Source organism: Tauraco erythrolophus, chromosome 1 (assembly GCF_009769465.1).
Source record: "Tauraco erythrolophus isolate bTauEry1 chromosome 1, bTauEry1.pri, whole genome shotgun sequence".
Lineage (NCBI taxonomy): Eukaryota > Metazoa > Chordata > Aves > Musophagiformes > Musophagidae > Tauraco > Tauraco erythrolophus.
In genome coordinates, this window is record NC_141465.1 from 58,839,081 (window position 1) to 58,911,169 (window position 72,089).

At 39.7% G+C, this 72,089-nt stretch overlaps 2 protein-coding genes across 2 annotated transcripts in view; both read left to right on the forward strand.

The window, feature by feature from the left end:
* Nucleotides 1-823: 823 nt before the first annotated feature.
* LOC147529409 (interleukin-5 receptor subunit alpha-like) lies at nt 824-21,279 on the forward strand. The gene is made up of 10 exons (XM_086609669.1): nt 824-926; nt 1,283-1,437; nt 1,573-1,720; nt 2,275-2,383; nt 2,469-2,656; nt 6,014-6,150; nt 10,380-10,524; nt 14,363-14,450; nt 18,701-18,791; nt 21,151-21,279. The coding sequence occupies exons 1-10, from the start codon at nt 824-826 to the stop codon at nt 21,277-21,279; spliced, it is 1,293 nt and encodes a 430-aa protein (XP_086465795.1).
* Nucleotides 21,280-47,946: 26,667 nt separating this feature from the next.
* CRLF2 (cytokine receptor like factor 2) overlaps nt 47,947-72,089 on the forward strand; it is a 24,290-nt gene continuing 147 nt past the window's right edge. Inside the window, exons 1-9 of the mRNA XM_086609683.1 lie at nt 47,947-47,974; nt 55,806-55,901; nt 63,908-64,019; nt 64,771-64,943; nt 66,531-66,670; nt 67,390-67,552; nt 69,584-69,698; nt 70,729-70,813; nt 71,964-72,089. The exon at nt 71,964-72,089 is cut by the window's right edge and continues 147 nt beyond it. Coding sequence (XP_086465809.1) covers nt 47,947-47,974; nt 55,806-55,901; nt 63,908-64,019; nt 64,771-64,943; nt 66,531-66,670; nt 67,390-67,552; nt 69,584-69,698; nt 70,729-70,813; nt 71,964-72,089 — 1,038 coding nt within the window. The remainder of the gene's footprint in view (nt 47,975-55,805; nt 55,902-63,907; nt 64,020-64,770; nt 64,944-66,530; nt 66,671-67,389; nt 67,553-69,583; nt 69,699-70,728; nt 70,814-71,963) is intronic.

The following is a 72,089-nucleotide window of genomic DNA, read 5'->3' on the forward strand; positions in this document are numbered from 1 at the left end:
CTCTTGCTGATCCCCAGATAACAGACACAGAGCGTGTCTGAGGATTTAATATTGAAAACAATCAGAGCCAAGATAAACCAGTTAGTTTGTGAGTGAAAGACTCTAAAAGTTGTTTTACATTAAGATTGCCTTTGAAGGAACACTTAGCCGTCAGAGAAACAGAAATTATGTCTTTCTAAACCCAATTTTGATCAGTGTGGAATCTGTTTGCTCACTGTATCCCAAATTTAGCAAACACCTGATATACTCTAGCTGATACTCGCTTTTGTAAATGACAGGATTCATCTCTCCTCAGATAGTTATGGTTCATATCCTCCTAAATGAGATACTTAGACCAGGTAACATGAATCTCAACCTAGAAGTGACAATTGCTCTACTGCCACTGGAGGCTAGATAAATCATATAGATATAGCTGCTGGCTTTGTATCTAACCATAGTTATGTCAGGTGGCTCCTACCCAAACTGTCTGCTTTCAGTATCAGTAATGTAATTTCTGTGGTCTTGCCCTGCAATCTAAGCAGTAGTGACTTTCAAAACCAGCTCAGCATGGCATACCTGTTCTTTTTGGCCCTGGCACCCAGTTAAAGAGTGCACTTGAATACAAACATCCCGGGAACAGAAGGCACCGATCAATAAGACCCATTAAATATACATAATTTCATATTTATTTCTTATACTTCAGACATTACTTAAGTGGTTAAGTGACTGTTTCATGTTATTTCACAGATGCAAAATGAAAACATCGTGTTCTAAGTGCTTTTTCCACCAAACTTGGAACTAAAGAGTCTTAGTTTCTGCAGACCTGTGACTTGAAGTATTTGCTATGGCACGTGCTACAGTTGTTCCTGTCATGCTGATATTAAGTTTTTTCCAGCGTAAGACACTGTTTTCCACTAGCCTGGCAAGTGGACAACAAGATGTAGTGGGTAAGTAAAATACTAAGTAGCAGTTCATCCTACACTAGCCGTCACAGATGTCTAATTTGAGCTCATTGCCAAGGCACTTTCTCCAGCCCATAGAGAGAAACAGAGATCTATGTTAGGAGAGATGTCCAAGACAGGTAAAAGTAAATCACCTAACATTTTGGGAGCTGCAGATAGGTAAATATTAATCTCGCTGCTGAAGTAAGTCATATGCAACAGAGCTCAGCAACCATCTGCTCCATGTAAGAGCAGAGCTGCTGGGGGAGCTACTTGGTGTGCAAACCTTGCTGAGAGCCAAATCCTTTGTGTACACAGTAGTAGGCCCTCTCTTCCTCCATGTAATATCACTGTAATTACAGATGCACATGGGCTACTTAATGTTCTGTGGATTACCAAGCATGAGTCAAGAGTCATTCTATCCTGGAACAATAACATAACAAAAGAAGATACTGAGAAATACACTGTGAAGTATATTTTGAGTTATAAATTCTTCAATACCAATCATGAAAGGAAGGTAAGTTGTTCAATGGTTACATATAGTTTAAAGTGAAATCACGTTTTACTTCATTCAGTAGATGAATTTGCCTAATTTCCCTTTCAATACTCAGTGCCATCTACCTTCATGCAATTTCCTTTTTCTTCCTCTTAGGAAAGACTGCAGGAGAAGAAAAAGATAATACATCTTGAGTTACATTCTGGTTTTAATGCTAAAGTTAAAACACAACTTTTTGCAAAAGAAACAGAAGATATAATAAAAGAGAGTGACTGGACAGAATTTACTTACAAGGCACCTCCAGGTTGGCTATTTCCTACATGTTAAGACATCCAAGAGTTCAAGATAATGTTCTGTCTTTCTTTGAGACACATAATTTCTGAAAGTACCTTTTTGATATGGATTTGTTAAGAAGATGACACCTAACACCTTGAAGTATTGCAAAATTGTTTCCTTTATTAGACATGTTCAGATTCAGAAAACTCCAGCTCCAGATGTCAGAACAACCCAGCCACTCTCTCCATTTTCCCTAGCAACTCATATGTCTCTTGAAGATTGCCTTCTGTATCACCTGGTTTCAGGAAGTCTTAAAAAATCAGAGCTTTTCAGCTACTACTCTGGACATTTTTTTTCTTTAAGTGGGTTAATAAGGCTTTTGGTGGTAGTAGCAGATGTGCTTCTCACTTGTCATTGTTCAAATAGCCAAAAGATCCATTTGTTCTCAACCTACCACTTGTTGATCTTTCTAGAAATAAGGATGCATAATGGGTTTCTAAAGGCAACCATAATGTTGTTATTAGAAAATCCATGTAAAATAAACATGACTCTTTTTTCCCTTTTATTTTTTTTTTGTTGCAGTATATGTTCAGAATCTTTCATGCATCATATATAATGTTTCTTTTTTCAATTGCACCTGGCATACTAAAGCAGAAGCTCCTGAAGACATCCAGATTTTTTTTTCATACAGGTAAGGGTCTTGTGCAAAACAAATATGAAACCATGCTTTTGTACCTAAGTCCTTGATTCAAAAGACTCATATTTCCTTCTCACAGACATTTTGGAAAATATTTTGAATGCCAGCAATATATGAAAAATGCAAGAATGAAAAATATTGGATGCCATATGAAAGCAATATATTTCCAGCCATCAAGAAAAATAAAGTTAAATATAACAGTAAGACATCTGAGAAATAATTCAAGAAGACTGTCTTATTACAAAGCTTTTATACCTCAGATGATAGGTAAGTATTGTTGATTACCTATTATAAAAAGTTCATTTATTGGTTATTTCACTGGTCTGGAAGGCAAAGAAAGGAAAGAGGGAAGTGTGTCAAAGTCATAATACAAATTCTAACTTTTTATGTATTTGTCTGTCTGAGAATTTTACACAAAGACTAAACAAAATGTATTATGGCTCAAAGGTTTTGTGTTGTTTTTTTTTTTCTCTGGTATAATATCATCCTTTATCTATAATTGACATTTTAAAATGTAAGCTAGTGTAAGAAAATGCAATTTGAAAAGCATTATACCCTTCTTTTCTCCAGTTTTTCTCTTTTCTATCCTTTTATTTTTCTTTTGTAGTGTTGAAGAAAATTTGATAAAGAAAAAAGAACATAAGACACAAGTTTCACTCATAACTGAATTTAAGAATATGAATATTCTCAAACACTAGTAACGTTTCTTTTTATTTATAACATCATTTTCCAGTTAAAAATATTTTGACAGTTATTTTTAATTATCAGCAGTTTTGAATTACCATATTAAATGATTCTTCCTTACTTCTTTGGGAAGTTTGAGTTAATCTCACGGGTAAGAAATTCACCTGAGTTTTAGCACAGCCTGCAAATTCGAATATCTTTTAAATTATGAACATATTGATCTTATTCCAGACTTCTAACACAAGAATTAGTTGTAACTCAAGGAATAGCAAAAACTCATTCAAAACTATTAAAATTTATTCTGATTTAGACCTCATTTATTCTGTTCTATTACATTAGATTTATCAGCTTTACTTAAAGATTTACACTGCAATGAGGGCCAGCTATAAGCAAGATATTCTGTTTCAGCAAAACAAAACCTTTTCAAGAAAATAAGATTTTCCTGAAAAACAAACAAACAAATCTGGAGGAAGACTGCATTAGGTATTTTCATAGCTAACTGAGAAGATGCTCGTTTCCAGACTGGCTGCCTGGATCTGATCCCACCTGCAGACTCCAGAGCAGAAAGCTGCCATAGTACAACCAATCTTAGGATCAAATACTTCACACAGCAACAAAAGATTTCATGTGATGTTCAGAGGTGATGCCTGAACTACTCTAATTTGCCTGACAACCTCCTGAGGGCTTACTCGGCTTCACCTTGGCAGTTTCATGCCTTCTCCCACCCTTCTGCAGCTCCTCGGCCAACCTTCCCACCTAGGGCTTCCCCAGGGAGCAGTGGGCTGGGGTGGGCAGGGGTGAGCAGGGGGATGAGTAGGAGGGAGCAGGCTGTTCGTTCCTTGCTTCTCTTTCCATCCACTTGATCTCCATCCTCCAGCTCAGAGCAGCCACCACCTCCTCTTAGTGGGGGCCAGACTGCCAGCGTTTCATCCCTGCTCTTATTCCCTTCCCGCCTCAGCCATCTTTAGCCATCAGGAAGGCGCACGCCACTCATGGCCGGTTCATCCAACAGCTTCCCCTCCTGTCTCAGCAACAGGCACAAACCCTGTTAGCTCACCTTGCCTCTAAAACCCATTGCCAAGCCTTGGCAGGGCACAGCAAAATCTAAGGGAGCTTGCAGGGGACATTGTTCATGTTACAAGTAGTAGAATTACTATTGCAAGACTCCAGGGCTGTCTTCTCCCTCCCAGGAAGGCGGTCATATCCTGGTTATGAGGCATCAAAAAGGCCAGTTCCTATCCAGGCTCCTCTTCTTAAACAGCAAAGCACCCAACTGGGCTGTAGCCAGCTTAGCCCTTGCACGGTCCTGGAGGTCCGCTGTCCTGTGGTGAGCTACCAGCCCCTGCAATCCAAACTTCCCTCTAGTAACTCAAGGTATGGTTTGATAAAACAGGACTCAATGCATGCCCTGTGCTTCAAACAGCCCCAAAACAGCTCAGTTCTGGCTGTCTGTGAGGGGAGGGCTGAAGAAATTTCCAGATGACAGGTGACAAAAAGGTGAAAAAATAGTTTCCTATTCTTGGCATACTCAAAGAAGGGTGAGATGCTCTGGGAATAGTATTTCAGAGGTGAAAAAAAATGTCTTCCTTACTACAGAGACTAAACGAAAAAAAAAGCTGCTTCTTACTCTCCTTACCTTTCTTGGTTCGTGATGTGCCTCCACCCTCAAAGGCAAGTGTTGGTCACTGCCAACAGCTTCAGGGACGGGCAGAAGCAAAAGATTTTACAAACCTGAGGTAGCCCTGGGAGAATTGTTATTGCTAACATTGTAAGATCTTTACTCAAAGACAGGAAACTGCTCAAGGAGGGGAAGGAAAAAGAAAAACCAAAAAGGAAACCCTAGTGTGACATATACCCATGGAAAGAGACAGGGTCATGCAGCCACAGCTGCTAGAACAAGCACGATGGCTTCATGGACCAGTAGTGCTGTCACTCACCCTCTCTCTCTCTTTTTCTTTCTTTTTTCTCCGGCACCACCCTGCAGCCGTGTCGGCCTCAGACCTCACCGCCCATGTCCCCAGAGACTTTCCGTGCACCTCTGCCTCTGCTGGGAGGGTTTTTCTGGAAAATTCCAGCTGCAGTTCCTCACTTCACAGCAATGCAACAGCAGCCGGAGAGGGCTCAGGCTGTTTGAATACTCCAGCACACACCTAGGACCAATGCCTGAATACTCACCATGCTAGAAATTAACTGTAGAATTACTTATCTAAACCAAAAGACCAAATCCTTGGAACCCAAATGTCCCTTGCTTCCAACGCTGTGCCCCATCCCTCTCTGAGAAAAGCCATTGCCATCGCACCCCTAGCGCTTTGTGACCAGAGCACGGTGGCGGGAGGGGGTTTTTTGGTTTGTCTGTTTACATTTCCAAAGCGCATTTTGCTTCCTCCATAGCAAGTGCTTGCTGGCTCACTTACAGGACACAGAGAGAGACTTCTTAAGCGTGTGAAGCAAACTTCATATACTGAATGACACCTACCAGGAACTGGTATCTATCCCCTCAGTAATCCCTCAGTGAGAGACGAAATTCCATTTTTTTTCAAAGTTAAGCTACCAGTCTCAGAGACAGACTTGAGATATCCCACTAGACACAGTGGAAATAATCCTACATGTCAGGGAGCCTGTAGCAACTTGGAGGTCTCTTTGACAGGGGACTCTGGAGAAGGCAGTCAAAGGGCCCACTCCTCCTGCTCGCCCTCTCTACCTTTCCTGGAAAGAGATGTGGAAAAAAAGAGACTCCCTCTATTCTGAGACAGAAAGAGATGCCACTTAGTGAGCAGCACTTTCAAAGAAAATATGTCACTTACTGAACGCATTCTTTGGGCGTGATAATCTCCAAAATAGTCAGCAGTGTATTTTAAGGACTAACGCACTGTGTTTGTTTAACATCAGCATTGAGAAAGCGCGTGAAGTACAGAAGGTCTCTCTGTGCTCTTTTTTCAGAGAAACTGAACCCGCCTATCAACGTCTCAGTTTCCCTTGAAAACAGAAGTATTAAAATTCACTGGAAACCCCCACCCACTATTGGTTCTGCAAGGAACAAGTGTTTTTTGTATCAAGTGAAAATAACAGATCGTAAGGTAAGAACTTTTTTGGTAATACGCTTGATCTGTATAGTACACCTTCCATAAAAACTAGGCATCCCTTGAATTTCACAGAACTAAACCTCAAACTTTAAAGAAATCCTAAGGTATTTTATGAAGAATACCACTTTTATTGTCTTTCTGGTCAAAAATGGAAAATCCACACTTTTCATGAAGTCTCTCAGAGTCATGGTTACATTGAGGTGGACTGGTTCTTGTTTTCTTTTCATCTTGAATTTGAATTGTACATTAGCATCACATAGATTACTGACATTTTTGTTATAGAAAAAGGAGTATTGATAAAAAGAAAAGTTTACCAGTTATTTTGATAATATATTTAAAGAAAAAATTATATATTATTGTTGTTATTTCTACATACATCACTGAAAGAGTCACCCCTGTTGTTTTCATACATTACATATATTTAAAAATCTTTCATAGTGTATCAGCAACTTCTTTAAGTCTTATCAGTAAGAAACAGAACAGTTATAATTTAGGTTATGCCATGTGGTGACTAAAAGCCACCCGGCATTACCAGGTGACATTTTTAAATTAACTGGAAATAAGAGCTGAAAAGTTTTCATGCAGATTCCTATCTGAACTTCCGAAGAGTAGAAAGCCAAGCCCTTAATTCAGAATACAATAAATATGAAATTCAGGTGTGTATTGGAATGTGAATTTTCTGAATCTTTGGTGCTTTCATTCAAGCTGTCTTTGAAGCTGTGTTTTTTCTCTAAGATCCTAAAACTTAGCTAACACACACCTCAGTCAGTGCACAGTACTCTAAGAATAAAAGTCTTATCTAAGCTGGCTGCAAGCACTTAAGCAACAATTAAAGCCTGAAAGAGTATATAACTAAATTGGTATGCATCCACTCTTTGTTAAACACAGTAGAAAGGAGAAGTGCAACGAGGTAGACACATTATTGATCACATAATGTTATCTTCATAAATTACAGCCATGTTTATTAATTCAAGTGCAGTGCTAATACTGCTAGGCAGCTTCCAAACAAACACATGGAAAGAGAGCTCGAGTGTGTATGTGGACATGCCAAAGTTTCCCAGTCTGCTTTGGGTCTTTCCAGAAGACAGGTTGCCTCCTAGCCACCTCTACAAATAGATACCATCCTCTTAACCCTTCCCAAGTCTAATACTTCTAAACTCCTGCCAGAAACATCCAGGGCTTGTCCCGTCCATTCACAATGCTCCTAATCACTCAGGGCTGTAAGCAGAGGTTCATGGTGGAACCTTGGTATTCTGTTCAGGAATGTGCTGGTGCCCTTCTGATCTCTTCCTACCCATGCACACAGATTTCCTTCCTGTTTCAAGACCCAGAGCAAGGGAGAGAGGGCTGTGAGTAAGGGGTCCCTTCCCATTGTGGGACTGCAATGTGCCCAAGGTGAGCAGGGGGCATCCCTCAATCCACAGTGTTCATGTGGCCACTGCAGCCCCTGTTTCCAGCTTCCTAACACCTTCTACTCTCTGGAAGGAAACATCGAGTACATAAAATAGTCCAGCATCCTTACTTAAATGAAATAAACCTCTTTTATTTTCCTCGTGTTACACAGCTCCTCCCCTGCTCTGTTCACATCTGCAGGATATAAACATAGAAAAGTAAAGTCGTTGCGATATGGAAGTGAATAAACACCTACAGTAGTGGAAAATCATACACCTTTTTTTCCACAGATGATATGGTTTAGGAAGACAAGAGAGAGGCAGTTGTAGCAACAACAACAGCAACAACAAAAGATGTATGAGGGAATTAGCTAAGTGAGAGGGGCTTTAAGGTAGATATGGGGACAATCAGTGTCAAAGCTAGTAATGATTAAAATGGCAGCTACTTAACCAAGGAGCACAAAAAGACGGAGGGGCGACAAAGTTAAGGAAGAAAACTTCAATAGTATTACAGGAGACACAGAAGGAAGAAGAATGGAGCAACCTGGTGTAGTGGAGGGTGTCGCTGCCCATGGCAGGGGGGTTGGAACTAGATGATCTTTGAGATCCCTTCAAACCCTAATGATTTTATGATTTTATGATTTTATGATTCTATGATTCTATGATTCTATGATTCTATGATTCTATGATTCTATGATTCTAAGCTTGAGACTCTGTTTCCTGAGCAAAGCAAGTTCTTAATTGCTGTCAAAGAGAATGAATTCATAAGCAGGCTTGTAGATATTTGTTGAAGAACAGGTGAGAGTATAATGATTAAAATACACAAGTCTATATTTATTTATTCTAAATACCCGAAGAGATGACTTGCTGAATACTTATGTACACAAATAATAATACTGTGATACAAACTGATGAAGCTTAAAAATAGGGAGTGAAGTCTGCAGATGACTGGAAGCTAGGAAGAATTGGCAAGTACCATGGGAAAAAAGGTTAGAATTTGAAATGCTGTGTAAGTCTGAAATCAAAAAGCCAAAATTCAGTAGTAATGAAAGTCCTATGATTATGAAATATAGGTCAAATGTACAAACACGAAATAAGGAATTAATGTGCAGGCAGCAACGCAGAAGAATAAAGGTCTCTGGATTACACTGAACCACAAACTGAGTCAATCATTCCATGTTACTATACAAAGGTCAAACGTTATTCAAGTGTATATGACAGGCATGTCACATGTAAGATGTAGGTTGTGGCTAATTTGTCCTTCTAGTTACTTAATTTCACCTGAAGTTTCAAATTGTGCTTTGAACACCACCACAAAATATAAATATGCTGAAAAAAAATTCAGAGAACGTCAGTAAGAATTATCAAAATGAGCATAAGCCTTGAAAACATGCTCTATAAGTGGGAGATTGGAGGATATGGTCTAGAGTAAAGAAGTGTAACTTGTGTTAACAGTTTTCTGGTAAATAAAAGAGCATAAGGATCATACCTATGACAATTTGTGCATAGGATAAAAAGTGACTGGCTAAATTCAAAGCAAGGAAAACATAGGCTAAAAAGTAGTAAAAGCATCCTAATTCCAAGAAAAGTCTAGCACGGGAACAGGTTTCTGAGACAGCTTGGAGATGGCTCTGTATAGAGTTACTGACAAAGGATTAGACATCCTCCATGAATGCTCTGGGTAGATGTGGTTGAAAGTTGCTGCACTTGGTGACTGCCAGAGGTGGCCTACGAAATTTTATAAGAAGTCTTTCAGTCCTACGTTTTGGAAATTTCCAATGATGACGTGAGCTTATTATTGGCTCCTTAGGAAGAAATTTTCAGGCACAGCATTTGGTTAGCAGTTAACCCTCACAGTAATTTGCAGTTTACTTTTGAAAGCCCAAGGACTATCCCACATTTTTACTTACTTTTGAAGAACTTAGCATGTGAACTTTTGGACCTATTTTTTGCACCAGATCTGGACAGCTGTTAAAAAGCGTGAAAGAAGAGAAAGAAATTGTATGGTACACAGGGTCAAATCCACACTGCAGTATGAGGAGAGCAGGAGATTACCTTTTCTATAAGTCTGCCTTATACTACCTCATTGTGCTTTCCTAAGACCAAACATGTAAAGATTCTGGACTCCTCTGTGTCTGAGACACATACTTTCTACTTCTTTGCAACTTCCTGACATTATTTTTAATTTTTATAAGCAGGAGTTTCCTCTCCTGCTTTTTTTTTTTTCCTTATAAATTCTTTGTATTTTTTATTTACACAAGTTAGATTCAGTTTTCAAAAGTGATGAATGATTTAGAGATTTAAACTCTGTTTTAAACTCTGACACTCTTTGTGTGGGCTTTATCTTTTGAAGTGATGTGCTTTTTTCTATAGGCACAATTAAAGATGTTTCAAAATAGTCACTAAAATAATGAGCATCCCTCACCACCAGTCAGCTGAAAAATGCAAGATTTTATGTTACTAGACAAGTAAGTATAGCACACTATCCACACCAGAACCTTGAAACTGGCAGTTTCATAGTTACTGTATTCGTCCTACACTTGATGTGATAAAAAATAAAATGATAACCTGTGTTTTCAAATTCTTACTGTCCTGCTATAGCTGATACCTCCTTCTCTCTTAGCAGTTACAGGCTCTCCTTCATTTTCAGTCCTGAGTTTTAATACATGCCAGTTAAGAGTCAGATTGCGTCTGGACATAAGCACTTGTTCTGAAAATCTCTTCCTACTAGGTTTGAGATGTAAATAATAGTATTCGACATCTCCAGATTTATATCTGTGTGAAAGGCAATGTGAAATCACCTAAAATAACCCCCTAATCCTATCTTGATAGATCGTAAATATCACTGCAGAGAAATATGAGTACCCGTTTCATAAGCCGGCAAACAAATGTGCGGCACAAGTGAGGGTAAAGAAAGAGGTATGCATCAGAAACAAGATTTGGAGTGAATGGAGTGAACCAGTGTTTATTCACGGTGGTAAGTTATCATGTATTTACTATTCATAACCCTTATCATTGAATATGCTATTACTGTTCAACATATTTACTTCACTACTATGCCTGTTCTCCTTGCGGTATTTTTGTGCGGCAGCAGTACCTAGAGGTCCATGCCATGCACAAGACGCACACAGTTCTAGGTGCTATAGACAAAGGCAGTCCTTGGTCTAAAGAGTTGTGCTTCCTTAGTCCTAAAGTAATCCAGCACAGGGCTGTTCTCCTGAGGTAAGTTACATCTGACTCTTGATAGCCTTTAGAAAACAGTCATGGTCAGCAGCCGAGAAGGTCACGACGCTCCTACCTGCCTTGCAATGGACAGCCCAAGCATCTCAACAAACACGATTAGTTGGAGTTAGTAAGCTATGAAACCCACAAGTGTCATAATATTCATCAAATCATGTAGTCCTTAGGGACTAAGCCTAACATTTCTATTTCTACATCAGGGGAATAATTTCATATCAGACAGAGGTAGGAACTGGTTTAGCTCTCATTTAAACATATGTACTCTGGCCCCTACAGCTCACTTCAGCACAAATTGAACAAGAGCCTTGTAATACTTTTCCTTCACCTCTTATAACTGGATTTTGACATTCATGTGCTAAGAAGATGTCAGATTAGGTGAAGAGGAAGTAGTGTAATGGAATGGCACTATGTTTATGGCGAGAAAATAGTGCATAGTCTTGTCTCTGTACGTTGACATGCAAAAAAAGAGTACAATACTATTGATAATAAACCAAAACAAGATAAATATCTATATTTAATGCAACAGACTGTGTATTTTAGAATATGTCTTTTTGCTCTATTGAGCTTCAAGTACATATTTATCTGAAGACACAGGAAATACAAGGCCAGACATTATAATTTTTGCAATGGATTGAATGTAAATTCAGTTACAGAGTTTATAGGATGTTGCCTGCTTACTCTGTCAGATGTCTCACTACATCCCACTGGTCTGTTGGCACCCCTCAGCTGCCACCTTCATTGGCCCAGATTCATTAAATTAATTTCAAAAGCATTCCACTTCTGAAATGCTTGGAGAAAAAAGCCTAGTTGCTCCACATATTCACTGGGGTGAAGGAGAGAACATGTGTCAGCCCATCAGAGATTTGAATTACCCTTTGAAGATGCTTCCTTCTTCTCACTGAAGACAGAGTGAGCCTAGGATCATAGCATGGTCAGCAGAGAGGTCTGCCTGGCATCAGAATGGTCACATCTGATGTGTAGACAGTGGAGGAAAGGGAAATCAGAAGGACTCTTCCTAGTGGGGGAATACAGATTTATTCTCTCTCTGTCAGCCTCTCATCAGAAGAAAATGGAGTTGAACAGTCACCCGTCCTGGTTCCAGCCTGCCAAACCTTGCTCTCGGCAGCTGCCACTCTCCTTCAATGGTTTTCATCACTGCTGCTTCCCCAGCTTTCGCTACAGCTGTTGTTGAAGCTGAACAATCACAGCATGTTTCCTCCACTTCAGGAAAGTTTATGGTGGACAAGATCACCATTGCATATAAGCTGTAGTACCTGCATGTGTTCAGTGCAGTGTGTTGATTTACCCCTGGAGCATACTGCACGTATGTGCAAGTTCATGTGATGTGGAAATTTCCCTTCTCCCTTCCTGTACTCACAGAGGATTGGTGGCTTCTATAAAATGAATCTATGAGTATATTACATCAAGGGGTCACATGCTCAGGCAAAACTCGTTAAATATCTCCTTTGATGCCTAGAGAAAGTTTTATGTCCATTTTATTTTGTGTGCCGTTGAAATTGTTTTGTCTGCTTCTAATTTGGAACATGTATAAGTGCACATTATGAGGTGCATTTTAATACTGCCTAGACTAAAAAAAGCCCTGGTATTAATAGTATTGTTCATGGTAACTCCAAGAAACTCACATACCTAATTTCATAGACACAGGGAATTGAAAAAATTAAATCTTCCTGTGGAGTAACCTGAAAGGAAAAACATCCATTAGGCATTTTTGTTTTGGAATGTGCCAGTTTTTCTGCTCAAAGTCTTGAAGGAGCATGCAATGACCTGCTTTTTCTTTGCTTCTACATGATATTCCAATGTTTCATCTAGGAACTGTGCTACATTTCTTTAAGAATGCATTTTTAAGAGGCATTTCGGCCTTCATTTAAAAAAGCTGAAACCTCAAAATAAAATAACATAATTCAAAACATAACTAAAATATTTGTTCTGAAATGTTCCTTTGACATGAAAAGAATTTGTTAATTTTCTCCTGGGAAACATATCCATTCTTCATTGAAATTAGCATATGCTTTTGAATAAAGCCACAATTTAAACTGAACTGAGCTGTTTAGTATAGAAACTTTCTGCTAAAAAAGAAATGTTTAATCAGCTTTATTCATATATAGAAACTTGAAATAATTGGTCTAATTTTTAGAGCTGCTAAGCATTCATAGATTGCTTTGAAGTTAATAGTAATTCAGAGGTGTTCTGCATTTTTGCAAACCAAGACACTTGGTTTCAAAGTACTCTTATCTGTGACTAATTTTAAGCATTTGCATCTGAAGAAAAACAGACAGCAAGAGAAGCAAACCTCTTTGTGGTTCGGCTGATGTAAAGACCACTGCTTCCTCTTCTCCTGGGTGTGTACGTGATACGGGGTTAGCAGAATGATGCAAAACAATTACCTCACACAAAAGAATTTCTACTGCACAGTCCAGAGATTGTTCAGTACGTTTTCTGAACCCTCATCTCAAAAGATAAGAAGGCGAAAAATCCCTTTTCATCTTAAAGTCAACAAAGAATGACTTTGTATTTTAGCAGAACATAAAGGCTATTCTTATGCACAATTGTCCCCAGAAATTTGTGAGTTTTTTCATGGTTTCATATCAAATTTGTGGAAATTAATAATATCCTTGTTTTAAACTACAGATGAGTTCAAACAAGGAACTTTTGTTTGGTTCTTTTGTTCCTTGAATTTGATCTGGATTGATCCTAAACCCACTTTTTAAATGGCCTTGGACTATGAACATTTTCAGAGCTGTTCCTGTGTGTTTTTCTTCAAAGCACTTAGTTCAAAGCAATCCAAACTAGTTGTGTTTCTAAAGCTAGGTATTAAACAAAAAAATAAAATCTGTTAAAAATACCTCTTTGAGTCAATCAAATACTAGTATTTTGAGTATTTTGGAGGAAGGAATGCAAGGTGCAGAGCAGTAGTATGTGTTGAACAGTATAAATACGTATTGCTCACATTTCCTCAGGACTATGCTTAACAGGACAAAAAAGGAGAATCTAATGAAAACCAAATGTTGTTTCTTTAGTAAAAGACAATATTTTGTTTGACAAAAAGCTTTTATTTTCATTTTGTCTTAAAAAAGTTACAGCTGTGAAGGGGTGAGGAGGCAGCGACAGGGACTCATGGTGCGTGGAGATGGGAGGTGGCAGCAGCAGGAATCCAGAAGCAGCTGGGACTGCCCCAGGAGTGTCAGTAGCAGATAGACAAAGGGTCTGACAACCAGAGGAATCAAGACCGGATGGAAGTATCCAGTGGCAGGACAGGCCATGCCCAGCATATGAGAGCAGAAGTTCAGGGAAAGAAGGTGATGGAATCTACTTGAGCAGAGGATGCGAGAGAAAGTGCTGGATTGAGGCAGCAGCAAGGCTGAGGGCTAAAAGGAAGAAGAAGGAATAGTGATGAAGTCAGAAGCCACTGTTTCCCCTAAAAAAGCTCCAGGAAACGTTCCTTTATATCTATGGCAGTTCAGGAATAGTGCAATATTTATGAGTCAATATGTAATTCATCCGTTTATAAACTACCCTTTCCCACATTAACGTTACCTTTCCCTCTTCTTTTTAAGAAAAGACAGTGGACGTCCTGCTGCTAAGCCTCATGTTGTTTTGTCTCCTGATTTTCCTTGGAGGTTTGCTGATATATTCATGTAGAAGGTAGCGTACGTTTCTACTATACTATAGTTTATAGGTACTATAAATTTCTAGTGGAAGAGAGATCAGGGTTAGGGTAAACAAATCATACAACAGATTAAAGTCAAATACAGATCTTCTCAGATAAGTTATGTTTACAAGAAGCAGCTAGAATCATAAAATCATAGAATGGTTAGGGTTGGAAGGGACCTCAAAGATCATCTAGTTCCAACCCCCCTGCCATGGACAAGGAAACCCTCCACTACACCAGGTTGCCCAAAGCCTCATCCAACCTGGCCTTGAACACTTCCAGGGATGGGGCACCTACAACTTCTCTGGGCAACCTGTTCCACTGCCTCACCACTCTCTGAGTGAAAAATTTCTTCCTTATATCTAATGTAAATCTCCCTTCTTTCAGTTTAAAGCCATTGCCCCTTGTCCTATCACAACACCCCCTTGTAAGAAGTCCCTCTCCAGCTTTCCTGTAGGCCCTCTTTAAGTACTGGAAAGCTGCAATAAGATCACCCCGGAGCCTTCTCTTCTCCAGGCTGAACAGCCCCAACTCTCTCAGCCTGTCTTCATAGGAGAGGTGCTCCAGCCCTTGGATCATCTTTGTGGCCCCTCCTCTGGACTCGCTCCAGCAGCTCCATGTCCTTCTTGTGTTGGGGACTCCAGAGCTGAATGCAGTACTCCAGGTGGGGTCTCACGAGAGTTGAGTAGAGGGGCAGAATCACTTCCCTTGACATGCTGGCCACGCTCCTTTTGATACAGCCCAGGATACGATTGGCTTTCTGGGCTGCCAGCGCACATTTCCGGCTCATGTTGAGCTTCTCATCCACCAGCACTCCCAAGTCCTTTTCCTCAGGGCTGCTCTCAATCCATTCTCTGCCCAGCCTGTACTTGTGCTTGGGATTGCCACGACCCATGTGCAGGACCTTGGACTTCGCCTTGTTGAACTTCATGAGGTTCTCACAGGCCCACCTCTCTGTGGATCCAGCTGCTACAATTATCAATGAAGTTAAAATTTATCAATGAAGTTAAAATTTAAACAAAAAGGGTGAATTGTGGATCCAGCTACTATCAAGGAAGTTAATTATCGATTAAGGTGAAGGCCCTTCCTACAAAAGGCAGGTCATTTCCTCCTGGCTGCGGGAGAAGTGACAACCTGCTTTACAGCTGCAGCCTGAAGCCTTCTTCTGGTGAGTGACATCTGGTGACCCTGATGTGATAATAAAGAGAATTATAAAGAGACCCTAAAAGAGACCCTGCCAGTGCCAGAGCCAGAAAAGCCAGAGCAAGAATTCCTTCAACAAAGAAGGAAAAGCTACCCTGAAAGAGGGAAGTGAGAATTCTACTTAACTCAAAAGAGGGAAGAGAATTCTATTTAACTGAGTCTCTGCTAGCCGTGAAGTTCTAAAAACTAGTGAACAAAAAAGGGGGAATTGTGGATCCAGCTGCTAGGAATTGTGGATGCTAGGAATTGTGGAATTTGTCAATTAATCAATTACCTTGGGAATTTGTACCTTGAAGTTAAGGCCCTTCCTACAAAAAGTGGGCCATTTCCTCCTGGCTGTGGGATAAGCGACAACTTGCTTTAGAGCCGCAGCCTGAAGCCTTCTTCTGGTGAGCAACACCTCTCTAGCCTGTCAAGGTCCTTCTGGATGGCATCCCTTCCCTCCAGCGTGTCCACAACACCACACAACTTGGTGTCATCTGCAAACTTGCTGAGGGTGCACTCGATCCCACTGTCCATGTCACCAACAAAGATGTTAAGTAGCACCGGTTCCAGTACCGACCCCTGAGGTACTCCACTCATCACTGGCCTCCACTTGGACATTGAACTGTTGACCACAACTCTTTGAGTGCGACCATCCAGCCAATTCCTTATCCACCGAGTGGTCCATCCATCCAAACCATGTCTTTCCAGTTTAGAGACAAGGATGTCGTGTGGGGCAGTATCAAATGCTTTGGATAAGTCCAGGTAGATGATGTCATTTGCTCTTCCCCCATCCATCAATACTGTAACCTCATCATAGAAGGCCACCAAATTAGTCAGGCAGGATTTGCCCTTAGTGAAGCCGTGTTGGCCGTCACCAATCACCTCCTTATTTTCCATGTGCCTTAGCATAGTCACCAGGAGGATCTGCTCCATGATCTTGCCAGGCACAGAGGGGAGACTGACTGGCCTGTAGTTCCCTGGGTCTTCTTTTTTTCGCTTTTTAAAGATGGGGGCTATGTTTCTCCTTTTCCAGTCAGTGGGAACTTCTTTAGATGGCCTCGAACCTGATCTTCTCCTACAGTGGGCGGTTCTACATTCTCACAGTCCCTGCCTTTGCCTTCTGTGACTTGGGCTGTGCAGCTGGAGCTCTTGCCAGTGAAGACTGAGGCAAAGAAGTCATTGAGAACCTCAGCCTTCTCCATATCCCGAGTAGCCAGGTCCCCCGTTTCCTTCCGGAGAGGGCCTACATTTTCCCTAGATCTCTTTTTATCACTGACATATCTATAGAAGTTTTTCGTGTTGCCCTTGATGTCCCTGGCCAGATTTAACTCTATCAGGGCTTTAGCTTTCCTAACCTGATCTCTGGTTGCTCGAACAATTGCTCTGTATTCTTCCCAGGCTACCTGTCCTTGCTTCAACCCTCTATAGGCCTTCTTTTTGTGTCTGAGTTGGTCCAGGAGCTCCTTGTTCATCCATGCAGGCCTCCTGGTGTTCCTACCTGACTTTCTCTTTGTTGGGATGCACCGCTCCTGAGCTTGAAGTAGGTGATCCTTGAATATTAACCAGCTTTCTTGGGCCCCTCTTCCCTCCAGGCCTTCATCCCATTGTACTCTACCGAGGAGATCCCTGACGTTAACTCTGCATTTCTGACTATTGTTCTCACAAAGGAGTACTAGGTGTTAAGATCTAGTGTAAGATACTGAACCCTATCACTGTCATCTCACAGCTCCCATCACTGTCCCTGGAGCTCCAGTCTCACACCCTGCTCTCAGATGTCTTTCTGCCACTATAAATGACATTTTTTCATCTTACTCTGACTGCTGTCTCTCTACTCTCAGTGTGACTTTATCCCATGCTTTTGCAGGTTCTGCATTCAGGGCCACCAATGTTAATGGTACCAAAGATGACCTGCATTTGTCATGTTGCACAATTTCATTTCATAATCCATGGGTGTTACTGGCTTTTACTCTAAGCTGGATCATTTACAAGAATTAAATAAAAAAGGAAAGTCAGGCTGGTGGAAGGAAATTGTTTTCCTGTACTATTAGTACTAGTAGTACAGCAAAGTAATAGTTATGGTCCTACACCCACAAATTGATGCAGTCAACTGCCTCCATACCACTGCTTTTCTGCCTGACTACATAGGTTTCCTATTGACATGGCAGAGAAGACTTTCTTGAACTGAAAAATAAACTTGTTCATGACAGGATGATAACTCAGGATGCCTTAATATTTGGAAGGTATAGTATGTAAATGGATCCTCTGTTAAAAGTAAATTGATTATTTAATTAATGACTAAATATTATTGCTGATTAGGATAAAAGAAGTTATCATGTGCTCTATCTTCAGTGAACAAAGACTTAAGGAACTACAGTTATGAAAGAGCTAATATAAAAATACAGAATAAAAAGTTTCCCCTGGGGCAAACAAAACATGTAATTGAAAGCCATCTTCATCTAAACATAAAGCAACATTCTGGTTAAATAATGAGTGACTCTGGCCTCAAGAGAGCAATTCAGCTAGTAGATCTTTTTGGTAGAAAATTGTCATAGTACTCAAAACCAACAGATAATCCTTTGTGATGAAACAAAATTTTTCCACCGTTTTGTGCAGACATCACTTACTCTCAAACCTGAATTCTGCCAAACCTCAGCAAATGAGTTAAATGTTTGATGCTATTCCTGCTCCCTGCCATCTGATGTTTCTTTATGTATCACACTTTATAGGTAATATTTTTAATTATGAAATGTATATGTAGGAGTAATTTTTTAACTATACACAAAGCAGCATGCCACGAGCTCTTGTTTTGCTTGGAAATCATGTTTGTGCATATCTATAGAGCTCTTTTAAATCTCTAACAGGCTGAAAATCAGTCAGGCTGAAGAAGAGCTGGGAAAAATGTTGATTAAAGATGTCTGCAGTGAAACAAAATAGGGTAGAATGGCTTTAGAAATGATAGATGCCTGTCTACTTGGCATATCTGTTACAAAGTACTATTGACTGATCTGTTCCTGCAGACATTTAATAGTCTTGTGTCTATATCACTCTCTTGTAGGTATAGATGCCTGGAAGTTATAACCATGCCTGTTCCGCATCCTTCAGATAATATCAAAACTTGGTTAGCTGCAGATGAAACTCACCACCAGGTAGAACGTGTCTGTCTTTTTTCTCTCACTACCTTGACATATATGATATTACTTGCAATTGGAATGTTGCAACATTACATTTGTAGAGCAGGTCATTTTTAAGAAAAACTGGGAAAAAGCTATGCACAATATTTGTAGTGAAGCCAGAAGAAAACAGAAAGCTTGTAGAGGTTACAGGATAATGATCTCAGCAGAGAGGATGGAGAAAATCCTCAGGGGAGTGTAATCTTTATCTAGTATACCTCAAAGAGTTTCAGCATATCCACACTCAATAGGTCAGCATTTTAAGGAGTAATCACCTTGACCTCCTGCAGAATAGTCAGTTACAGGATATTACACATATGCATGTGGGCAAGTTGACAAAGAGAAAGTGTTTGTGGAGATATGCAAGTTAACTATGACTATGTTGTAGTAAATATGCACATTTGTATAGCAAATAAGAGGAGGCTCCACCATGCACGCAACATAACCTACCCCAAATGTGCACCTGTCACAGGACAAAATAATGTACAGAGATGTTTACTTTAAAAGAGCTGATGTTAATGTTCAGATCTTAGCTTATGGCAAATTACAAGACTTTAGTCAACTGGGCAAAACAGAAAAAAAATATTTGTAATATTTGTGTGGCTATCATTAATGAAGCTCATTGGCTGGCGCATTCAATGCTTCTTATTGCTGTCTATCACTGTGTGAGTTAGAGGAAAAAGTGTGTTAGGCAGGCAGTGGTCTAGATCTCTATAAGTCTGGTAAAGCTAGACAGTGAACTGTGCTCCAAGAGGCACCGTAAGATTGTCTCTTACCTGGTTCTTACCAACACATGATGAGAAGGTGCAGGTGTGCCCAAACTATGAGTTTTTTTGGGGAATGTCATGGAAACAGAAAACTGTAGTGAGGATTTTCTCCATCCTATGAACTTGGAACATTTGTTCTGAGCCCCTGCAGGATTTCTATTAATTTTACTCTGTCCTACTTCACTATTGTATTTACACTGCAATATCTAAATGTCTTTTGGTAGTGCGTTCAGCAACTAACGATTGCCGGTGTGAGCTGTTAATGCCATCTTCTCTCTCAGGGGAAAAACATATGCCTTCCAATATTGTGTTTTGTTTTGTTTTTTATAAATATACCTATGTGATTATAAACTCTGACAGAAACCATGGACCATCTCAATTAATGAATCACAATTTGAATTGTGAGGCAAGAGGGGTGGGTTGGTTTTTTTTTGTTTTATTTTACCTTCTCAAAGACAAATTTATGGAAAAGCTGATGTGTATAGCCTATATAGTAATTTTACAAATTACAAGATTGAAATGTTTTGAACTTGAACCTGGAGTTCATTTCACAAGCCTTGGGCTGGCTCCCAAGAGTAATCTGTGTTCCTCTTCATCTTCTCAGTCATGTTCTCAGAAAAGAAAAGCCCAAGAGAACTGGACTGAAGCCAAGTCTCTTATTCTCAATATTCAGAGTCATTTCTATGATACTTTTGGCCAAAATTATTTGAACAAATATGACCAAAAAGTTGCCATATTTATCACCTTTTCTGTGCAAAATTGCTTTGGTGCCATTTTCACCAGTAATAGTGTACAAATGTGGCCCTAAGATATGGACTGGCAGAATGTAAAGATAAAATCATCACCATCGAACTTATATTCTGTATCTCCCTTCACCCTAGAACTGCATACACTGCTCTTTAGGGATCTTTGTATTCAATATATAAATAAAAAATCACATCAATCAATGATAATCACAAAAATCGTATTTAGTATCACTATCAGAGAAAGAAGAAATTTCTCTCCCCAGAATGTTACAAACACTGAATATACCCTCAACAGGAAGACCTCAGCAGAGTTGTGTAATTATTGTCCAGATGATTACAAGAAGTGGCAGAGATGACTATTGATGGCACTTCTAGGAAAGATAAATTGAGTAAAACATATGGAACATATCACTATCTCAAATATTGCTGACACCTGAGATAGCAGAAACATTCGCTTTGGACATACTGTAAGAGTTAAAAAGACTGTGGAGAACAGTACTGGGATAATCTGTTTTATCTAATCAACAAATATAACCCCTGAAACTAGACTGTGACTTTGACATAAGCCTTAGGTACATAGTCACATCATCCTGGATAGAGATAAGGAACAAAATTAGGACTCAGAACAACTAAGCAAATTTGCCTGTGAGCAACTTTCAGATTGAGAGAGGAACTCCTATGATCTCTGTGTTCCAGTTACATGATAAAGTAATCTGTACTAATTCCAGATACACCAAATAAGTAGCATGCTTGTAAAAATATTCAGAATTTGTGATACCATTGAATGCAGATGTTGTGCATAATGTAATTTTTATCCAACAGAAACAAACGTCAATGCAAATGGAGATGCACTCAGAGGTTATTATGGGAATATCAGAAGACAACAGAGACGAGAACATTCAACAACAGAAATGTTTGAAGGAATCCATATTAGAAGACCTGGAGGGATGATAAGTTTTTTTTAGCTGCATTCAAGAGTTACCATTCTGTGAGGCGGACAATATTTGGACAGATCTAAGACACTGATACTGGAGTTTGTCTGAGCCCAATAATTTGAGGTATTTTGAGCTCTGACATTATGCAACTCTTAAAACGAGCTTTGGATCACAAAGGCAAAGCAGTATCTGTCAGTTTGTCTCTAACTACTACTGATCTTCAGCCCAGGAAAATTACAGCACCTCAGACAATATGATTTAATATTGAGGTCCACTTTGATTAAAATGGAATTAGAGTTACTGTTTCATAATGCTGCAATAGCTTCCAAGTACCCTCTGGTAGATCAATGCCTTTGAAGACTGACTGTTCATTCAAATCTCATACTAGCTATTCAACATCTGATTGAAGTGGTCATGAGAAATGATGGCAGCAATGAATATTTCTGGAAACAGCAGCAAAACTCACAAGGGATGTCTAAAGCTCAAAAAAAATCACTTTCTGAGGCACTGCATTGTGTAAGCAGACATCAACCAGAAAGAAGAATCATGTGCTAAGACATAAAGTCTTTTAATGTGATGGACTTACTCCTTTGCCATTACCAAAAGGAGAAAAGTTTAGATAAGGTGAAGAAAACTAAGTTGTGATGGTTTGATGGGGGAGGGGGCGGCGGGGCGCGGAGGGTCTGTTGGCAGGAGAGGGAATTTGCTCCACCAGATCGGACTCCCATCTCCCCTCAGGGTTGAGCCAATTGGCGCCTCTGCGAATTGTGTTATTGAAGTTGGAACAAAGGAACTGGAAAGATGTGCTTTGTCGAGGAGTGAGGAGAGAAGGGAGGAGGGCACTGCTTCTGCTCCTGGCTCCTGGCCCGGTGGCTGCCCGCACCAGACCGGCACCACCCACTGAGGATGGTGGTGGCAGAGCCGCTTGGGAAACTCGGGGTGCCCGCTGGGCCGAGTTCTCCCAGACAGGACTGAAATCTAAGAGAAATGGCCACACAGACACCAGGTCAGTGAAGATGGAACGGGACGAGGTGTGCCGGAGCTGAGCTTCTCCTGTAATCGGTGGCGAGAGGGCAGGCGGCCTCCCTGCAGCCAAGATGGACTCGGTGGAGCAGAGACCTGCTCGCAGCTCATGGAGAAGCCCGCGTCGGGGAAGAGATGCCTGAGCCTGAGAGAGGTCGTGGAGCATAGGATGCACGATGAGTAACTGTTAATAATGGAGCATGGGATGCACGACGAGGTAGTGAGGCATCTAGAGCCCGTGTGATGACCCACGCCGAAGTGAGTGGCCACAACTCCCTAAGAATCCGAGACTGTGGTAAAGCCCGCACTGGAGTAATCCGATGGGGAAGGACTGCATCCTGCGGGTAGGACTCACGCTGGAGAAGTTTGTGTATTTTCCTCGTGAGTAGGAGATTTACTGGAGCAAGGGAAAATGGTGTAAGGACTCCTCTTCCTTTAAGAAAGGGGTGGCAGTAACAACATGGGATGAACTGACCTGCACTCCCCATTCCCTATCCCCCTGCGCCGCTGGGCGGGAGGTAGAGCTGAGAAGAAAAGGAAAGGAGGGTGGGGAGGTGTTGTTTTTAAGATCTGACCTTGTTTTCTCTTTATCCTCTCAAGTAACTGGTTTTGTTTCCCTTTGTCCTTTTTAAGTAACTGTTAATAAATTGTTTTGAGAAAGCCGAGTCTGTTTTGCCCGGGACCATGGTTGGTGGGTGCTCCCTCTGTTCTTGTCTCGACCCTCAGTTCTTTTATTATATTTTTCTTCTCTCCACTTTACTGGAGAAGGAGTGAGAGAGTGGCTGTGTGGAGTTTAGTTGCCGGATCGTCCTAAACCACAACATAAGTTTTTGGCTGTATTATGATTGTTTAAATAAGTATAACTCAGAGAAGTTAAAGTTCAGAACTGACAAACTATTGCTATTTATTCTTCCCTGTCCTTCTAAAAAAATGTTTCTTGCCATTTCCATGTGGTTGTGAGCCATGCCAGTTCATTCTGAAGTACACAACCAGGGAAGACTATTTAACACTTAGTTGAGATAGAATTTATTTGACTACAAGAGAAGGAATATAGGGCCTGGATTTTGCAAGACATTTCTGTACACTTCTTTTGTAGGCGGGGAATACAAATAAATGATGGACCCAATTTTCTGGAAGGTTTGGAAGCTCCCTAAAAAATTCTTGTTTTCATTACTGGTAAAATTTCTTCATGTTCAAAATAATATTGGTTGAAAGAAATATTTGATTACACTTGAAATAACATCTTTTATGTTATTGTAGAGAACAATATAAAACTTTAGTTTGTGCTTTTGAAACACTCAGTTTATAAGATACACTTCTGTGCAGAGTTTTGATTCACCTGAATATGTGGGTTTTTTTGTTAAAATATCTCCCTCTCCACAGTAGAGAAGACTATGCTCTTTCTCCTTTAATACTAAGAATGACTGAAAATGCCTGAAAAAAAAAAAAGAACTATCATTGACTTTTTTTTTATAAGATCAACTTTATCACTTCAGGCAAAACCAATCAACTTTACTAAGTAGTGTTACCTTTCCTGTTGCATTGTAGTTTTTATAGAAGGTAAGATTGACCTTCCATTTGAACATCATTGCTCTTCCCTGTGTACCTGTCAGTGTGATACTTATGCAGATCATCAAGAAGAAGGTGAATGGTAGATAGCAGGTACTGAATCAAATTTCAGTAATGACAACTACTGTAATATCTCCTTCTCTGTCTTGAATGCAGATGGAAAACGCACAATCAACATACTCATTTTTCTCTGCGGGTACACCATCTCTGTGGGTAGACAAGGCAGTTTATCCCATCAGCCCTGGTCCAGACATGTTTTCTCAAGAAGGAGGGGGAAGAATTACTACTTCAGTTAAAAATCATTATAGGAGGCATTTCAAAAACAGGTATCATGAAAGATCTACTTAGGGATATGGTTAAATGGGGATTAGGGATGGTCTTAGATGATCTCTAAGGTCTTTTCCAACCTAGAAATCTATGAAATCTATGAAGATATCTTTCTCGGTGAGGATATAGAACTGATACAATGAAACAATCAGAAAACAATAGGGTAGAGAAGTATCACACATTGGCCAAACACATCTGGAATCCAGACTTCATATAATGAAATCAGGCCAGAGTGAATATTATATTGTTTCTTAAAATATGTTTTATATACATATATTTTAAACAGTTTTGGCTTGCAGCTCTTGAAGCCCAAAAGCATGCCAGGATTTAAAATAAGACAGAGAATCTATAGACTAAAGTAATTGTGCTATTTTACCTGAAAATATAATAATTCTTTTAGATTAAAATTCCTTTACTTACAAGAGACCTCAGTTTTGGTCAACACACACAGTTCCCTCACATGTACATAGCAACCTCCAGAGAAACACCACATAAACCAACGTATTATAATACCAGTTGTATGGAAAATTAATCCTGAAGTGCAAAATCGATAAAAAAAAATTGGTATCTTGACTCTTCCAAGAAACACTTGACCAATTTTTTCATAAAATAGTATAATTTTTCCTTAAAATAAGAATGTTATTCTAAACTTATCCTACACTTATTCTCCAGTAGTGGATTAATGTGCAATATGTACATAAAGAAATACAATTATCTGAAAGCAAAACTGTACCATCCTCAGTACGGCAATAAACCCCTAAGTATATACAAAATACTCAGCAAGTTTGCAGACGACATCAAGCTGAATGGTGTGGTTGACATGCCTGAAGGATGGGATGCCATCCAGAAGCACCTGGATAAGCTCGCGAAGTGGGCCCATATGAACCTCACGAGGTTTAATGAGGCCAAGTGCAAAGTCCTGCACATGGGTCGGGGCAACCTCCGGTATCAACACAGGACAGGGGACGAAGGGATTGAGAGCAGACCTCAGGAAAACGACTTGAGGGTACTCGTGGATGAAAAGCTGGACATGAGCTGGCAATGTGTGCTTGCAGCCCAGAGAGCCAACCGTATCCTGGGCTGCATCAAAAGAAACGTGGCCAGCAGGTCGAGGGAGGTGATTCTGCCCCTCTGTTCTGCTCTCATGAGACCCCACCTGCAGTACTGCTGCATTCAGCTCTGGAGTCCCCAACACAGGACCTGTTAGAGAGGGTCCAGAGGAGGCCCACAAAAACAATCCAAGGGTTGGGACTTATCTCCTATGAAGAAAGGCTGAGAGAGTTGAGGCTGTTCAGCCTGGAGAAGAGAAGGCTCTGAATTGCTATAGGACAAGGAGTAACAGTTTTAAACTAAAAAAGAGTATATTTAGACTAGATATAAGGAAGACATTTTTTACCATGAGGGTGGTGAGGCACTGGAATAGATTTCCTAGAGAGGTGATATATTCCCCATCCCTAGAAACATTCGAGGTCAGGCTGGACAGGGCTCTGAGCAACCTTATCTAGCTGAAGACGTCTCTTCTCATTGCAGGGAGGTAGGACTAGATGACGTTTAAAGTTCCCTTCCAACCCAAACTATTCTATGATTCTGTGAAAATCTTACTTAGCTCATCTGACTTGCTCCTGTGAATGAAGCACTTACCTTCACTGTACCTGTGAATGAAGCTCATATGGATAAGATTTTACCTTCTGGTATGGAAGTGGCACAACCAGATGAGACACTGGGCAGTGCACTGCACATGAAGACATTCTTCTTCCTCTCCAATTACGTGTGTACAGGGGGCTCTGGAGTCAAAATACATTTGTCTGACTCATAAAGTCCTGTGATATATAATGACTAGCTATTTTTATGCTTTCAACTCCAAGTCTCCACTTCTGCCAAGCACATATAGCACACAGAGACTTAAGGCTAGGAGTATTATTCAATGTTTGTGTTTCTTCCTGAGCATCAGTGTCTATGTAGATATCAGGTGTACCTTCCTGTAGCTTCTGAAAGCACAACAGCCCCTTCTATTTGCTTTGAAACAAGAATAATTGCAAGGAGATGAAAGAAATCAGCAAAGCAACCCTCAGACTTGGAACTGCATGAAGGCTGGTCAGGTTGTCCGTTGCTGCCACCTACCGTGCAAACAACCAACTTTTAATGAGAAATATTCCTCGTTTTCAAACCCCCTTAACTCAAGGCAGGTCTGCCACTTTAACTGCACAGATACGGTTAAAGAAGTCCACTTCCACGTCTGTCTTGAAGACCTGGCCCTTATTAGGGACAAGATATATCTTCCCTAATTTTAGCTTCCTCAGGGTTGGGTGTCTAACCAAATAAAGCTAGCCAGAGTCCTGGGATATTGAGCAAAGACCTTCAGTGAATACATCGTTCCAACCTCGAACAGGCATCTAAAACAAGATGACTCTTCCCCTCTGGAGATGCCCATCTCTTTCTCGTTATGCCTACATTGGCAAAACATGCTTTTCTTGACCTAGTTATTCTGGCTCTCCTTAACCAGGTGAAAGGAGATACTTTGGCCAAAGAACAGCTTGGAAGGTGTAGCCTTTGTGTTCAGGAGTTTTTCCAGCACAGTTAAGGAAGTCACAGTTCATATCTCATCATGTTTCAGACCAGCGTTATTAAGGCAGCAACAGCAGTTTAGATCAGAAACAACCTTGATCAAGAGGAAGGGCAGAGAATCTCAGGCCACGGTATTTAGGCTGAAGTCTGAGTTCACAGTTTTATCCTTCTCACTATCAAGCAGAGAGGCTGGAGAACACAAGCATCTAAATTACACATACTTTTATACTGTTAAAATTTTCACCAAAATGAAATGCATCAAATAGATAAAGAAAGAGTGTGCGAGTGTGGGGTGTGTGTCTGCATGTGGAAGGAATATGGTCAAGGAAATGCTCTCTGTACGGGAAAAGGCATCAGACTGCCTCCATTACAATTGTACATGTTATCTGCTGACATTTCAATAGCCAGTGTTAGTTGACTGGTACAACTTGAGCTGCTCACATCTAAAGGAACCAGATGGCTCCTATAAAGTAACTTTAAAGATAAAGATGACATTGAGAAGATAAAAATGCTTTAGTGGCTGGTGCAGCACTGAGTTGTATTAAGAGTTGTATTACTGCACGTCATCAGAATATACACGTCAGCATATTTTCAGTAATCTCAGAAAAACCCCAGGTCACAGCTTTGAATGCTAACTGCATATAAAGCCTGTCACCATGCTTCTGCTTGTCCTGAAACCTGGCAGTTTTAAATGGAAACCTGACCATTGAACAAATATTTAAGAGAATATGATTTTGGTATTTAGTTCTGGAAAACATTTGGAGTGACATAGACACCACGAAGCAGTCAATACCTTTGAGTCAAAACTAGCATAGATTTACTCAGCTTTCCTATTATCACCCTCTAGTTTTGTAATAGCTTCTAAGAAAACACGGTCATACTTATGCAGCTGCAGTAAATTCGAAACATGTAAGCATAAAAAATACATGCATAATACACAGACAAAGCAAGACATTAACAAAGAAGGAAAGGAGAAATGGAAGTGGAGGGAAAGAATAAAAAGAATTAGCATTCCAGATCATACAACAGTATTATTACGTTTTCATTACCTCACAAAATTAATTTGGATACAGCAAGCTGCCACTGTGCATTCATATAGATGCAAAGTGATTGTATTTTAAAGATTGTTTTCGCTTCTGGTTGTCATTTGTGTTTTTTTAACCAATGGAGAAAAAGAGAAATGCAGTGATTATGTAAATATGTTAGATCATAGTAGTTAATAAATAAACATTTCATCCTTGATTTTGCGCCGAAGTCTACTATGCAGGGGAAACTTTTTCCAATTTTTAAACTATAGAGCTGCTTGCCACAGGATGCACATGGGTTCAAAAGGAAGCTAGACAAAACCATGAAAAAATATCTCTCAAAGACTTGCTAGATACAAAGTCAACTCTTCTGACTCATGTGATCCTCCACTCATAAATTGCAAGACACAGGGAGAATACATCTGTCCTCTTTTTAATTTCCCCCCTAGGTATCTGCTACTGGCACTATTAGAGAGAAAAGGGACCACTGGTGTAGGTCAACCTTTCAACTGATCAATTGCATCCATATTTTCAGACCAGTTGGCGGAACCACTGAGGCATTGGATGTGTTTTCCAACTGAGGGCCTAATGAGTTCACTGCTAATGTTGAAACCAAGTGCGTTACCTCTGTCTTCAGGAGAACAGCAAGGCTTGCCGCTCAACTAACATCTAAACCCAGAAAACCTCAATACTGGGTGGCTTCATAAAGTCACCTAGTTCATCTTCACTGTGTTGATATGGGGAAACTTAATTTACCTTGCCTTCCAGTGATATTTGCCTCGCCTTACAGTATGGTGAGGGGACATACCCACTTCCATAGTTTCAGTAGCATCTTGGATCATAGGGTGCTTTTTATAGAACAAAATGATTTATTTAAAACACACGACATGGGAAAGCTTTATTCCTGATCCTTTTTGGACATTTAATAAAAAGAAATAGTGATGGATATGCCATGGACTGTTCCAACATCTGGCAATAATAGAAAAAGATGAACACAAGCGAAATTGTGCCCACTTTCAGCATGCTAAGGAGACTGTACAGTAACATATATTCGTTATATTGCGAATGTGGTCAGCTTTGATGAATCGTAAACCTGCCCTTCTTGACTGAAGAGTCTGTGAAGTATGAAGTATTCAGGGTTACATACAAAATGTAAATTATTTGCATCCTTGCATCTCTCAATGTATTTCTTCATGAAAATCAGTAAAGAATAAAATATCAGAATACCTGTCCCATACATAGCACATATTTTGGATTCCTTTAAATTGAAGACAGTGCATGTTAAGGGGAAAAGCTGTGTCTAGTGAGAAGATTAGTTCTGGTAATTTCAAATTAAGAGGCTTCAGGATAACCTTTTTGGGGAATTTATGTTGTTCATCTCCTGTCATATTCCTAGCACAGGGATTTGTACTAAAACCCACTTTCCCAGCAATGGGAAGTGGGGCACTGCTGGGCTTTGAGGGAGCACAGAGGTGCCAGGGCCACTCTACTGGTGAGTGACAGGTCACTTCTCTTCCAGCTCTAGAGCCATGGGTTGGTGGTACTGGCACAGGAAGGTTTAGGGTAGAGGCTGCACACTTCAGATGACTTAGTGAAAACAGGGTGATTATCAGGCCATGGTCATTTTTTATCCAGTAGCCCAGTATTTCCTCTGATCTCTTTAAATGCTACTTTTCTAGGGCATCTCAGCCCTAGACTTGGAACATTGTTGATGGGGTGGTACTTTGAAACAAATGGGAGCTTCTCTTACTAAAAATAATCCTTTTGGATTGTTTTTATGTAGACTTTTTTCCATGTGAGCAGATTTTAAACACTAGGTGTCAGTCAGTCTCCTCAAAAGCAAACTCTCAAGACATAGTGCATTTGGCAGCAAAAACTTCTACAAACAGCATGTACAATAATGTACATATTAAATAATAACTGCAGTAATGCCAAAGCCAGGTGAGACAAATATTCCACAGGGCTATTTAGCAGCCACAGAGATCCCAGAGCCAGGGAATGTGGAGAAAACCCTTTTGTAGACAGACCCTTGCACACATCGTGGTGAGTATTCACACTGTCTCTGTAAAATCCTTGTTAATTTCTTGTCTAATGCCACAGGTGACTGGTAAACTCCTCTGATAAACCACTCATGCTACTCCTGCTTCTGGAGCATTTGTAAAAAACTTACATTTCAAAAGAAAGGACGCCATCAGCTAGGTGGAAAAACAGGAGTTCAAGCACTTCTCTTCTCTTCTGCATTTCCTCCTAGCTAAGTTAGGACACTTGTCGAGGGGTCACGCTACTGCATTTCAAGAAGTTAGGGGCCCCTATTGTTTCTCTGACCTTTGGAGGTTGCTCTCCACATGTCATCATTGGTATACAAAATCTTAAGCCTACAGCCAAGCTCTTGTGGCAACTGAGGGCTGTTTAAGCAAATACTTGTGTTGACAATAGAGTTTGAGCATGACTCCTTTTGCCAGTTCTCCAGCAAGAGACCAGTTGCCTAGTCATGAACTGCAGCAAGAGTTATTTGACTTCCTGAGTCACGCCCCTCAGGCAACTCTGCACTGAGGATCTTCAGTTCTGTGGATCTGGCTTCTAGTGATCTGGTACCAGAAGAGATGCGGATACCCGCGCTGCCTTCAGAGAATAATGATATGCAGGAGTAGCTGTTTGCTTAAGCACTGCTGTGTGACTACAGACATACTGCCTCAGGACCCAAACTAGTATGTCCTCACTGAGCTCCCAGCATGGATATGTAGGGTGGCATCCTACTGCCTCTCCACTGTGTGACTTGGACACTCAGCTTTCGCTTCAGATTGCATCATAGACCTGTCTCAGACGCTCAGAGCTCCACTAGATGTCAGGGCACATACATCCTCTGGGTCATCTAACCAGTGTCTGAAATTTGACCTTGTAGTTACAGAGCTTTTTATTATGCTCTTCAGATACATTTTCATTCAGAAATCTCAATAATACTACAAAAGTCTGTTATGTGTTCTTGAAATGTTCAGACTGTCTTTCTTTCCCGGAACCATACATGTGTATCATTTCAAACACTCAACTGCTTTTCAGACAGTGCCACTGTGTAGCTTGAACGGCAACTTACACTAGAGTGTATGAAGAAATGCATTTTACAATTCTGATCTCTACTCTTTTACACACACATTTAAAATTATTGCATCTCTTCTGTGAAACTCTGCGGAGAAATGTCTTTTATGACACACTGACCCCACAACATACCATTTTTTTTAATCTAGCTTGTGAGATCCCAGGATACTAGGCTTATGCTGCTCTCCACTATCTGATCCTGGGGTACCAAAGGTTGGGTTAGTGCAGCTCACTTCATGTGTCAGTCCATAGGATGAAGACCACTGAGGACATTTTGTCAGAGGAGGCAAGTAACAGTTTTCAGGCTAAAAGAACAGAGATGGATTTTTCACTGCTCTGTACTTTGTGAGGCAGAATACAGCCATGTGCAGGGCTACTCAGTGAGAGCAGTTACGTTTCCATCCACTCTTCAGTCATCCTTTCTAAGCATAGGTCACTGCAGAAAGTGAGGGGACTGGAGAACCAGCACTTTTGATGTTTAGACGATCACTGCAATTGGGTCTTTTCTGTACTATTTAGTTTGTTTGATCTCACATCAGGGTTTTAGTACTTCTCCTGGTGATGAGAAGAAACAGCAGTGAATTAGTTCCTCATCTATGTACCTGTCTTCCTGCTGCGATCACTTGGCCATGCTTTCTTTTCCCTTTACTTCAGGGTAGTTTTGTACCTGTACATCATCATGATGACCATGACAGCCCCTCAAATTGACAAAAACTAGATATATCTGTATGGCAAGCCTTCTACCAAGACAAAGGCTGTCTTGCGTGGAGCAATATGCAAACACCTATTCCCAGATTCATCCAACTTAAGTGAAGTGCCTCTGTTAGAAAACCAGAACCCCTCCATAGCCCATGGAGAAAGACAGACACCTCCAAAGGTGTCTATTTCATTCTTCCATTCCATCTGACGGTGTCTATTTCCTTCTACTTTTCTCCCTGGACTTACAAGAGCTCCCTCTTACTCTCCCTCTTACTGCAAGAGCTCTAGTTCAGTGCATAAAGTTAGTTGAAATGGGAAAAATATTAACTATATGAAAGACATAGAAGCACAAACAGAAAACATAGTTAAAAGGTAGAAAATAGAAAGATGGGGGAAAGCAGTGCAGTGGTGAATAAGGAAATGGCTCTCATGTGCCCTGTGTCCTCAGATCTGTCATCAAAATGTGCCCTGTCCTGATCATATATACCTGCTAATTTGAAAGTTCTGTCGTTTTCATGATTCTTTTTTTGAGCAGATGCAAGACTGATAACCATCACTAAAAACGTCCTCCTGATTGCTTGAAATAGCCATTTATTCCCCCATCTAAAGTCAGTTCAGAAAAGTGGGACTCATTATCTGCTTGAAGACTAAGATTGACCTGGTGTCATGAGTACTGTCTTTGCCTCACTCCAAACTGGAGCTTGGAACATGAAGCATGTGATACTAAGCTGATTTAATCTGTGAGATACAGCCATAAGCAAAAAATTATATCCTTCCAAATTATCATGTGGGTCTTTTGTTCCAAACTGGCTACATGAGGTTGAATTTGATGTTTTACTGCTGAAGTAAAACAAATGAGCACTGCAACAAAAGAACTCTACATCCTTCGCCTATGGGGATTCTTTCATGGCTATGAAGGTTGAATGAATTGGCCTGACACAGACTCTGCCCTCTCCCTTGATGACTACTTCTTTAATGTTTATGAACACTGAATATTTATCATTTTTTTACCTTCAGTCAAATTCTGGCTGAAGCTGGCTAGCAAAATTAAAAGGAGAAATGAAGTGGTGACTGGGAGACACAGGTCCGTATACACACACAGCATGATCAGTCCAACCTCATTTACTTAATAAATCAGACTCAAAATTCTTGAAGACACACTAGTACTCTTAAAAGTGAAATTATCAAAATACTAATATATCATGCATAAGATCTGACCTTTGATAAGGTTAGATAATTTTATTGAGCTCAATTAAATTAGTCTCACATGTATTTAGACAACTTCAGCTAATGAGCTGATTGATATGGTTCTTACTTAATAACAACTTTGAAGACTAAATTCTGTTTTTGTAATCAATAAGGAGTAAAAGAATTCACAGACTCAAAATGGTGAAGTTTTTCTGCCTCTGTAAAAGGACATCTTTTCTTAAGTGAAGCTGCGTGAAAAGACTGAAAAAAAAGTTTTACAATGCGTGCAAAATGTGACATTATTTGTCAAAGAAATCAAGTGAGATAAACACTGAGCTGTTTGGAAACAATATGAGTTTATTAAATATCTGATTTAAAAAGCATACAACTCATTATTGCGGTTGCACACATCCTAAAGCTGTGTTCAGCTCTCTCTGCTATTAAAATATAGTTTTTACACTTGTGGTGAATGCAAATCAAACCATCAGGTAAACTCTATAAGGGTACACCAATCTTGCTCCTAAAGAAGTTAATAGCAAAGTTCTCACTGAGTATATGGAATTTCTTTATTCCTTTGGGAAGTGTACGCACTGGGAAGTATGTACAATTCTTGCACAAAGCCTGGCTGTTCAGCACAGCAAGGTAGAGACTGATTTCACAGTCCAGTGTCATCCATAGAAGGATGGGGAAACTGATGTCACCTGAGTATCACATCAGGATGAGGATATGTTTTCCTTGGCTTAAAAAGCCAGTATAATTGTGCAAGCAGGAACTATTTAATAACAAATTTGAAGCTCCTGAAACAAATGCTATTTCACATTGGAGAAAAGATTAAAAGATATTAGTTTTGATTGGCTGCCTGGAGTTAGTTTTGTTTTGGTTTTTTTTTTTTTCTGGTTTGTTTCATTTTTTTTGCCAAAGCCAGATGACGCTTTGTATAAAGCAGCAATTTGATCTGTTGGATCATAACACAAACATCCTGTCAAGACAAACTGATGGCCTAGTTTTTTCCTATGTAGTGTGTGGGTGTGCTTTTTATCTATTTATTTATAGGTTTCAAGAATGTTTGGAATTAATAAGAAGGTAATAAAGAACAAACCAGAAAATATTATAATGACATTGTGGAAATTCGGCTGAAACAGCGGCTGAAACAATGCATGCAGGTTTGGTTGTGCAACCTAAAAAGAATACAATAAATCTAGAAAGCAAAATATACTAGCAGTGAAAAGTGTGAAATAGCTTGCACCTGAGAAGGAACTTAGTGGTCTAGGATCCTTCAGCCTGTAACAGAGGTAATTAAGTGGAAGTATGGTTATAGTGGCTATAAACTAAATAAATCAGATACATCTCTTCCAACAGCACGTATTGTTAAGCTGTAAAAATCTTTGCCAAGGAGTTCTGTGGATGCTGATGGTCAATATGAGTTCAAAGGTGATTTAAAAAGTCTCATACAGTAAACCTTGATTTATAAAGAACTATCAAGCACACTTCTGTGACTCAGCCCCTGTGAGTTACAGTCAGGCAGACAAGAGGAGGCCTCATGCTACACTGGTTCCCTTCTTACATCCTTCCTTTGGCCTCTTGTTGTATGCCAGCTGGAGGAGTGGTTGGGTTGGAAGTTCCAGATGCCTTCCCCACCTACCCTGGGACCTTGTCCTTGGCATGGAGTCCTCCAGACTGGATATGGAGGGGCTAAGGGGCACCCCTGCCTGCCCGAGGAGGAGGGGGCTTTTGGGAGATTAAGCCATGCTCTCTCTGGAAGGCAATGCAGAGGACATTTAGAGCTGCGCTCCTGCCTCTTCTTTCTTGTGCATCTCTTGGCAAGGGCAAGAAAATATACAGTCTTTGAAGTGTAGATAAGCTCATCACCGTTGATAGGAGTATGCGCAGGTGTGGCCCATATCTTCTTCCTGGAATCTGTTTACTAAAAGGCTATAAAAAGTTCCTAAATATGGTGAACAAGGTTAGACTATAGCCTTGCACAGTAACAATGTCCTTTGGAACAGCCACCCGTGATTTTGGGCAGGGGCACATGACCTTCCGGGGCTCTTTTTAATGGCCATACTGTTAGGGCTACGGCTGCTGGGTTATGGGTGCAGGCATAGCACTGGCTACGGTAGCTCCCATTGTCGCGTGAGGACGTGTGCCATGCAGAAGTGTGTCATCTACAACAGATGATTGGCACATTTTGTGTTTTGACTCCCTGCTCCCTTCTTTTCCTCCTTGGAAAGAAAAACGCTTGACCAAAGGTGTTGTCTGAGCATGGATGTGGAGCAAAGAGAATCCATTTCGTTCAAAACAAAACTTTAAACTTGCTCAGTGTGTGTTCTGCTGTCTTTGCTTTGCTGCTTGATAAATGAGATAAAGAAATTGGAGATAAGAGAAAAAACAAAAAAGGCCTATCTTGATCTACTTGTTTTTTCCCTGTAAGTACTGTGTATTAGGTGTCACTAAACTTTGTTTGTTTTGCTTAATGTGACATTGACTTCATCAGAAATTGTGTCACTTTTGTAGTTTGTTCAGTTTATCATCCCTACTAATCTGAATTTATTGTTCAGTTTATCATCTCTACTAATCTGAATTTATTCATCCCTAATTTAAGTTTGTATTTCAACACAGAACTGGGACAGAGCGTGAGCCTGACTGACACTTAATTAGCTTGCCATGGTGAGAGGGATGGCAGATCCAGTGAAAGAGTGAGGAAAATCTTGTCTTTCATGGTTTCGTGATTGATAACTGATAAAAGGGGAGAAAAACTGAAAAATTCCACTTCGTCAGCTTGCACCGAAGGCAGCAGTTTGCACCAGGAGAAAGCAAGATAAACCCGAGGCATTCTGTTATAGCTTTGTTTTCCAGTCATGCAGAAGAGCAGCGAACCAATGCATGCATTGCAAGGCACTGAGCATTCAGGCTGACTCTTCTTTAGCTGTGAGTGAAGGTGTCCCACTTTGGTCCTCTAGTCACATAAGTGAACCAAGAAAGCTTCTCCTCTGAAAGACACCTAGTTAAAATATCATAAATGAGTTTATATGGGAGAAGGATAGTGCAAAGGAGAAGCAGTGGAGGCACGAAGCTTGTATTTATTGCTTCTAAATCACTTAAAAATAGAATTTGCTCCTTTTAGAAGTGCTTTCAATCAGCAATGCAAATTGATAAAAATGTGACATACCAACTCTTGTGAGTATATGATCCCAGGAAGCCCTTTTTACTCAGACTCTCTAAGACTAGTTTTTAAGACTTCTTCATATCATTGGAGCACCTTATATTTTAAGCATGTAACTGAGGTTGGGAAAGCTGTTGGCTCAAACATTATTTCACTGCAGTTATCTATGGATTGCTGAAATTCTCTGTAGCTGAATGGATTTTAGAAAAAAAAAAAAGAACTATAACTGCTATAACTGTCTGTCTATGAAATGTCAATGTAGCATAAAACTATTTTGCTTACGTTCATATACACAGGAGCTTTGTCATATCCAAACACCAAGCCAAAGGAGAAAATTTTCAGGAAAACCAGATACAACTTTCCAGCATGATTTTCCATAACAGTACCACATTTTAAACTGAAACAAAGAGAAAAGATCATCTTGAAAAGATGCTCTTTATCAAAAGCAGAATCCTCCTTTCCAGCCCCAAAACAGTATGATCTTTCTATGAGTCCTCCCAGTCTCTACTTGCTGTTGCCAGATTGCCTTCTAAAAAATACTAAGAAAAAAAGGATCCTAAATACATATTCTTCCCCTTTAGATCGAATTTGATAAAAACTGCCACCCTCCATTCCCCATATGCCTGCTGGTCATGGCCATCACAAAGTTAATACTGTTACCAGAAATGAGCTCAACTTAACTCAAAACATGTGTTTGCCTGCACAACGGCATTTTAGAAAACATTGCTTATATTTCCCCATCCTCAACTTTTCTATGGTTTGTTTGTTTGAAAACAACATTTGAAATTTAATTACATTTACTGCAATTCTGAGAAGGGCCCCTGCTTCCTTTTTAAAACAACTCACAGAGAAAACAAAATGGGGGCAGTCAAGAAAAAAAAACCAAGCTGCTGCTGGTGTAAGAGACTGTCTGTAGAGGCTGGCTTTCCCCTTCCTCCTTTGCACAGACTTACCTATTTAAGAATATTATCTTGTGCATACCTCACTTCCAGTTAGTCTTGCACAGAAGAGTCCTCTCAGCAGTCAGTAGTAACTGCAGCTGGATCATACAGTAACAAACCAAGAAGATGTCCTGGCTGAAGAGTCCCCCTCCCAGCTCCACAATAACTGACAAACTAGACTAAGATCCAAACTCTATCTAGACACAGTGACCTAAGATGTCACACTGCTTTGACCATAGTGTTCTTTTAGAGTTTTTTTGTATGATTGCTCTTCTAGATACAGGGAATCTTCAGTGTAATCAGTCACTAAAAGGCACAAGAGCATTTTGTTGTTATTGGCTCAGATAGCAAAAGATGAACGACATGAGCCACATTCCCTGATGCAAAATCCTCTGCCCTTAGGGCAGAGGATTACCAGATCTATAGAGTCTAGAACTGCATCTCCATCGCCTTTACTGTAGGATGATCCAGAGAGTATATAAATCAGTTTCTTAACTCTCCCCTCCACACATGAGCTGTGCTCTCCTTGAGATCTGCTTTAAAGCTTCAGTACTAATTGGGGCACAGATAACATAACAGTAACAGAACAACTACCTTCTCAAATTTGACATTCTGACACAATTTTCCAGAAATACTGGTAAATTGGGTCCTGAGGGAGCAGAAACATCTTTACCAGTTGTATGATGGGCAGCTATTTGGTCATTGTAAAGGAGTATCATTAGATGTTCATTTATCTCCCTGCTTTCTTTGCCACTACCAAGTCTTCCACAGTTGTAAAGAGCTCAAGTCCTCCCCAGGCCATTATATCCCATTCTGGTATACTGGACTAAGCTAATGGCAGGTAGGATAGAAAGCTCTCAGAGTGTCCAGCACTGTCTGTTGAATATTGAGACAATATCGCTCTTAGGAAGACCTCAAAACTTCAGATGGATGAACATGACAAGGGAATTCTTAGTAAGGAATGGTGAGTAGATGTAAGAAGTTTCCACTATACTAGAAATTCACCCCTAATCAACATGGGAAAGAAAATAAAGAAATGAAATCTTATTAAATAAAGTATATGAAAAAAAGGAAATAATTAAAACAACAGACATAAAATACAAATACTGAGTTCCAGCGTACACTTTAAAAAAATATGTAGGATTACTATCACTTTTCATGGCTATAGAAAGAAAAAATATGTATAAGAAAAAAATTCTGGTGTCAAATTTTCATCACATTTTTTTGTCCTCTAGAAAGGTTGAATTTTACTATCATGGTCTGAAACAAACAGGCAAATAGTTCAGGTTACAGTTGTTTGGTTTTTTTTTGTTCAAAACTCAAACCAGAAGACTGAATGAGTGAAGTTAACTTTCCTTTACAATTTTATGTTCATAAACTTTTACATATATGGGTTCACTTGAGAACAGATGAAAGAAGTTGTAAAACATCACAAGACTGACATGAATCAACATAATTCTACATCAACCAGTAGTATGTAAAAGAGAAGTCTACGGTTTGTGAAACCTCAAGACATAGAAAAAAGTAAATTTCACTAAGCATTTGAAGCTTTGCTGATTTCTCTATTACTTTAAATAGTACTTTTTAACAATTTAGAACTAATTAAAATAAATGACTATAAATAAATACACAGCACTAACAAGAGCTCTTCTTCAAGCAAGAGACAGATATTTAAGTATAATCTTTGCTTATTTTCATGAAGGCAGCACTTCTGGGTAAACATAGATGTCTAAACTTCTCCAACCAAAACCCAGTCTGGAAAAGCTGCCAAATGACAAAACCAAAAACTATATACTGTATATATACACTTGCCAGAGTGACATTTTACACGTGTTCAGAAGATTTACCTGAAATCAGATCTTTCACATTTAAAACAATTCTGGTTTTGAAAAACACACCTATGCAAAATGTTGTCAAAAAGGAAAAAAATGTTTAGATTTCATTTATCATTTTTCTGTAAGAAAAGTAAGAAAAATGGCAGCTGCTCATGAAAAAAAATAATTTCTGCCTTACTCTCATTTTCAACAGGAACATTTTAACATCAAAAAAGCTTTGTTAGGTCAATGCAGGAGTATACAGTGACACCAGGTGTGTCAGGAAAGACATTGTCTTTTATGAAAACAACTCACAGACCTGGAAAAAACACAGAGAAGTTTTTAAGTGCACAAACCTTTTACAAGTCTGAAGCAGACACAGCAATCCTAAGGCTGCACAGAGGGTGCAAACAATTGCTACAGGTTTAATGTAAGTACGTTAATCAGAAAGTTGTAGTGAAAAAAGATGTGCCACAGGAGGAAGCGATAAGGTCTTAAACCTTGCCATAAAGAGAGGGACCTGATATCTAATATGAACTTGAACGAATAAAACAGATTGACCAATGAAGAAACTCAAAAAAGATTATTACTCTTTTCTGAAACTGTGGTGAGCCAGGGTGACTCATTGTTTCCTTTAATTTGGGTACAGATTAAATTAGGATTTGAGCTAATCAGACCCGATGTGTTTTCCTTGGGGGATAGGAGAGGGGAGAGGAGGGGAAAGAAAAGGGTAAGGCAGTGTTTTGGAGGTTTGGATTTGTTTTGTTTTGTTTTGCTTTTAAAGAGGGAACTAGATTTTTTCCACATTTTTGGGAGCCCATCAGTGTTCCAAATATAATTATGCAATATGAATCTCAAGCGCTGAAATGCTGGAGCATATACTGTCAACACCTGGGACAGAAAGGAGGATTAGGTGATATGCTTCAGGTCTCCTCTGCCCAGCTTTCCATGGGGGCTAAAGGATTGATCCCAAACCCTTCCACCTTCTTGACATTCCAAAGAGTTAGTTTTTGCCAAGATGTTCTTTTGATTTTGCAAACATGAAAATATAAACTTTTAATAGCCCAAATAATTCAGCTATAATCAGGACCTTGAGGCAATTTCCTAAATACATGACTTATCCTCATGATTTGCACACAGCCTTACACATGCAAGTAGTTCAATTGAAAGGAATGACACATCCTCATTGGGAAAAAAGCAAATTTGTGCGATTGGGTCTGGAAGAGATCATAGAATCATAGAATCATAGAATCATAGAATGGTTAGGGCTGGAAGGGACCTTCAAAGGTCATCTAGTCCAACCCCCCTGCAAGGAACAGGGATATCTCCAACTAGATAAGGTTGCTCAGGGCCTCGTCCAACCTGGCCTTGAACGTTGATATCTTGCCAGTTCTGTAGCGTTCATTTGAGAGTTTTTTAAAGAGTACTAAATTATAGATTTTATCACTTGCAATAGTTATAAATGCTTATAAAATATCTAGTTTATAATTTGAAACAATTATAAAATAAAATTTTATAAAATATGATATATAAATAGGATATAAAGTTCTAAAATTAGTCTGGACCTTCTCTTTATGTTGATATCTCTATTTAAGAATTATCAATACCTAATTAGCATTGGGACTACAGGCAAAGCCACTACCAGAAACAATCAAACACAAGCTTTTGCTTTTCAAGTTGACAAATGCATATTATGGCTTCATTTGCAGCAAATGCTATCGAGGTTTTACATATGTAAATTGAGGTTGAATTGAGGTTTTACATATGTATGCCATTTTGTGACTTAGAAATCACCGATTAGTCCATCCAGACCAGTCAGTGGTCAATGAATTCAGAAAGACTCTGGATGATCCAGGAGTCATCATCACTGTGCAGGTGATGTTGTGGCATCTGCTGACAGCACTTTCCAGATCAGGCATAAAAATGCAGCCTGGCAATCTACATCTGCCAAACATCACAAGGTAGTAAGCATCAAGTGTCACTTTGGCTAAAATCTTGATTTCAGTCTGTTGGGTCTTCACTCCTTCCTCTGTGCTACTGTATGTGGGACTGCTTAATCAGCCACTAGGGCAACTTTAGTTCAGTAGAAAGTTAAGAGCTCTCCACAGATAACTTTGCTTCCAAAAGATTTCTGCACAAAACTTGAGTAGTGCCAAAGTAATCAAAATGACCATTCGTATGCTTAGCTAGACACGTGTCTGGTTTTACTGAGTTTATTTAATGTTCTAAATCACTTTGGGTCATAAGCTGGTATAAATGCAAGAAATTCATGTAATGAAACTAGAATTTTATGCCCAGGAAAAATGCCAAGATTCATAACCATTCCCCCAGCAGAATTCTACTTTGCCTGATTTTCTGAATTAAGTGGTGGTAATTAGATGCCTAATATGCATTCCTAGTTAACGCGCTTGTCTCTATAAATTCAGTAATTGCTTATTCAAACAAGGCAACAGGCATGTAACACATAATTGGCATGCACAATTACCTCATTTGCATCAGCAGTCACTGTAATTTCATGTCATGCTGATTATGCGTGAAATCACGAGTGTATTTTGGAAGACATTTAAAACCTAAATGCAAAACAGAGACACAACATAAGTTTCTGAATCAATAATCTTTTTCCTCTCACCTTTAAAAATATTTTACTTCCATGGTGCTATTCATTTTTGTGCATTTACTTGTGTTTATTTGTTTATTTTTACTTAGCTCACTGTCCTGAATCAGGTCTGTAGAAGATTGTGAACAACTAGTTTCATGAGAGGGATAGAGCTCCTGTGTCCACCTGTGTCAGCTAAATGGTGCTTATGTTCTTCCATGTATGTTCAAAAGGCCTAACATTTTCAATAAGCAAAGGCTGAGTTGTTTTCATCCCGGCATGGCTACCTTCTGAAAAGTAAAGTTTTATCTACACAGAGTTGATGTTATTGATGGCTATGTATTTGGCCCTCCCAACTATTGACACTCTTATTGCTGTTTTTTTATTAAAACCTATTTAAATATATTATTGCAATCATGACTTAATTTTTCATTTAATGAAATTGGAACTTTGGGGAAATTGCCATTTTCACTTCTGAAAGCTTTACAGTTGGTGATTTAAATACTGTAATAATTTCAGTAAATATACGTTTAAATAGTTTTTCATATGAATTTTGTTTGTTAATTGAATAAATATATTCAATAATTTGTTTTTAAAAAAACACTGCAGCCCTTATTGATGGAACAAGTTAAGGGAAGATGTGCTAAATTTTTCATTGTGAGATGTAATACAGGAAGAAAGCAGAGTGTTAGAGTAATTTAAGAAGGTGAAACACAGGTAGCTGTAGCCTTGCTGGTGCCACTACGATGGGAAAGTTGGAGCTGATTCAGCTTTTTTAATGCCTACGCCTGGATGTATCACACTTCTCAGCTCAGCTCTGCATGAACCTAAATGTTCATTTTTAAAATTTAGCTGTTTTTCAACTTTTCAGTAACTCAGACATTCAAAGCCATTTTATTTCCCTGTATTCCCCAGAGCATCCTCACTTGAGATCCATGAAGCTGCTACTCGTTAGTCAAACATCTTATCTTAGCTAGTGACAGCAGAGTGTTAAGCAGATGCTATTTCCTCTTAAGAAGGCTGTGCAGGACTTTATCCCCACACAGTTCAACCCCGTTCTCACACTCAAAGACGCATGTTCAAACAGCTGTGTGTTGCTGCTGAAGAGGCTATCTTAAGCCTGAATGCAGAGCTGGAGCTCTCGCCCTCACAGAGCTACTGGATGGCATCCTGAGGAGCATGAGGCAGAGGATGGTGTCAGAGGAGAGAGATCCCTCTCTAGGACCTCACCAAGAGGCTGGGACTGGCACAGGCAGTAAGTTAGGACACTTGCCAGCTAGTGCTTAACATCTGGTTAAACCTAAGGAAAAAATATCAGATTTGAGTTCAATCTGTGATGTTTAAGATATAGAGTCAATCATCTGCGTAGACAGAAACTCTATCTGCTACGTGAGTTGTCTCATTTTCTGAATGTGTATAATTTGTATGAAGTAAAACAACCCCAACAAGTGAGAGTGAGCAAGGAAAGCAGACTAACTACTAGATTAGTCTTCCAGCACAGTAGAGAGCATTGATCATGCAATATTTTGAGGGGTGCACTGAATTCACTTTTAGAATCTGATTTCATGGGATCTAGAAATATAAATGATAAGTGTCTGATTCATCCCAGGGTAAAATAATAAAATATATATGAGTGTATACATGTTCATATGCATGTATAGCAATAATTTGTTAAGTAATATGAATATGCATGTATTTATGTATCTATTTACATAGAACCTATACATACAGATGTGCGCATGCGCACAAGCGCGTGTGCGCGTGCACACATACATATGCTCAAGACCACAAAAACACCAGGAAAGCATTAAAAGACTGTGAAGTTAGAGTGATATATAATGCACCTTCTTTCCTCCATGCCTATGACATTGTTGCCTCTGTCAGATATGGAAGCTGCTCACTACTGCATAGCAGCTTTGGCATATTTTACTTCCCACAGTGATTCATTTTTAGAGAGAGGTTTGTTCTGTCAGCAGCTGACTTTCCTACTGCTCTGTGCGGAAGGTGTTGATCATCAAACAGGTGATTATCCACAAAACAGAGCTTCCTATTGCCATGCACAGGAGGTTAGGATGGATTACAATGCTGAAAGTGTAACCTATGGTGTCTTCCAGTTTATTGTGACAGTAAGTTCTAGCTGTAGGTTTTACGAAGCTGCATAAAAACCTCAGCATGAGCTCTCCTGTCACCTCAAACAGAAAAGCCGATTAACAATGGAATATGTATTTACCAACATGGGAGTCACATCTTCATGCTACGATCTTCAGGGCTACGCATGGTTGGAGGAGTCAGATGCAGCTGCCTGCTCATACTGAACGGCTGTTGTCCCAGTCTAGAGACACTCTCAGGGCTGTAAATTCCTGCATTTCATCCTGTTAAATGGTCTTTAATGCTTGATTTTCCTCTGTGTTGAGTAAGTTGTAAAGTGAGCACTGTGAGCTGGGACTGCAATTAAATGAGGAGAAATCAAGAAAATATTTCTACTCTGTGGATAAAAAAGAATAATATGTGTAGCATTACAGGATTACTTCACAAAAGCGAATCATATAAAAAGATATGACTTAAAAAGAGGAGCAGTAAGAAAATTTCCAGATACAAATGCATGTTCTTCGTGCTGCTCTAACTGCTGTTATGAAGGACCTTTGAAATATTTTCAATTAATATTGTCTAGTTTTACTAGCCACATCCATTATTCTTTTGAGCAAAACCATTTTAACTGAAAAATTCAAGACTACATATCTGTCACTTTAGTTTCTGGGAAACTCAGGTTCCTGTTGTTTGATTTCAGGTTCAAAAGCCAGAGATCTTCATTTTATATACCTTATGCATTTATAGAATATGCGTTGTTTATCCCAGTTGGCTCCTTTTGGGCATCCAGGTACAATCTGACTCAGAGTTCAAAATACATTATTCTAGTATAAAAAGTGAGGCAGCCTGTTTTAGGGCTACTGATCATGTGTGTGGTCTGTCTCCTCACACACTAGTCAAATGAAGCACTAGTCACAATGCTTGACCCATAACCAGAAGAAGCTGCTGGTGCGGAAGGTAGCGAAACATGGAATGATTTCACTGTGCAGGAGGAAAAGGCCCGCAGTGTGCTCTGACTGCTGCTGACACCCTGATAGTTTCTTTTCTGGTGAGCCATGTCAAGAACCTCAGGTGGAAAAAACAGAAGAAAGCTTAAATTCTTGCACTCTGCCTTTATTTTCATGTGTTTATGTCACCTGGCACCCATCTTTACTCATGCTTACTAGTGCAGAGAGATAGGTACGTGTGGAAGAATAAGTCTAAAAACTCAAGAAACAGGCTGTGAAGGAACACAGACAAAAGCCAGATGATACCATCGGCTTGTCCTTCATCTTGTGCTGACTGCAAGACACAAATAACTTCATTCTGTGTTGCTGCAATTGAAAAACTGCCTTGAACCTGACACAATGTGGAAAGATGTGTGTGCAGTTTGGAATGCCTTAAAACATCTCATTTTTAACAAATAAGGGACAGAATTTCTTGGAGTAAGTTATAAAAAGTGGTCATTTTACATGTTTCTTTTGTGAATATTAGCAAATCTTACTCTTGATATTTTAGTTACTTTAGATCAAACCTGGCTGGTTTGTGAGCCAAATTTTCAGGAGTTCTCATTTATGAAAAACCCTTGGAGACCCATGAGAGTCCAAATCTGCCTTCATTCCTTCATTTAGTTTGCCAAATGCTGGAGGCTTGCCTGACTGTTGCTCATCATTGGAAGACATGATTTCTCTTGATCCCTGCAATTACAACTCTCACGCTAGCCTGCTCTTATGGAAGAGCCTCTGCTCCTCCTCGGACAGCCTCAAGCAATGCTTCAGAGAGCTGGGCACTTGCTAGGGTGTCTCATCTGCTCCTTTTAAGAATCACAGCAGGCTTGCCAGAAAAGTACTTGCTGTTAGTCAGATCGAAATCACCCTTCATTAAACGCAGGTTAAGTTGAAGTGGTAATATGTCTGTTCTGGAGAGTACATTCAAAATAGCCGTTGTTTATAAAAGAATTGAGAGAAGAAGAGAAGAAGAAGAAGAAAAGAGACGTTTCTCTCCATTTCAGGTGACACGCTGTAGGTGCCTTCTTGACCTGCGACATGAAGGATCTCTGCTCCCTGCTTGCTGCTCATTGCAGATAATCTTCAGAGCAAACCCTTTCCTGAAAAAACTTTTACCGCTACTTTATAGCTCTTCTCAGAATCCTCCAAATTTTTAGTATGATTCAATTCCCCTTCCCAAAGCTTATACACTAGCAAAACCCACTAGTGTTCAAAGTCCTGGAAAATAAAGGACTGTTGCTATCTGTAGCAAATCTTACTTGTGCTGTGCAGGTGCTATTTGCATAAAAGGATCTGTTTGCATTTCCTTGACTCAATGAGGGGTACAAATCCACCGCTGTGACCGAGGTGTATTTTTCTCGTGGTAGAAACATCACCTTAAGAAGATCCTGTTCCTTGCATGTTTCCCCTTCACGGTCCCCTGCTCCTATATTATGATTCCTGCACTGCCCTGTAACTGACCTGAATTCTTTTTTGATTTTAATCTTAATTTAAATTCACTCAATACCTAACTTCAAGGTCAAGGGAACACTGTTCAAAATATCTTTGATGTTATCAGATTTTGTGCAAGATTTAAACTTGAGAACACTAAAGTATATTCAAACAATGATTGCAGCCTGAAATATTTTTAGGACAGTGTCAACAACAATGGTGGAATGTGGGAGTTTTCAGGAGTAGCAAGTTCAGTTGGTTCATGAGAGATTTAATCTTTTATGAAAATGAGAATGAACTGTTTGGTGCATCACAAGTTGACAGGGCTTATTTCCAAGTACTAGCTCTGCAGATCTTTCTGTGATTGAATTTAGGCATGTTAGAGGTGAAAAATGCTGATTCTCAGTCAAACTCCATGGAGGAAAAGAAATGTAGTGATTTGAGACAGCAAACAAAAATTCTCTAAAAGAAAGTACCAACAGAGATCAGTTTCACTTCTGAAAATAAAATCCTATGTTCCTGGAAATCCTTGCTCAGTAATTTTAGACGAATGAAATTGTTAGTATGCTGTAATTTTTGGACAGTTTATTCTTATGAAGAGTTAATCTTATCTAAAGACCAATAAATGGCAATGCAATAAACTGCCTATTTAATGTAATGAGCGTGGTACATGCATCTTTCAAAACAAATACCTGAGACAAGGATTAAAATGCTTTCCAAAGCCAAGAATCTGCAGTCATCTCAGTACATCCTGAGATTACTGACTGCTCAGTTTAGAGTTATTTCACACTGATCAGTTGATTTTTTAAAAAAAATATGTTTGGTTCAAGATACCACAAAAGCTCGCTGTTAACAGTTGAGCACAGATTGTAAGCGTGGAAAGCATTTAGCCTGTTCAATGCACCCTCCACTGGCAAGTTGCTGAAACACTGACACCATTTCATATCAGCAATGGGTGAAATCTGGTGGGGTTTGTTTTTTTCAAGGTAAGTCAGTGCTTGTTGCAACTAGAGGCAAATTTCTTGAAACAAACTGCTAGCTGGAAAATTAGAAGCACTGGTTTTGCTACTGCTGTAGCTCACACCATTGCAGCCATAGAAGATGCAGCAGGAATGATCTGTCATTTGGCCTTTTCTAATGAAGAGCCCAAATGACTGTAAACAACAAAACAGATCTATTTCCTTAAGACTCAGAAAGTCAAATTTGGCATTCAGCAGCAGAACAATCCAACAACTGTATTTAGTCCTAACTCATGAAAACAACTGCATTCATAAGAAGTTAAAAGTAGTATGGAAAAAATCATTCTTAATGTTCTTATCTTAGTTTCAGTATCTCCTATACAACTGCATGTGCAGATGCTTCTCCGGAAGAGCTCTTAAGCTGAATCCTTATCTCCTCCCCATCAATGTCTGCAGCAGTGGAGAGAAGAGGGGGAGGGAAACCAGCTGGAAATTCCAGGGTGGTATTTCATGGAGTTTCCCTACACTTTGGGCCTCACCAGTATGCACAGGAGCACCTTATGAGAACATCAGTATGAAATCAGTGCCTGCCCGATGCCTGTCTCATGTCTGTTTTCTTCGTGCACTAGTGATGATCCGCATATTGCAGGCAAAACCCTCTTGGCTGTCAACCTGCTTTCCTAGCAGGCTCACCCCTCACACAGCACCCTTGGGGATGAGTACCTATTCTCTACAAATATGGAAGCAAACCAAGATCAGATCTTGTTCTTTCCCTCCTTTACCCTCCCTAACATCTTCAATCCCATTGAAGTTAAGTTTCACACGAGCTCACTAAATGAGAACCGAATGCCATTACAGGCTCCAGAAGCTGAAAAGGTGATAGTGATGGTTACGAATCTCTGCAATAAATAGGTCAATGCAAAGTTTCCACCTGTGTGGGACATAAAAGTTTATTTTCAGAAACAATGCTATTTCTCTCGTGACTTGAAAGGCAGGCCAGGATTTCAGTAGTGCAGCCCCAGTCACTGCGTAACTTATGGGAGAGGCAGTTCAGAGCAATTCAGTCTTAGAATGGCTGTTTAACCCCTAGGTCTTCTCCGTTCATCCTGAGATTTCTAAGAGGTGTTTCACCACTTTGCCTTGCACATTTTGCTGGATGTAGTCCAAAGGATTTCTAACTCTGAAAGATGAAATAATGCCCTGACGTATTTCTGACATGGTCTCCTGCCCGCTGCATGCAGCAGGTGAGGACTCAAGGAGAAATGAGACATATGGGATGAGGTAGTTTATTGGTGGGAGAAGGAAAGATAACTGATTTTGTATTGACTCCATTATTTGCTCTTTCTTTTTTAGCAGTGGAGACACCAGTGGCTAGTTTGAGGATGCTTATTTTCTCCTCTGTTGTCTTTTTTTTTAAAAGTATCAAAGGTACTTAGAGAGAAGGATACACTTTAGTAAAATATGTTTTCTTCCAGGTTGCAGATGATTATTTAGGTTTCCTCTTCTCCCATGTAATCAGGAGTAATTTCCTACCTATTTTTGCTTGTATATTCTTTAATATGTCAGACTTTTTTCCCATATATACATGTCCACCATCAGTTCAGGTTGCGTTCTTCTCATTTTCTTTACCATTTCAGGAAATAGGAATAAAGTCTCTTGCCTGCAAAGCAAGATTGTTCCAGGATGATAGGAGCTCTGCCTTTTACCAGGAGAGACCAAAGGAATCTGTGTTGGATATCTTGCAAAAGAACATGCAAGAGGATCAGAAATTTCAAAAATAGGTCAAAATATTCAATGATGGGAGATGGAAGAAGCAGACTTCTTCAACGAAGAGTAACTGACAGTCACAGAATTTATTTTTAGCTTCTGATCTTTCCCAGCATTACAGGTCTGTAATGCTGTAATTATATTATTACATAGTCTTATTAGTTATTACTATTAATGTATATTAATATAATCTTTATGCAATCAATAGATCATCAGAAATGCACTTGTACACAACTACTCCTCAGTCTTCTATAGATTGTTTTATAGACCATACGGTAAATAGATGTTTTGCCATCTTTTCAGTTTAGATGTGGGACCAGGGCAATACTTTGACTTGCAGTTGAAGGGCCCCACATCTAATGTTAACAGATAAGTTAATAAGTAAACAGGAAAAGAGAAAGAGAATAAAAGTGTAAGTGACTGTCAGGTTTCCCTTTGATGCAAAATACTCCAAAAATTGAGGATGTCCTAAAAAGAGAAATGAGTTCAGTTGCATCCTTGAATTTATAATTCTATTATTCTCTTCCCCAGAAAATAGAAGTATAATATTAAGAATAAAAATGTAGTTCTTAGTACAAGTGTTTTCAAAGATACACATGGCAAGGATGAAATTTAACAAAGCAATATGGTAAAAAATTAAACATGCACTATTGACTGGAATAATGAAAAGACACTTTCTAAATGGAACAGGCAACCCCTTCTGATATGCAAATTGTTCTATATTACCCATTAGAAGTGTTTTCTTCTCCTTATAATGTTTCAATACTTTCAATTTTTCAATACTTTTTTTTATAATGTTTCAGTACCCATATGGATTAAAATGTCAGGTTCCGGAGCATGACTCCTCTGATCATGTCAGGTTCTACTCTTTGCGAGCAGACAAGTGATATTTCTCTCCCCTTCCTCTTTCACCCACTGCCCACCATCTCTTATTTCATGCTTACTGGTGTTGACAGTGTCAGCATTCCTAGACCTACCAAAAATATAGTATCGGTTGCTCAGCTGCAACTTGCTCACTACGGAACACACTCTACTGTTTGAAGATATATTTTCAGAAATAGTGGGTTTCAATATTTGTTCTAATCTTGCTGCCTCATAACTTCATTTATGAAGTCAGGAAGTCCCATGTTGTGAGAAAAGGCAGTCACTCCTTAGTTACTATCTCATTATTCATGAACTTCTAGACCTTCATTCATCTTTTCTTCAAGTTTCAAAGCACCATTCTGTCCGTTTTTGTCTCTTACAAATAGTACTCCCTGTCTCTTGTTGACTCTGCAATTCTTCTCTCTCTTTTCTTACTCTACCGCATGCTTGCAAAATGGGGGATAGAGAATTACCAGAACTCCAGTGCTTCAGGTGTGTAAATGCAAAGTGGTGTGACATTTCCTGTGTTTTCACAACATCACAGAATGGTTGAGATTGGAAGGCACCTCTCAAAATCATTTACTCCAATTCCTGGGCTCACACAGGGTCAAACAGAATCAGTTGTCCAGGACTATATACAGTTGGGTTTTGAACATCTCCATAGATGGAGACTTTGCAGCCTCTCTGGGAAACTTGTGTCACTGCCCTCACAACAGAAAGTGCTTTCTCGTGTTCAGACTGAATTTTGTCTTTTTTAATTTCTCTCTACTACCTCTTGTCTTGCCAGTGGGCATCACTGAGAAGAATCTGGCTCCATTGTCTTCACTTCCTTCAGCTATTTGCACACAAGGGTAAGATCCGCCTGAGCCCTCTCCAGGGTGTCAGCCTCTCCTGGTATGAGAGGTGCTCCGGTCTCTTCATTATCTTTGTGGCCCTTCACTGGACTCTACATCTTTCTTGTACTGGAGAGTCCAGCACTAGACCCCGCACTCCAGATGCGTCTCATCATGTCTGAGTAGAGAGGAAGACTCGTATCCCTTGACTTGCTGGTAACATTTTGCCTAATGCAGCCCAGGAGGCTGTTGTCCTTCTTTGCTGCTACAGTGCTTTGCAGGCTCATGTTCATCTCGTTGTACATTGGGACACCAAGGTCCTTTTCTGCAGAGCCAATCTCCAGTTGGTCAACCCTCAGCATGTACTGGAGCCCAGCATTATAATTCCTCAGTCACAGGACTTTGCATTTCCTCTTGTTGAGTTTCATGATGTTCCTCTCTGCTCAACTCTTCAGCCTGTGGAGGTCCCTCTGAATGGCTGCACAACCATCTGGTGTATCAGCCACTCCTCCCAGTTTTTTATTATTTACAAATTTGCTGAGAATGCACTTTGTCTCAGTTTCCAGGTCATTAATGAGGATGTTAATCTATATTGGCCACAGTATGGACTCCTGGGATACACCACTAGTTGCTAGCTTCCAGCTGGACTTTGTGCCATGAATCACAGCACTCTGGGCCGGGTAGTTCAGCTAGTTTTCAATCCACCTCATCTCTTATCTAGCCTGTATTTTGTCAGCTTGTCTGTGAGTATGTTGTGGCAGACAATGTCTGAGGCCTTTATTAGAGTCAAAGTAAACAGTATCCACTGCTTTCCTCCCATCCGCCAATAGAGTCACCTTTTTGTAAAACGATACCAGGTTGGCTGAGCATGACTTCATGTATTTGGAAATTGTTTCTAGGTTTAGTCATTCCATCACCTTCCCAGGGACTGAGGGGAAGCTGATCAGCCTGTAGTTCCCTATTTGATGATAGGATCGATGTTTGCTTTCTTCCAGTTCTCAGGAATGTCTCCCATCTGACAGCTTTGTCAGCACTCATAGATGCGTCTCGTGAGGCCCAACGGCTTTATGTACATCCAGTTTGTTAAAATGCCCAATAAACTGATCCTTCTCTGCTAAGGGTGAGTTGTCTCTGCTCCAAACTTTCCTTCTGCTCTCAGGGGCCTGGGATTTCTTAAGGCTAGTCTTAGTAAAGACTGAAGCAAAGAAGATACTGAGTAACTCAATATTTTGTGTCATTAGTCACCAAGTCCGCTGCCTCATTCAGCAGCAGGCCTATGTTTTCCTTAGTCTTCCTTTTACTGTTTATGCAAGTCTAGATCCTTCCTGGTTGCCCTTCGTATCCCTTAACAGATTCAACTTCAGGTTGGCCTCGACTCTCCTAACCCTGTCCCTGCAAGATTGAAGAGCAGCTTTATACTGCTAAGTCATCTGCTCTTGCTTCCACCTCTGGTACACTACCGTTTCATGTCTAATTTCAGAAAGAGCTCCTTGCTCATCCAGGCAGACCTCCTGCCATCTTTGTTTGATTTTTTCTCTCTGTTGCTTTCCTGTCATTCCTAAAGAAGGCTGGAATAGGCCAAGCTGTGGTGATACAAAGAAAGACCAAGTGACACTTTTTGAAGTCATTGCACAAGAGCATGAGTTTTAAGAATGCCAGGGACTCTTAAAGATTAATCCTCTAAGCTTTGCCCATGGGTAGAAGACAAAAAGTACAGCAGAGGTCTTTACACGTGCACTTTGCAGCATGTTACAAAAGGGAATCAGATTCTCCTCTCTGAATAATGGGCTGCACTGACTCAAGTTGACTAAGCTGATTGTCACGGAGTGATGGGATTCACTATTTTCTATAAATGGGTCATTGTTCCCTTTATCCCTCCCACTCGAAGCACACTGAAATCACTTCCCGTTAATGCTAAAAATTACAGGGGATCACCGCTGCAAAAAAAGAGATAACCTCTGTTATTTTGCGGGGCTTTTTGTGGGGGCTGTTACCAAGGACATGAACAAGCAGATAACATTAAATGGAAGTTACTTACAGGCTATTGGTTGTTCAGGTTCTAACTGAAAGAAAAAATAAACTAAGGCAATTTACTTTGCTGAACTACATGATGATCAAAGACCCATTTTACACCACTGATGAAGTAATAGGAAGGGGAATAAAAAGAGAGGAAGGAAGCTGATGAAAGTCAGTAGGAGTGCTGGAGGTTTCAGCTGGTAAGTGAAGCCACCTCTGAGAGCTGCTGACATGGGTGGAGGAGTTGGCAGCAGGCCAAGGGCTGTTTGTGGCAGTTTGCTCCAAAGAGCAAAATGAAGTCAAAAGGACTTCTTTTGATTTACTTGCTTTTCTCGCATCGTCCTCATCCTCTGGGTATCTTGTTGAGAGTTTTCTCTGTTGGCAGTCAAAACCACAAGCCTAGTCTGCTAATTTTCAATTCACCCTCACGCTTTGCTTTCCCTGTTCCTGCATTAAGTTGCGATATTAGAACGATTCTTGTTTTCTGAGACCAAACAGGCCAATGCTGCACTGTGTGTGAGCCCTGAGGAGAGGACACACAGTGACAGTGCTCCATCCTTGTCCTCATGGGAACAATGACCCAGAGGATGTGGGCAAGTTAACCAATTACACTCCTGTAGGCAGGCAGAAAAAGACCTGAGGGAGAACAGATCCTGTGGATCACAGACGGCTTTTCAGTTCATGGACCAAGATCGTCCACATTTGAAAAAAAATCAAACCAGGTAATCAGACCTGGCTTCCAGAAAGCAGAACTCGAGGCAGGTGATTGGGACAGCATCTGCCTGCATGGGGGGGAGGTGTCCAGATCCTATGTCTCTCCAGTGCCAAATCTGATGTTTCTCTCAGCAGCAGCAAAAATAGCTTGACAGTGCATTAGATTTATGCAAATAGTTTGTTTGACTCAGTCGTTGTTTTTTATGCCACAGGACCTCAGCCCTAGGTTTGATTTTTTAAAAAGGGGTAAAAGGAGTAATTTTGTTTGACTTGAAGAGGCCCTCAGCATCTTAAAAGGAAGTAGAGACTGGTGGGAGGGAGAATTACTTGAGGAACCAAAATACCTAGTAGGAGGAAATGGTCAGTGACAATGCGTTGTTGTCACTTGAGAATGAGACCTTGTTTTAGATGAAATGTCTCAAAATCAGAATAGTTACAAGGCAGAAGGTATTTTAGATATCTTTTTTTTTTTTGCATGTCGTCTCTCTACATCCCTTTCCCCTAAAGAATGAACTATCTTAGAAGGTGAGTTTTACCTGTATAAAAAGCAGACATGGACACATTGAGCTCCATCACACTCAAGATATATGTTCTGGAAGGAAAGATAAGACACATGCTCTGAAAGAAAAACGTGTTTTTAACCCAAACGGGGACATGTGGGAGTTGCCATGTCCTAGGGAACCAGAGAACTTTGGATCGCTGCCTTCATTTGTTTATCTCACTGACTTTTGCAACACTGACTGTGGAAACTGTGAGCCATTTCAGCTTGCCATTAACTATCCGCTATGACCTAGTTTAGTATTTCAGTTCTGTGTTGCTTGTTATTTTAGTTCCAGGAACTAATGGCTCCTTGGAGTAACTTTATCAAAGCAGAGCCTAGACAGTTAATAGAGTATACTGTGTGTGTCAGATAGTTGTGCTGGGGTTTCCAAGATTCACTGAGATTTGGATAGATCTTCCTGGGACATGCAATGGATAAGCCAGTGAAAGTAGCCAACCCAAGAAAAGTAAATAGCTAGGTCAAAACTGATATCATACCACCTGGCTGGAGACTTTGATGATGTGACAAAGCTGATAAGGGTCTCATCGGACAAACAGTACTGTTGGGTTAGAAGGGACAATGAAAATGTTAGGGAAGGCTCTGTCAGGAATGAGAATAAGCCTACACAGAAATCGTGGTAACACTTTTGGATGCATTCCCGGCCACGATCCAGCTGCCTACCTAGTACCATGTGCAGCAGACAAACTTCTACTTTCCCTACTTGAGAAACTGGAGGCAAAAAGTAGTCTAGGAAACAAGGTCTCCAGAAGGCGGTGTGGTGTAAGCACCCAGGCCACTCTGCACAATGCATATCCAAGTCATTCATCTGCCCAAACATGCCCCTGCATAAGAAGTTTCCTGTACTTCTTCTGATGCAAGCACAGAAAAAGCTTGAGATCAGCTAGGAAACAGAGATAGGAATTGAGGTCTATCATTTGTATTTTTACCTTCAGATTTCACAGACAAGCTTATTTTTTGTGATGCTTAATGAAGGGAGAGACTGGGTTAGAAGGGATTCAGTGTGCTTGCCTGTTTTATGTGTCCTTAGAAAAGTAAACTGTAAACCTTTACCAGGATGTGAAGGGGGCATTCAGCAAATTCAGAGAAGAGTACTTTGTCTCTCAGGGCTGTCTTCCTGAGCACTTGTTGGACAAAGGCAGCAGGCTAGGGCCACACTGACTTGTCAGTTCAGATTAGGATCATCCTTGTAAAAAGAATCTCCCAACAGTCCCCGTATTTTTTTGTTCACAGTGGAGCACTGGGCTCCTCTTGGGTGAGCTTAGCCCAGAAGATGTGCTCCGGGAAGGAATGTAGCAGACTGACTGCTAACAGACATTCAACCCATGGGGCTGGACGGGTGCTAGTCTAGGGAAGACTCCCTGGTGTTCCCATGCACACTGTGTGGCTCTTGAGTCCTCAGCACCAACTGTTTCACCTCACTGCTCCACCACTCCTGCTTGCTGCACTACTATGTGGAGACACGCTAAACCCAGTTTACTGCAGGCCTACAGATAATAGGTCTCTTTAGACATGATAATAGTGATTATTAAAAGATTTTAAGTTCTACTATTTCTAAAATATGTTTAGTCTCAGGCAAAACCCTCTTCTATTTCCCGCTTTCTATGTATAAGGTATACATAGTATGGTATGTGGCCGTATAAGGTATAAGTATAGTATATATGTATATAATGTTAGGTATATGGATATATTTGAAAGATAGAGCAGCATATATGTGTCCACATAACACAGGAGAAAATTCATCCCAGTGCTACCTCTTGTGCAATATTCTCCCTACCCCTAGCAGCTCAGCACTATGTGTCACAAAATGGCCCACAACTTCTGCCTCTGATGTGGGGACAGAAGTTCAAGTCAGCTGAGGTGCAGCAGGCATGTGGAGTGGCAGTATAAACACCTGCCAGCAGGAATAGCTCCTGATATGTAAGTGGGGAGGCAGGCTATTTTTACCTCTCCTGCCCTCAGCTCACTGGGCACTTTGAGGTCAGTGTCTTCATCCATGATAAGATGTGGTCACAGCTATGCACAGATACCTGGTCCTCATTTGGATCAGGACTATGGTGACTTCTGATTGATACAGCTGTGAAAAGATAAAGCAAAGTGCTGACAAAAGAGATACTCATATTCTGAGAAATTATTTTGATTTTTTTTAGCATAATACAAAGAAGGTGTGTATTTCAAACTCCTGCACTTCTGATTTGTTTACAGTCAGAGATATGTCAATTTTTTATTTCCTGTAGTCATTTCCTCCAGTTCCCTCCAGCCTCTGGTATAAAGTGATCAAATAGTGAAGTCCAAAGATTACGATTACTTGTCTCTTCACAGTCTGTTGTGTCATTCCAACCATGAGTCTCATCTTTCAAGCATGTTCAATGATCTTCACACTGGGCAACCTGGTGGCTTTTCAGTCACAATCTCCTGGTAAGTTCAACTCCCCAGATGCTTATTTAAGAAATTGATACATTAGTTAGCAATATATTTGTGCATACTTTACCTCATGTGTTACAATATTAAGTACTTTTTTTTTGTGAAAAAATCAACCAAACAAAAATTGACATCCAGCAAAAATGAAAGTGGATTCTTAAAAAAAAAAAGATTATGATGATAACAGGTTTCTGTGAAAATTTTCTAACTAAAAATCGAGGCAGAACTGGCTAAGCTTGTGTCTGTTCTTTAAGCAGGACTACTTATTCTCTAAGGTGTAGGTTATAACAGAGTAGACTGCATCCAAAAGAGACTAGGCTTCACATTGAATAAAGATGGATAAAACAGATTCCAGGTAAGACTTCAGAGTTTAGTATTCTGGAAGAATGAACACGATAGGAAAACATTCAGCAATATCTTGCACCCGAGAAAGCATCAAGGTAAACTCTATTAAACAGCAAAATTAGTAAAGACATTAAAGACTGGTTATTTGCCTACCTAAATATAACAACATCTCTATTTCATGTCTTTGTCTGCAATGCCACTACTTACAGCTTGCCAAAGATAAATGGATTATTACAGAAATCTAACATAAAGACCAACACATAGACTGATAATCTAATCTTCGCTTTTGTTAATTTATCACAAGTTCCCTGTCATTCATTTTATAAGGAGAAATACATACTTTAAAGTTATGCTCGCGTCTTATCAACCTAGAAATCAGCTCTCTGTTCTGCTGTATGCACAATAAGCACCATGTTCGGCAATGCAGCACCACCTGATTCTCCAGTGTTAGTTGCTCCTGCGAGTCACTGGCTCTGCTGTGAGGGGACATGACTCTTCCCTGTCCTGAGGTGGCAACCATCTATAGACATGCTATACTGATGGCATGATTTTGTGGAACAAAAGTTGAAAATTACAGTTGCAGTGATTATTTGCTGCCAAGTGTCGTGATGCCTAGGAATGGTTGGTGACCTTCTGAAAAAAAACCACTCAATTTGATGAGTTATAAGAATTATGATATAAGGATCATGCTTTGCCTCAAAATTTCTGGAAAAAAACTCTCTCTTGCTGTCTTGTTCCTTTTCTCAAGAAGAGGTTTTCTCTTCAGTCTCTGTCCTGCACATTTAATTCAACAGTCGTCTTGTACACAAGGAGTTGCACTTTCGCCTACATGTATTCCTATTAATGAAATGAAACTGTTCTCACAGATCAGTAGTATCAAGGGTAACTAAAGACTGTAGACTCAGATTTGGGTCTTGCTCTCTGGTAGCTTCTGTACAGTGTGCTGCAATATGTGGAAGTTCAACATGTGGTTACTTATCAGGTTTCATCAGTGTAAGGAAATCAAAAGTGGTTTTTCTTCATTATTATGCTTCAATGAGGTTGCAACTGTTCCAGTACATGCATGTTCCATTCTGTTATCTTTGCAGATTGACATTCTGCCTTTCCTTTTTCTCTGTTTTGATTTGTTCCATGACATTCAGCCTTTTTACAGTGTTCCCTTTCAATAGTATTTTTTCTCAGTAACAAACTTTGAGAAGTGGCTTGGAGGTGGAATGTACTTGCTTGCATTCTTGCTCATGTTTGTGTCTGCATAATTTATCGCTCAAGGAAATTTCTGGTTTTTCCCCTGTAAAAGTACTTTCTCCACACACCATAGTGGTATTTTCCACAATTCTCTGTCCTGAGAAGAGCTGGATTCCCAGCAGTGCCTGTGAGGTTAAAGTCTTGTGTGAAGGCCTGCCAGCTCTGTCTGGTTTTATTGCAGATGTAGACTTGGATAATTATCTCTGAAGTTCATGCTCCAAGGCACTGGTATGTGTCCTACAGCACTACAACATACTGAATACCTAGCTAAACCAGCAGGTCATCCTCAGATAGAAAGTTGGTGCCACTCTTCTTTAGCCTGGGAACTACGTGTTCATATTTTTGACCTTTCTATCTACCCGTCATCATAACACAAAGAAAAATGATAAATTTGTTACTTTTGTCTGTTATATGCCTCTAGGGTCATGAATAGAATAATTCTTTAAATAATTACAGTTACTGTGGAAGAGCTGGCACATTAGCAGAGAACAATACATGGTGTTACAGGCGGATTCGTAAAAACTCTATCATAAAGAAAGGGAGACAAATGTCCCTCTCTATTCTCTTTCTCTCTGTCTCTTTCCATTAACAAAAAGATATGAATGATTCTGTCTCCAGAAGTACAGGTGTACAGATGCTTCGAAAACAAACACACAAAAAATGGAAACTAAACACCTTTTCAGTTAAAGGCAAAGGAAAGATCATCAGAAGGAAATATCATATTTCAGATAACCTGTACATATCCTCAGAGGATCTGATGTCAATTTAATCCAAACTTTAAAAATCTCACTTAGGTTATGCATCTCTTCATATTGAAATGTGAATTACGCAGCATATACAGCTATAATTTTCAAAGATGCATGCAAAGGTTTTCTGAATATTTACACAAAACACAACTCATACTACATTCAGAAAGGCTACAAAATTCATTAAATTAGAAAGCACAGTATAAAATAGCCCTGATTAAAGCTCTAGAAACAGTCTTTAATAATAAAAGGTTGGTAAAGCCTTTTCTGTCCCACATAGCTACTTAGTTATGTTAAGATTGATTTTTTTATGAAGATCTTAAAAACTGGACCACAGGAAAGAATATGTATATATCACCAGATAGTTTATTACCATTTCTATTTCATTTCTATTGAATGGTTCTATTTATATTAATAATGTGTTACCTTCTGTTTTAGTACACAAATAAAGGCAGTTGCTGGAGTTTATATTTAAATGTTAAAATCCCAGAGTTTCAATTCATAATATGTAGCTTTTTTGCAGAAAAGGTTCTGATCCTAGAAAGATTTATGCACGTTGTTAAGTTGATGCGCTCTGAGTAATTCTGCTGAAGTCAAGTAGACTACTCAGAGTGTGCAAAGTTAAGTCCATAAATAAATCACTGCGGAACTGGAGCCAAACTGATATTCTTCTCTGTCATCCAAAAAAATATGCATTGCCAAACCCAAGATTTAGTGTGCATCTCTGAATTGCAGCCTTTAATAAGAAGTAGTATTGAAATATCACAATACAGCTGAAAAATAGAGAATTATGAGTGTTGTCTAAGGTTCAGAATGAATTGGTCACTTTTGTTTCCTTCCAATAGGCCACTCAGATCAGACTCTCAGGTTTTACTTAGTGCCCACTCTTCAGTGTGTGGAAATTCTGTGTGGTCCCTCTGATTTCCTTATTATCCATCTCCAGAGCCAATTACACCTCAAGTAAACCAATGTGAGTTTCAAGAGATTGAACAAGCCATTAAAGGAACTTTATGGGATTCAGAGTTTTGATGTTGGTGTCATTTTTGCATTGGAATTGAGGGAAAATATAGCAACCTGAAAAAGAATTTCAAGAGTTGTCCAGTATGGAGAGGGAAGAGTGGGTTACCACTTTACCAAAAACTTTACTTTTATTTCTCTGCTGGCAGTGTCAGGATTGTGGGATACGCAGTCACAGGTTCAAGGAGCTTCCCAAGCACATACAACCTATTTAAGAAGCAAATTCAATCTATATATTGGCACCATAGTTTTTCTCAGGTGTATATAAAAATTTTACATGGGCAAATTCTGTGTACTCTCTCCCACAATTAATGAACCAGTACTATTTGTGTTAATTCCACCAGTCTCCCTATAAATGTAATTAAAAAAAAAAAAGTTAGTTATACTACCCTGTAAGAGAAAATTCATTCAGAAAAGTTAGACAGTATAATATTATTTTACCACTCTGAACTTGAAGGGATAAAACTCATAGCATTGCAGTATTTTCCTCTTGGAAATATTTAAACCAAGATTTTCCTATCTTTTCTTCTTTTAAAGGTATTGCCTATTTAGGTTATGAACTCCCTTTTTCCTCTTCCTCGTTTTTTTCTGTACCTGTGCAGCCCTTGTGACCAAATAGGCTGAACACCTCAGAGCAATTCGAGCCATTTTTCATAGCAAATTCTACAAAACTCCCAAACCGATCATCTGACATCCACAAGCCCCTACTTTTCATCAGTAAAGTTATCTCTTCATTTTATAGTTTCCTTCAGACCAGATACTACCAGCTCTACAGTACTGAGCAACCTGAGGCCAGTCTCATATATAAATCCAACCCACACTGTTTGCTTGACACTAGAAATCAGTGCAAGCAAATATTTCACATCCTGGGCCAACTACTGCAACCTCACAGCCAGAGAGCAATGGGATAAACACTGGGTGTTGAGCCCACCCTCCAAATGATGGAAAAGTTACTGCTGTGTTTTTCAATAAGGCTGCTCGGATGCCCAAGTTCAAGTGAAGGTTTTGAGCTGGCACCCTTTGACTCATAAGGGTCCTGACACAGACAGGATTAGTTGGCTATGCCCGAGATAGGACTCTCAGATACCCACTCTTTGTTGTGTCCTACTGGCAAGACTGTGTGCTTCTCTGCTTGGCATGTAGCCCATTTTCAAATCTTTTTGTCAAGTGTAGGAAGACGCATATGCACAGCTCTCTGCAGAAATGTTAAGCCACCTACTGAGATTAAACTGAAGAATTTCATTCATGTTTGACTTAAAAATTGATTCCAAAACTTGCCCTACATGCAGCATTTTGCTATCTGTAATTGCTCCAAACTTTTGTGCACATAGAAACAGCATCGTAAATTAATTTTGAAATTAATTATCCTTGAAAATATGTGATTAAGAAAGCAAGTACTCTTCCTGGGTTTATTTTCATAATTGAAGCATGGACATTAGCAGTTCTTTCTCAAAGGGAAGATATCAGCAATCAGACTAATTATCAAGAAATGGAAAATACAGATTTTGTTGCTTCTAAAAGGAATTGAAAGGATTCATTCTATACTCATAAAAATTATTTCAGGACAGTACAGTATTCTCTATTCACTAATATTTTCTATTCTTTTTGATACTGTTAATTTCATTTAAAGATGAAGAAAATGTAATTATACCCTCAAATATGCATTAAATACATGTTTAACTATCTTTATAGACAATAAAAGTTTGAGTAGTTATATGGATTTCAGTTACACTAAGCATAACACTGTATGCTTCCCAGTACAACCATGCTAGAATTTGGTCCATAAAAATTAAAACGTGTTGGTGCAATTGCAGACCAAGGATCCACTGTTAGGCACTTTGCCATCATATTTCTTAGTGACTGTAGTTAAAGACAAGATCATCTCTAAGACCTGCTGAGGGGACTTACAAAGGGCTTGAGGATGTAGGAAACAAGGACTAGGCAGTCTCTTGTAACAGAGGTAGAACTGGCTGGAAAAATTCCATTTTGTGGTAGCTTTTGAGATTTTGAAGTTCTGTTTTTCCTTAAACATGTGATAATACTGACTTCTCTATTCTTCAGAAAAAGATATGAGATTTTCAGTTTGACAAAAACAATGCAGAACAAGCCTGCAGCCATTAGTTAGGAGATGGGAGTAGTTTCAAGTCCTTCTCTTGAGTAGGAGCAGAATCTTTTTAACCAGAGCTCCACGAATCACCTAGCAAGGACCTGCAGCTACATCTTCTCAGTGTCTCTTGGACCTCTGTCATAAATGTCTCTTGAATGATTTGACAAAACAACTGGTTACAACACAATTACACCAATACAAAAATGTTTTGACTAACTCTAATTACAGAAGTTGTGAATCACCTAGACGCAGAGGCAAAAAGGTAACTTGAATCCATGTGCTTTTCTCACATTCTTGGGTTTTATTACTGAGCAAAATATAGCAACCATGAGGAGCTATGCCTGGTAACCCATGAACATTCAGGATCACTGTATGTGATAAAAAGCTCTGTGATAGTTTGATGCGGGGGGGTGTTCTGGTGGCAGGAGAGGGGATTTGCTCCCTGTGCCACCAGATCTGAGTCCCATCCTCCTCTGGGGGGTTGAGCCAAATCGGCGCCTCTGTGAATTGCCCTATTTAAGTTAGACAAAGGGACGGGAAAGGGTCTTTTGCCCAGGAACAGGAGAGGGGAGGAGGGCGCTGCCCCCGCTCCCGGCTCCTGGCCGGGTGGCCGCGCGGGCCCGGGCCGGCACCACGTGCTCAGGATGGCGCCGGGGGAGCCGCATGGGGGACTCGGGAAGCGCCCCGCTCCCGGGGTGCCCGCCGGGCGGAGCTCCCCCAGAGAGGATTAAGATCTAAGAGAAAACAACCACAACGACCAGGTCAGTCAAGATGGAGCAGGAGGAGGGGCGCTGGAGCTGAAGTTTTCCCTTGCAAATCGGTGTGAAGATGGCAGGCGGCCCCCCTGCAGCCAGGGTGTACTCGGCGGAGCAGAGACCCACTCGTAGCCCATGGAGAAACCCACGTCGGGGAAGAGATGCCTGAGCCCAGGAGAGGTCGTGGAGCAGGAGATGCACGACGAGGTACTGTTAGTAACGGGCATGGAATGCACGACGGGGTCATGGAGGCATCTGGAGTCCGTGGGACGACCCACGCTGACGCGAGTGGCAGCAGCTCCCTAAGAGGCCGAGACTGGTAAAGCCCGAACTGGTGCAATCCATGGGGAAGGATTGCAATCCTGCGGGTAGGATTTACGCTGGAAAAGTTTAGGGATTTTTCCTTGTGAGTAGGGGATCCACTGAATCAAGGGAAAAATGGTGTAAAGACTCCTCCTCCTTTGAGAAAGGAGCGGCAGTTAACACCATGGATGAACTGGCCTGCACTCCCCCATTCCCTGTCCCCCTGCGCAGCTGGGGGGAGGTAGAGCCAGGAACAAAAGGAAAGGGAGGTGGGTAGGCTGTTGTGTTTAAGATCTGGCCTTGTTTTCTCTTTCTCAAGTAACCAGTTTCGTTCCCTTTTGTCTCTTGTTCAGTAACTGTTAATAAATTGTTTTGTTTTAAGAAGAAAGCCTGAGTCATGTTTTGCCCAGCACCATGGTTGGTGGGTGCTCCCTCTCGGTTCTTCTCTCCACCCTCAGTCCAAAACCACGACAAGCTCATAAGAAATGTTTTAAATTTTTCACTTTAAATTCCTTCAAAAGTCCAGAGTGGCATAAAATGTAGACAGTAAAAAAAGCTAAAATCCTCTATTCTCCTGCTAGGCAGGAATATTCCAGCAAAAGTTTTTAGTGGTAGACACTTCATGTCTGGAAACAGCAGTCTGCAAATTTTACCCTCGTGGTTTCTTGCTGATATTGAAGATGATTTTTTTTCCTCTTTGTTCATTCAAGTAAATATAATCTGACATCTTGTAGAAGGCAAAATAAATAATACGTCCTTCTTCTTCATATAGAATAGATTTCTAATCCTTCTACCTTATTAATTTCTCCATTTTTCATTGTCAGATTTATACTCAGTGTCTGATTGTGGAATTCTGATAGAAAGAGAATTAAAACACCTGTGTCCCTAGCAAGTGCTATAACAAGTAGAAGGTCAGGAGAGGATCTGGATGCAGTCAGAGGACATTAAATGATCTTGCTTGTCTGTAAGCTGGAATTGGCCAGAACCACATAGATCAAATATGCAGTACACCTACGTGTGCTGATCTGCTCTGGGTTCCTATGGGTCTTGACCTCTGGTGATAATCCCTTGTTTCTTACACTAAACATTTGACAGTTCAGACACACTCCATGGGACATTAGTTCCCAAACAGTTTTCCTTAGCAGGAAAACCTTACGAGGTATTATTATGGGGGAAAGAAGGCCTCAAGGTGTAGCCCTATGCACTGCATACACGTGAACCAGTCTATACCGTTTGGCCAAGGAACTGTGGGGTGCTTTCTGGTGTTGCTGTGCATGCTTTCATTTTACTATTTTGAAATTCTAATTTCAGCTTCTCTAGGTTATTTTACTCTGTTTCTTTGCATTTTAGATATTCTTATGTCTTCTTATTTTATGATCACCGGAGTCTATTTTATACGTATCTTTGAAACACTGCCTACAAACGTCAAGGTATGTTTTTCATACTTACTGCTGAAATCATATTCTTTGTCAATGTCCTGGGCAGGTTTGAAAGATGCCATCAGCACCACAATAATCAATTTCAATAATGAGAAGATGCAGATCACATGGGCAGCAAAAGAACTATTTCCCAGTGAGAATGTGTCATTTTCTTACACGTGAGTATTGAAAATGCCTATTCTTCCCTTCTTAAAGCATTTATTTTGGGAGGCTGAAATATCTAAGTCCATTTGATTCTTCTGTGAACTGTACCTGAAAATGCTTTTAGCATTTGTTAGTCATCCAGCATGAAACCTGTTTAGATCCACAACCTGCTACAAAAGTGTACAAATCAGTAAGCCTCCTGAATAGTCAGTCACAACAGACATTGTATGAAAGATTTGTCCCTCTTCTGTCATTGTGCTAAATGCTAGTGCTAATTACACTACTGAAAGTGTGTTTTCCACATATGAGTATGTATTTTCCTTATTAACCAATGTCATTAATGAACAACATAAATTTGATGTTTTGGTTAAAGACATAGGGCTTGATCTTCCCTTTTCTTTCTGGATGGTATATATGAAAGAACTAGCAGTACAATCTTGGAAACAGGTTCATGAAAACATCTGTTTGAGCAAGTCATTTTCTTACTAGAAAACAACAATAACAACGTGAAGGAAACTTGATTTCAGACTGCATCAAAATCCAGGGCTGGAAAGCCAATGTAGTTCAGGTAATGAATTCGCTCACACCATTATGAAATTTGCCATATTGAGAAATTCCATATGCAGACTTCCCTTGGTAGGAGCACTTGAAAAAGAATAAAAAAAAAAGTAGAAAGAAATAAAAAAGAAAGAATAGTAACAAAAAAAAATTAACTTGTGTTAACTGGTAATTATGTTCCATTCAGCAATATTATTTCATTTATAGATTTGACGAAGGCAAGCACAAAGTTTGGAAGACATGTCCCACATATTTATTGGATCAAGATTATAATTCCGGATGTCTTTTTAAGACAGAAGGACCTACCCTTGCCATCTCTATCAGGAACAGCAATGGAAGTGAAGAGTTTTTTTCTAAAAGACTAAAATCTGATGTTTATAGTAAGTAAAATCACAACTAGTTTGGTAGTCCTAGTGTCGTCACTGATTCTCTAGTTCTCCTTAACTTGAGAAGAAATCAGTTTTATTGGTGCATAAAATGTTATTATTGTGCGTGCCAAAACAAAACTATAGTTATTTCATGTTGATTTTCAGCCCTTGCTGTCATCAGTAGTTACACAGGCCTGTGTGCAGCTGCAGCTAAGTGAGATTACATGGGACAGTCAGAGTTGTCCCAAAACATAGTTTCAAAATCAGAATTAAAATACTAAAATATATGGATGTGCTTAGCCTAGTGCAGACCTGCTCAGTATTCATATCAGGAAAACGAATAAAAGTTGATAGTTTCTTTTCCTAGTGCTGACTGTGTGATTTTCTTGTATTTTCAACCTTCCACTCTTTTGCCATCTTCCATGGGATGTGAGACAGTAAACTACTTCTTATCAAAGAGGCTGTCAGAAAACATCAAATGTCATTAGAAATTAGTTGAGTGACTCTGGTATAGTCTGACAGTGTAAAAGAGACATCCTCCCACTATTAGACAGATGATGTTCTTGTTTTTATTAAATCCCTCTTGCCCTCAAATACGTATTTCACATCCAGTGTGAGATTAGTTTATCAAAATCTTCTGTAACTTCACATAGCTACAGCATTTAAAGTGGAGAGATTCTTTCTTATGAAAATCACAGAGAGAATATACAACACAGAATTATCTGAAAAATAAATATATATTTCAAATTCATTATTAGCATTTATTAATATTTTAGCAAAAAGGATTAAATAAAAATCTGTCAAGGCATCTAACTTGGAAAATATTTTTATATTTCATAATTTTACTAATAAGTGGTAAATTATGGACAGCTGCAGCCTGATCCTTAAATTTTGACTATTAAACATTCACTGACAGTAGAGCGAACTTCAGAAGAGTTAGGTAACAAAGCACAAATATCAAGGATCAGACTTAAGTGTTTAAATTAGAAAGGCAGAATTTTCATAATACAAAAAGGCAACTAGAAGGATTGAGAAAGCAGGTAACACTCTTCTCACGCCTTTATTTCCCACTACTGAAGAGTAACCAGCTACATAGATCAAACCATTGCATGGTCTTCAGACCATCTGAAAATAGTGAGGGGTAGATTCAGTTGTGCACAGGTAGGCACCCACTGTTTTTTGCAGATGCCCCACCATATCCCACATAGCCTCTAGCAGCTGGACTAGTGCATCTTGTAGGTTTTATGGTACTGAATTTGTCAGTCCCTTTCCAATGGAGAAGACTCTTTCTCCTGATTGCAGGGAGTATGAGGAGACTGGAGTCCTTCCTTAAGTATTTGCAATAAGCTCCTGACATGAGATAGTATCTACTTTTGAATGTGGCACCTCAAATGGCGAGCAGCAGTGTCATGGTGCCAAGCTCCATTTCGATGTTTAGTAGGGAGGTCAGCTACAAAAGTACATCCTACAAGAAGAAAGTCCACATTCTTTGCTTACTGCTCAGAGAAAAATTGAGACAAGAAAGGAGTAACAATAATTTTAATTGCAAAGTATTTATTTTTAGGAGAGTATAGCATAATTTGTTTCTCTTCTTCTTAGTAAAGCCCAATAGACCAGAAAATGTGACCTTCTTCTGGAAAGAAGACACCGTTACTGTAAGTTGCAATAAACCAGAGAGAGCTGTGACGTGCTTGAGACTTGAGCTTCAATACAAAAGCAAGTTTGACAAAGACTGGCAAGTGAGTTGAACATGATATTTTTAATCAACCCTGGAAGATACTGGAAGTAGCATCTCCATAGAATGTAAAATAGAGTTGTTTTCAAATTGTTCTCCTATCCTTTATTTTCAAACATAACTGGTAGCAGAAAACAGTTAGATTTTTAGGATCCTGGATCCCTGCCACGCCGGAAATAATTTATTTTTCAGTTATATCTAGTTGCCACCCAGAGAGTTGAGAACAAGCTACGGTTATACTTTCAGAATACAAGAGTTTTGGAAGATAAAAGCAGAAAGCAGAGTAGAGTTAAGAGAAAAAAAAAGCCATGAAATACTATGGAAGAAGAGAGATGAGACAGGATTTTTGTTTATTCTAAAGTTAGCTGTTAAGTATTTCTAAATATTATTGCATTGACTTAAACCTTTCCAGTCTCAAATATAACTTCTAAATATTTTGCGGATTGAAGTGTCTTTGCATATTGTAAAGATGCAACTGTAACATAGTGCACTATGTAATGATTGTTATGACCTTCAACTCAATATCAGACAATGAGAAATAGATATAAATAGTGAAGAGCCAGTCAAGAAACAGAATTCCTCAAAACTCAAGAGAAGTTACAGTGCAGTTCTGAGGTTTTGGTTTGGCCTATCCTTTCCCCTAGTTGTGACCGTGACTGAGTGTAGCATTCTGAAGCACTGTCTTGAAAACCAGAATTAACGAAGGCACACCTTCCTTCTCAGTCCAGAACTTCTGAGTGTTGCAGTGTTGGAGAGCAAGGCTTTGATCCAAGGAAATGCTATTCTTTCCGGGTCAGACTGAAGAGGCTAGTACCCTACTGCAACGTAGTTAATTACAGCAGTGACTGGGAAGCAGAAACATTTTGGATGAATGGCATGTTATTAGGTAACAGCTGTGCTACGTTCATATATTGTCTAAGTGCAAATGGGGAAGGGGTGACTGCAAAAGGGGCTGGGAAAATGCAGCAAATTAATGTTGTACTGTTGTGCTCCATCTTCCATTATCAAAGAAAGTTTATGTGGATGTCTAATTGCCTGTGTTTAACTCCTATCTACTTCATTCCTGATGGCTCATAAAACTTCAATTTATGCCATAGTCAGCAAAATTAAGAGTGTCATTCTCTTTGTTACAATAGTGTCTAAAGTTCACCAATGACAGCTATGTGATGCATGGTGGGATGGGATGGGATGGGATGTGTCCACATATGATATGTGGACATCAGACCTGAACCTTAAGAATATCCTTGATGCCCCATTTTGAAGGCAGTTTGTTTTGAAAGCACATCCAGTTGAACTACAAGACCAGAGATCGTAGCAGTCTGATGGTCATATATGCTGGATTCGTCAGAACAGAGAGGCTGGGGGAAAGGAGATGAAATGGAAGCAAAGCCAGTATCAGCACTGCTTTTCCACTGGACAGACACATTTAACTGAGCGTGACTGACTTCAGTTAGATCTTTGATGGAAACAGTATTTCTACTGGTTATCAAAACCAAAAAACAGATTTGCCATAGTAAAGAAAAGACTGTCCACCGTCCCAACATGTTTGCATCACATCAGTTAAGCACGAAATGTTGCCCACTAGGCTTTATCAGAATTACGAGACGCCCAGATGTCCTGTGTACCCAGATCTGAGTTCTCTAAAATGCAATGGGCCATTAGCTCACCTGAAGAAAATCTGTATGCACAAAGCTGGGATGAAATCTTGGAGCGTAGGTATGTATAGCCTGTGCACTGATAGTAGCCACAAAGTTGACCTCCAGAGAAGCCTCCTCCACAATGCGAGTTGTGAGCCTGCAAGCATGTCCTCAGGTGTGGCTGGCAAATGTCCTTAAGAAAACACAGAGGGCGATGTCTCCTTGTGTACCTCTGAGAGGTGAGCACATAGCAGCCCTAATTGGACCATTTGACCAGAGGCTGCTGGCAGGAAACTGCAAGAAAGGAAAGCACAGAGGAGACAGATTACTGGTTCAGTTGCTCTGGGTGCACCTGGAATAGAAGTGGCATTGGCACAGGCCCTTCATTGGGGCAAGCACTTTACTTCAGGTCTTTAATGAGTTATTGGTGACTCCAAAGCTAACATCAGAGGAAGCCATGAACAAAACTGTGCTCAAGAAATTTCATAGACTCTACAGACCATACTTGAGGATCACAACTTTTCTTGTGGCTTTCTAGCAAACAACGGGCAGGTGGAACAGGCTGGACAGTTGCTCCTGTATAAATAATCAATTAGTTTTTATAGTATTTATATGGACAGCAGAATGTCTGTACTAGAAGGTTGAGTTTTGAGGCAGTGGTATGAAAGCTGCAGAAAAAACACAGAATGCCGAAAAATGCACAAATGTATTAGTTTTATATACCTGAGTGTTAGATGATATCCTGCCACTAGTTACTTTCTGGGTATTAGCACTTGTGGTTTGCTGGCTTTTTGTTTGCTGGGGTGGGGAGATGCTGTTTGTTTGTTTCTTTTGTCTTGGGAAATAAGATATTTATGCTACATGTAGAATTGTTCTTACAGCTTTAGTGATTGTAAGTAGGTGTATGTAATATAGATCTCAGCATAAAGTTGCTTTATCACTGTCAATGCAATGTGATGAATGTGAGAAGAAATACTCGATTCATTCATTACGTCTCTGCTCTTTGCCTGTAAACCCCTGCATTTGTCCTGTACTAGGTTAATTTAGATAAATATAAGTACAATTATCTTTTGTTGCAAGGTTTGGGAAGGATGGTTTTTCTTTTCAGTTTCAATTGAACAATTGAACTTGTCTTAATTGAACAATTGAACTTGTCTTATTTGTTCTTAAAAACTTTTCTGCTTTTTTTTTTTTAAAGTCAATGTTTTAGTACAATTAAGGAATATTTACTGTTAAAAATTATTGTTTTCACATACTTTTTTTTTTTTAATTATTCCTAGATTCATGTGATGGTGATATAAAATCTCAGTCAAACACAGTAATTGTGTTAAGTTGTTTGCTGGCAGTACTTCTCATGATACTTATCCTCGTGATTCTTCTGTGTAAATGGCAGAGGTAAATATAATTCTATGGCTTACTGCTAAATAACCATGTCATGAAAATAGAGCTATCATTCAGGATCAAGTCTTTTAGCATTCAAAATTCTTATCTGATAAATGAAGTCATCATGAAGATGTAGAAGTCAGTAGCTTAATTATTATTTGAGGGATAATGCATCCTGGCCTTCACCAGGTAAACACCAGGGCCTTTAATTTTCAAAACCAGAAGAGTTCTGGTAAAAGGCAACTTTTCAGGATAAAATTATCTCTCTTCCACTTAATTTATCCTCTTTTTCAGAAATCTAGTTAGATCTTAAGAATATAATTATTTTGGTTACTTTTTCTGAACTACTATTTTTGTGTAATTTCATCAGACTCAATGTCTGCTAACAGTAGTCTGAAGAAAGCTTCAGTGCATTCAAAATTAATAAAAGTATATCAATATTTGGATTTGCAGTTGAATGACTGTTCATGTTTAGAATCTACAATTTAAAAATCCCAAACCACCAAACAACATACAAAACTTGCAAAGGCCCCAAGTTTTGGCTTTTTTGGAGGGAATAAACCCCAAAAATACAGTATTTCAGAAAATTACCTGAAAGTATATGGGAATCTGATAACCTTTTTAGATCATAAGTTGAGTTTTTTCTCCTATGCTTCTATGTTTTGAGTTTATATTTGTGTTTACTAAGTCAGCCAATACGACAGGTTGCTGCATCATCTTCCCTGTCTAGGGGAATGTGGCCAGGGAATGTAAAGCTCTGACTACTGCACGGAGCAAAATGAAACTTGCTGACTATCTGGAAGTTTGTATAGAGTCCAGATTTTACTAGGAGGGGGCTGGCTGAATATCCAGCAGAAAAATCATTCTTAGCCTGATGGTATTATCATACTATTATAACTGCTTTTTGTCTTTAGAACACATTTAAAAGAAATCAAGCCTAGAGTACTATCACATAAAATATATTTGGGGCTGGAGTAGGATTTTGTATGAATGATTACAGTATAACAAAACATCTATTTGGATTTTCCTTTCTTCTTCACAGGCTTCAGAAGTCAGTCATGCCTGCTATACCTGATCCAGAACATGTATTTTCTGATCTCTTCAGTGATCACAATGGAAACTTCCAGGTAACCATTTGCTTCCTAGCAAGGAACACTCTACAGTGTTGAGCATAATTTGAGAATAGCTACTGATACTCGCTCTGCACAGACATCGCCACAAGCACCAAGAAAAAAGGCCTTCCCTCATGCAACATCATCAAGAGAAGCCACAGAGCAAATACCAGAGCTCATACAATCAATGTAGTGCTGCTTTGGCACTGTGAAAAGACCCTTGTCATAGAAAGAGACAGAAAAGTTGCTGGAGAAGAATTTAAAAGTGTCCAAAGGCACAATATCCAGTGAGATGCCATTGTGATGTTTGCATCCATTCCTGCAGATGATAGCTCAGGGAACGTGCTTCAACCTCATCTTGCCCTTTACGTTTGTGAAGTGCAGTGAGTCGTAGTGCTGAGCCTTTGGAGACACCGGTCACAGTAGGAAGCATCCTGTCTTAGCCACAGAGGTGTATAGTCGCTAAACCTTTAGACACAAAATGGCTGTCAAATGAGTAGCCCACAGTTTTTGCTTTTGTTTTCTTACTGCTTCTTGAGTCCATGACATGACGTGATGTATTTTTCTGTATTAATTGAACAGTCTTTATCTTAATTACTACTGAATTTCCTCTGAGTGTACATAGGTAATATTTACATTTTCAAACCAATGACAATATCAAAGAGCAGTAATGATGTTTCAGTGACAAACTGAAAACTTTCTATATATAAGATAGCTTTAAACTGGAACTGAAAAACAAAGATATAAATGCAAATTAATACTGAAACTTTAATACAGAAATGCTATTTTGCCTAAATTTCCAGTAAACTCAGTCTTAATTTAGATTAAGCCAGGGCTTGGGTCAAAGAATACATGAGTCTATCAGAGAGGGAACACCAGGTAGTTTACACATCCAAGGTTTTCTAAAGGCCCTGATTAAATGGTCTCAATAAAAAGTACGAGTTTGACTGCATGTGTGAAATCCTGTCTGCTTTCCTGTCATTCTGCCTTTCTTCCATCCTGCTACCTTATGTCCTGCTTGTCTGTATTGCTTCCTCTTTATCTTCTCCATTGTGGCTTATCCTGGAAAGATGCCATTACTAAAGGAAAATCAGTGTCTGCACAGTCAGGTTTCTTTTGATTGACATCTCAGTCCCTGCCAACATCAACATTTTCATTTTCCTAGGAATGGATAGACAAAACTGATCATGCAGCAGTGCAAACCAAGATAGAATATGAAGAGCCAGAGTGCATTATTGAGGCAGAAAGCCAGCAAGAAGACAAAAAGAACAGTGACAAACAGGGGCCTCGG

Bases quoted from the DNA above. Each gene is read 5' to 3' on its own strand.
- LOC147529409 (XM_086609669.1), top strand. From the start codon at position 824: ATGGCACGTGCTACAGTTGTTCCTGTCATGCTGATATTAAGTTTTTTC. The intron at 2,384-2,468 runs GTAAGGGTCTTG...TCCTTCTCACAG, and splicing joins CAGATTTTTTTTTCATACAG to ACATTTTGGAAAATATTTTG. The intron at 14,451-18,700 runs GTAGCGTACGTT...ACTCTCTTGTAG, and splicing joins CTGATATATTCATGTAGAAG to GTATAGATGCCTGGAAGTTA.